Genomic DNA, 72,089 nt, shown 5'->3' with positions numbered 1-72,089 from the left:
ATGTTTGTGTCTCCTCTCAATTGCTCTGTTTATTGCAGTTCTGAGTGTTGCTGGGTCGGGTTTGGTTTTGGAATTGGATTGCATTGTTATGGTATTGCTGTGTATTGTTTTGTTGGATTGATTAATAAAAGAAATAAATTAAAAAAATAATTATAATAATAAATAAATAAAATAAAAATCGATTTTTTAAAAAATGGGAATCGGTTCTGAATCGCACAACGTGAGAATCGCGATTTGAATTTGAATCGATTTTTTCCCACACCCCTAATATATATATACATAATATATTTATACATATATATATATATATATATATATATATATATATATATATATATATATATATATATATATATATATATATATATATATATATATATATATATATATATATATATATATACGTTAGGTCAGAAAAAAACACAGAGGCTATTTCATCCCTACAAGCCTGCTCTTCAGGGGAGCGCGATGATGTCATGTTATTGATGGGAAAATGCTTTTTTAGACAATATAATTTGCCTGAGCGGCTAGGAGACACCTAGAGTAAGATGTGGTAGAAAATGGATTAGAAAGGACAGATTTTTAGAAATAATAATTAAAAAAATATATACAAACATATATAAAAAAATGTTTAAAAAAAAAAATTGGGACATTTCGCGGCCTGGATTTTTGACGCTGGCGGGCCGTATCCGGCCTGCGGGCCGTAGTTTTGGGGCAACTCATGTAGGGGAATTATCAGTCATAGAAATGGAGATGGGGTAGTATTAAATATAAGCTCTATTTCTTCCTACTCCTTTTCAGATATGTTGAATTGTGCATATGTAACCATGTGTAGTGCCTTAATGTAACTTAAACATGTTTGAAACAAATTACCATAACTTTACCAATTGTGAGCTTACACATATATATATATATATATATATATATATATATATATATATATATATATATATATATATATGATGTAAGTAAATGACAAACAATTCAACATTAATATCATATATATTTTTTGGGAACTGGATTTAATTTTCTTTAATTTTCAAGAATATTTAATGACACAGGAGAATATAATACAATTGACCATATATTTATTAATTGTGAATATATGTTAAACCATTGTTATCACAGTATCTATTTATACCTACTATCTTTACTTATTTTATCTTGTTGTATTGTATATTCATAATTGATTTCATCATTTTAATTAGTTCTAAAACTGCTTGCCTTTTTTGAAACATTTTTAATTTTGCAGTTACCGTATTTTTTGGAGTATAAGTCGCACTGGAGTATAAGTCGCACCTGCCGAAAATGCATAATAAAGAAGGAAGAAAACATATATAAATCGCACTGGAGCCCGGGCAAACTATGAAAAAAACTGCGACTTATAGCCCGAAAAATATGGTAGTTTATTTTTGCAATTATCAGCATGCAATAAATATGGGGTGACTGAATTATCAGTAATAGACATGGAGAAGGGTTAAGACTAGCACAGGTTCTTCCACCTCCTTTTCGCGCATGGTGTGTTGTATGTACATGTGTACATGAGATGTTTCTCAATGGAAATTAAAAAATAAATAAATAAAAAATCGTCCCATTCCATGATATATATATATATATATATATATATATATATATATATATATATATATATATATATATATATATATATATATACATATATATATATATATATATATATATATATGTATATATATATATATATATATATATATATATAAATATATATATATATATATATATATATATATATATATATATATATATATATATATATATATATATATATATATATATATATGGAGGATACCGGACAGACCTGGCAGGCCCAAACGCATTGTGAGGGTTTGCTGGGAACGTCTGGCAGAGTCTCCTGTCAGAGAGAGTTTCAATTCCCACCTCCGGAAGAACTTTGAACATGTCACGAGGGAGGTGCTGGACATTGAGTCCGAGTGGACCATGTTCCGCACCTCTATTGTCGAGGCGGCTGATTGGAGCTGTGGCCGTAAGGTAGTTGGTGCCTGTCGTGGCGGTAATCCTAGAACCCGTTGGTGGACACCGGCGGTGAGGGATGCCGTCAAGCTGAAGAAGGAGTCCTATCGGGTTCTTTTGGCTCATGGGACTCCTGAGGCAGCGGACAGGTACCGACAGGCCAAGCGGTGTGCGGCTTCAGCGGTCGCGGAGGCAAAAACTCGGACATGGGAGGAGTTCGGGGAAGCCATGGAAAACGACTTCCGGACGGCTTCGAAGCGATTCTGGACCACCATCCGCCGCCTCAAGAAGGGGAGGCAGTGCACTACCAACACCGTGTATGGTGCGGATGGTGTTCTGCTGACCTCGACTGCGGAAGTTGTGGATCGGTGGAGGGAATACTTCGAAGACCTCCTCAATCCCACCAACACGTCTTCCTATGAGGAAGCAGTGCCTGGGGAATCTGTGGTGGGCTCTCCTATTTCTGGGGATGAGGTTGCTGAGGTAGTTAAAAAGCTCCTCGGTGGCAAGGCCCCGGGGGTGGATGAGATCCGCCCGGAGTTCCTTAAGGCTCTGGATGCTGTAGGGCTGTCTTGGTTGACAAGACTCTGCAGCATCGCGTGGACATCGGGGGCAGTACCTCTGGATTGGCAGACCGGGGTGGTGGTTCCTCTCTTTAAAAAGGGGAACCGGAGGGTGTGTTCTAACTATCGTGGGATCACACTCCTCAGCCTTCCCGGTAAGGTCTATTCAGGTGTACTGGAGAGGAGGCTACGCCGGATAGTCGAACCTCGGATTCAGGAGGAACAGTGTGGTTTTCGTCCTGGTCGTGGAACTGTGGACCAGCTCTATACTCTCGGCAGGGTCCTTGAGGGTGCATGGGAGTTTGCCCAACCAGTCTACATGTGCTTTGTGGACTTGGAGAAGGCATTCGACCGTGTCCCTCGGGAAGTCCTGTGGGGAGTGCTCAGAGAGTATGGGGTTTCGGACTGTCTGATTGTGGCGGTCCGCTCCCTGTATGATCAGTGTCAGAGCTTGGTTCGCATTGCCGGCAGTAAGTCGGACACGTTTCCGGTGAGGGTTGGACTCCGCCAAGGCTGCCCTTTGTCACCGATTCTGTTCATAACTTTTATGGACAGAATTTCTAGGCGCAGTCAAGGCGTTGAGGGGATCCGGTTTGGTGGCTGCAGGATTAGGTCTCTGCTTTTTGCAGATGATTTGGTCCCGATGGCTTCATCTGGCCAGGATCTTCAGCTCTCACTGGATCGGTTCGCAGCTGAGTGTGAAGCGACTGGGATGAGAATCAGCACCTCCAAGTCCGAGTCCATGGTTCTCGCCCGGAAAAGGGTGGAGTGCCATCTCCGGGTTGGGGAGGAGATCTTGCCCCAAGTGGAGGAGTTCAAGTACCTCGGAGTCTTGTTCACGAGTGAGGGAAGAGTGGATCGTGAGATCGACAGGCGGATCGGTGCGGCGTCTTCAGTAATGCGGACGCTGTATCGATCCGTTGTGGTGAAGAAGGAGCTGAGCCGGAAGGCAAAGCTCTCAATTTACCGGTCGATCTACATTCCCATTCTCACCTATGGTCATGAGCTTTGGGTTATGACCGAAAGGACAAGATCACGGGTACAAGCGGCCGAAATGAGTTTCCTCCGCCGGGTGGCGGGGCTCTCCCTTAGAGATAGGGTGAGAAGCTCTGTCATCCGGGGGGAGCTCAAAGTAAAGCCGCTGCTCCTCCACATCGAGAGGAGCCAGATGAGGTGGTTCGGGCATCTGGTCAGGATGCCACCCGAGCGCCTCCCTAAGGAGGTGTTTAGGGCATGTCCGACTGGTAGGAGGCCACGAGGAAGACCCAGGACACGTTGGGAAGACTATGTCTCCCGGCTGTCCTGGGAACGCCTCGGGATCCCCCGGGAGGAGCTGGACGAAGTGGCTGGGGAGAGGGAAGTCTGGGCTTCCCTGCTTAGGCTGCTGCCCCCGCGACCCGACCTCGGATAAGCGGAAGAAGATGGATGGATGGATGGATATATGTATATATATATATATATATATATATATATATATATATATATATATATATATATATATATATATATATATATATATATATATATATATATATATGTATATATATATATATATATATATATATATATATATATAAAATCCATACAAGCCTGTTTTGCAGGTTTCCCTGGAAAAAGCAAAACAGGCTTGTAGGGATGATATAGCCTTTGTGTTTTTTCTGACCTAACGTATATTCTGTTCTACCCCGGTATTGAGCACTGTATAACGGATAAACCACAGAAACCTCGACTATATATATATATATATATATATATATTGTGTGATTAATTTGTAATGCCAACTGAGGATTTCACAAAATTCTAAATAAGTCATAATTACTTGGTGACCCTTTTACATAAACAGAATTGACTTCTGTCCTGTCAAAGATTCTGCTATGAACTTGCCATCGACATTAGGGTTCAAAGGTCATCCATAGATATCCAGCACAAAGGTCAGCTTCATTAAGTGTTAATGATCCTCCCTGAGGGTAACTTACCCCTCAGTTGACTCAGCACTTCTTCTTTTTTTAAATTTTTTTTTTTTTACACACTTCATGACAACCTTTTTCCTGACATCAATAAAACACAAAATAAAACCCTGCCTTTCTTTTTGGACACTTCTCCTTCCCCTTTTTCCCCCCTGAAATGTAAATGAAGCAAACCACCAAACACGGTGGATGCGAAACAATGCGAATCCTCACTGGAATTGCCGCTGGCAAGTACGCTGCAATCGTTGGTTTAACAAGCCGCCATCAGGAGAGCGCTGAAATGGAAAGTGGAATATACAAGCATGTAGCGCTGCAGGGATTTGGAGGTACTCCCAGTAATTATTGTATCACATGAGGCTGCATCGCTGCCTTGATCTGCCAGCTTGAGAGGAAACATGGGTGCAAATGTTCTAACCCTTCGCCGCCAGAACCGATTCTTTGAATTAGTCTCTCGTTAAAGTGTCAATTAAACTAATCGGACGCCGTGTAATTTGCTATCCACTCAGGAAGTTGTAATGAATAGACAGCAGCAGGATTGCAGGGATTGAAGGGATGATTGTGAAGTTATGAGCTTTGATTGCACTGTATTGTAAGTAGTGTATTCAAGTCGTCATGCCAACAATCTTGTAATGATTGGATGATTGTTTCAGTCTGTGCCTAATTCAAAATAGTAAGTTTCCAGGAGTGCATCCTTGAAAAGGATGAGCACTTTTAAATATATCTTCTCTAGAACAGTGATTCTCAAACTGTGGTATGCGTACTTTATCTAGTGGTACGCCAAATAATCACTAGTTAAGTGATTAGTGTTTTATTTTCCTATATTCAAACACAATGTTACTGTTCAAACTGTGTCTAATGTTACAGTGGCCAAAAAATACTAAATATAATTGTTAAATAAAACCTCTGCCTTGTTTTTAATGAATACGTAGGCCTACTACGCAACTGTATTTCACTGTTGGTCACTATGGTGGTATACTTGGAGAGCCAAGGGTTTTCTGAGGTGGTACTTGGTGAAAAAAGTTTTGTCTTATGAAATGCCATATTAGCCTGAATATAAGTAATACAAAATAATATACGTTTTTCTCAGGGAAACAATTGTGAAAAAGACAAGTTGTCTTCCAGTCAAGGTCTAGAGATTTATGCAAACCAACAGGCACAAAGCAACTTCCACCAGTGAGTCAGAGCTTTTCTTTCTTTCACTCACACACGCACTACAGTATTGTGACCTGGAGACAGGCAGCTGTGACTTAGAGGGTAAAACACTCTCAAACTGTAAAGGCAAACAACAGAATAAATGTTTTTATGCTCATTTTCAAATAATGGTGATCAACGACACAGTTAATTTATTATGTTAAAAATCATATGTCTTAGATTTTGTCTTGTGGTCTGGATCAGTGATCCACTAGTGGTATGCGGGCTCTTTCCAGTGGTGCGCCAAAGATTCACTTAATGAAATATTTAAACACAGTGTTACCGTTCAAACTGTGTGTAATGTCACAATAGCCAAAAATATTAAATATACATGTTAAAAAAATCCTCTGGCATGTTTTTTAATGAATATTTAGGCCTACTTCGCTCCTTTATTTTATTGTTGGTCTTAATTGTGGTACTTGAAGAGCCAAGTGTTTTCGGAGGTGGTACTTGGGGGAAAAAGTTTGAGAACCACTGGTCTAAATAATATGTATTGGATAAGCTTTGGTGTAAATTAAAAAAACATTAACAAATACTGAATTATTCCTGTGTATAGCATATTTTTCCTACATGTCAATCAATCAATCAATCAATCAATCAATCAATGTTTATTTATATAGCCCTAAATCACAAGTGTCTCAAAGGGCTGCACAAGCCACAATGACATCCTCGGTTCAGAGCCCACATAAGGGCAAGAAAAAACTCACAACCCAGTGATGTGGGTGACCCCCTCTCTCTAGGGGAGACCGGATGCAATGGACGTCGAGTGGGTCTAGTATAATATTGTGAAAGTCCAGACCATAGTGGATCTAACATAATAGTGAGAGTCCAGTCCATAGTGGGGCCAGCCGGAGACCATCCCGAGCGGAGACGGGTCAGCAGCGCAGAGATGTCCCCAATGCGCAGGCGAGCGGTCCACCCCGGGTCCCGACTCTGGACAGCCAGCACTTCATCCATGGCCACATGTATGCTCATTAGTCTGCAGTAAACAAACACAGTTTTAATTATAACCTTTAGTACATGTTTGAATACTGTATGTGTTGGAGGAGTTGTGAGGCGGGGCCTCACCTGCCATCATGGAAAGAAAAAAAATGTAAAAAGAAAAAAAAAAAATTAAATTGTTATATGTATCCAGTGATTATAATGTAAAGTTATTTTCCGTTTAACTTCACCAGTTTTAGATTATTTGTATTCAAAATCGCTGAATTTTCACATTTGCCGTTCAAATACTGAGAAGAGACGGTGCGGTGATCAGCAGCCAGTTGAGGCACGTCACTCAGTGCCTCAACATGGACGGACTCGGCTAACTGCTGGCCTGCTGTGCAGTGAGACCGTATTGCTATATGAATTATATTATACATTTCCATAGTTTAGTTAGCCGAGGTATATAATGTACAGTGTATTTTGTCAACAACTGTATGTGTGTAAAGTATTTCTTGTGCTGAGCGATCATAAAACTGCTGCGAAGACGCACTGGCTGAGGTTCGCGTAACCCCGCCTCCTGGTGCTGGTTAAGGCACCTTCGCCGCAGACTGCACCCCCCAACGAGAGCGCCACACCAACCAAAGCCCACACCCAAACCCTTCACGTGCAAGACCGAATCCACCCAAAAAAAGTCACCTAACAAGAAGCCAAAAAGTGCAAAAACAACATTGCTCGCGCCGGAGGAGCCGTGAACGACTGCAAGAACACAACATTAGGTACACCTGCAGACTGCAGAACGGATTTCATATTTCATTCATTCACAACTCCTCCAACACGAACACCACTGTCCCCGCACTTATAAGTAAAGGTAAGACCATAATAACGTTTTTTTTTATTAAATGTGCTTTTTTGTGTGCTACAGTTTGTATGTGTAAAGTTAAAGTTAAGTTAAAGCAGGGGCGTCACTAGCTTTTAAGGACAGGGGGGGCTTTGCCCCCAGGAGATGCACAGGATGCGAGCGAATGTTACGCACGAGCACAAAACTTCACAAACGGCTAACAAAGACTTAGAAATTATTCATTGTTATTATTATTATTTTTTTTTAAATGCACGGGACGAAATGAAATGCTCCCCGGGACGATGGCTTTTAACCATATATTTTGTTTTTCTTTTTATGTATTTATTCATTTTACATTTTATATTAAATGTCTTGGTTTTTCCTCCCTCTGAAAATCCTATTAAATGTTTAACAAGCCATCCTATAATAATAAAACAGCTATTAATGTAACAATACAATAAAACAAATATATTTAATGATGTTTTTTTCATTATTTTAACAATAGGCTTATGTATATTACTTTATATAGATTCTACAAGAAACACAAAACTTAAAAAATAAATGATTTACAATTGCACACACAAGGTTTTGTACAGCTTCACTCATTGTAAAGGAAGATAATGTGCTCCGTACACCTGCAGGACCGCAAGCAAGGTCGCAGAGAAAATGCGGGCTGGAATTTGAGTGATGTGGGCATTTTCTATATGAACAAGTGGAATGGATTGGATACCGACGCACGAAAGGGGCTCTCTACCTTACGCTACGAAGTGAGGGGAAACTGAGTGAATAATAACAGGTTATATGATTATTTATGCCCTGCGATGAGGTGGCGACTTGTCCAGGGTGTACCCCGCCTTCCGCCCGATTGTAGCTGAGATAGGCTCCAGCGCCCCCCGCGACCTCAAAGGGAATAAGCGGTAGAAATTGGATGGATGGATGGATGATTATTTATTTAAACTCATATTTGGGCCACTTTATAATGAATATGTCGGCATTTATTTGTAAAAAAACCCCAAAAAACACCAAATTATTCAGGCGGGCTTAAGAATATTTTAGGGGGGCTTGAGCCCCCCTAAAATAGGCCTAACAACGCCAATGAGTTAAAGTACCAATGATTGTCACACACACTAGGTGTGGTGAAATTTGTCCTCTGCATTTGACCCATCCCCTTGATCACCCCCTGGGATGTGAGGGGAGCAGTGGGCAGCAGCGGTGCCGCGCCTGGGAATAATTGTTGGTGATTTAACCCCCAATTCCAACCCTTGATGCTGAGTGCCAAGCAGGGAAGAATGATGGTATGAGCTTTTAAACATAACCCGTTAACTGCTGCCAATCAAATGGTGAATAAGATACTCTTTAGGGTTCATATGTTTGTAAATCTGACTGTGATGAAGTCAGTGCCTCACCAGCCATCAACCTCACCGCACGTCACTGGTGTAAGTGCATGTATACATGTCCAGGGAGATTCTCAAAAGTCTTATTCACATACTTTTTCTTAATGATCTAACAAACCATTGACATTGCCCAAATATAAATGCTGACTCAATCATTTATAAAGTATAAAAATGCAACCAATAAGCTTTTATATACTGTACCACATACTAATGAGTGTTATTGCCGAACATATGATTTATACATTTTGAACTCAGTATTTACTTGCTTTATTAATGCTTCAAAGTGTGTACTTAATATAAAGTGTTACTGATTTGTCTTTGAAAATAGTATATTCTTTAAATACTGTAGAGCAGGGGTCCCCAAACTTTTTGACTCGTGGGCCGCATTGGGTTAAAAAAAATTGGCCGGGGGCCGGGCTGTATATATATATATATATATATATATATATATATATATACACGTTTGTATATATATACATATATATATATATATATATATATATATATATATATATATATATATATATATATATATATATATATATATATATATATATATATATATATATATATATGTATATATATATACTTATATATATATATATATATGTATATATATATATATATATATATATATATATATAAATATATATATATATATATATATATATATATATATATATATATATATATATATATATATATATATATATATATATATATATATATATATATATATATATATATATATACATACATATATACATTGTCTTTTTAATCCGTTTTGACATTTAACATTGTCACGTTATCGATGGGAAAATACATTTTTAGACAATATGATTTGCCTGAGCGGCTAGGAGACACCGAGAGTAACAAGCGGTAGAAAATGGATTAGAAAGGAAAGATTTAAAAAATAAATAAAATAAATAACAAAAAAAACTTTTTTTTTAACCTGGGACTTCCCGTGGGCCGGATTTTGGATGCTGGGGGGCCGGATCCGGCCCGCGGGCCGTAGTTTGGGGACCACTGCTGTAGAGCCATATGCGTTGCATCCCGATCTGGAAGTACAGGAAGTTTCTCGAGATCAGGTTATTTTAATAAGTCTCTGAATGGTAAGTAGTGGTAGCCGTAACTTCCATTTATTTTTTTACTTGCTAACGTGTCCGGTGAAAAGAGGAATTCATTCTTTCTAATAGAAAGACGTTTTTACAAATATCGACAATTTCCTGTCACTTACATATTTCTATTTATCTAGGTGCATATGTGGTAAATATGCAAAAATGGCAACAGAGCAATGGCATACACAGCATAATTACATTTTTTATCATAGCTTTACACAAAATAAAAAGTTAAAACATTGATAAACTGACTTACATCTTTTTCTTGTGGTTCTTCAACACAACCAAGTCATGTTGGAATCACGGGCTTAATTTATTTCCTGCACTTTTTCCAAAAAGCTCCTATTGTCCTTTGCATTTTTTAACGTCCAAAAATAATGTTAAGCCATTGAATGGAGACAAGTCAAACACTAGCACCAGGTGGAAAACCATTACTCAGGCTGAAGCTTGTTCCTTTAGACTGCCCACAAGCTCACTGATTGGCTTTCTGTGGCTGCCTTCTTGCCAACGTGACAGTGATTGACAGCACGCAGAAGCTGACTAATCAGTTGTCAGATGCAAGATAAAAACAAGTTGGCCTCCACATGGCAATATAAATCACGAACAAATAACACAAAATAAAAAGAGGCGTCGAGTGCTCCACTCAAAGGTTGTTATGTTGTTAACTTAGACTTGTGCCAAGAGAATAAGAACGCAAATTGCAGCTGAAGTATGTGCAATTACTGGTACCGCAATGGCTTAAATATCAATCTTTAGGTGCAGCGGACATGGTTCGATTCCCAGCCAGTACATTACAAGGCAAACATTAAATCAAATCAAAATGCAATCTTGAAAAACCAAAGTAAAGTTATTTAATTCTGTTCATTTAGTCATTTTGTACAAAAAAAATAAAAAAAATAAAACATGCATCTAATCCCTTCAGACCACTTCACCTTAAAGCCACAGCCCCTGTACGCAAGTCACTTGTGTCCCCCCCACTCCCTTCTGAAATCCGAATTTTGTCCCTGGCCGAAAAAATGGCTGCGTCTCTCAGCAGCAGTTTAGCGGCTAATTCATTGCCGTATTGACCCGTGATGACAAATGAAATAAACACGGTCAAGAATTTGTCTTTTTTTTTTTTTGACCTGGAAAAGGTACTTGTATATTTTGAGGCGGCTCAACAAAGCTATCATCTCCTCACACCCGAATAAACATTTTCTTGGAGTAATTGCTAAACGTGCTAGCATTGAATGTAAACACCCGAGCCGCTTGAAGCAGAGGAGTAAGAGCTCTGCGGGCTGCACACCAGGATGTCCACATTTGTACATCTGTCACTGTGTGATGTCACAAATGGCCCACTGTTAGAGGCATTCATCCATACATCGTGCCAGCTCACGGCAAAATGCATGAACCTGACGATTTAACGCTTTCACATCGTTTAACACGAGTATCCAACATTGTAACAATATAACACGAAACAAGTCAGACAAGAGGAACATATTCATAGGTTCCCTTTAAAAAAGAAGATTATTTTATTCAGGGCCGTCTTACATTTGGGCCAGTATGGTAAAACATGGATCTTAACAACATATTTCTGGCATGAAGTGGTTATATAGTGCGAGTCCGAAATAGCACCTCATGATGTAGTAGTACTTCTTCTGTACAAGCATGCCTAAAAATTAATGTAACTGATTTGAAAACAGTGATTGGGTGGAGCAAATGATCGTAGGTGACCCCAAGGGGTGGAATGCATCATGAACTTTGACCTCCTCAGCAGGCCACTGAGTCGTAGAATGGTGTAGTGCACAGATGGTCAAACCCTGTCAGGAAAAAAAGAGATTGACAATATATATATATATATATATATATATATATATATATATATATATATATATATATATATATATATTAAGGTTTTGGGAAAAAATTGATTCGAATTCAAATTGCGATTCTCATGTTGTACGATTCAGTATCAATTCTCATTTTTCAAAAATCAATTTTTTTAATTTAATTTTTTTAATTTTTTTATTAATCAATCCAACAAAATAATACACAGAAATACCATAACAATGCAATCCAATTCCAAAACCAAACCCGACCCAGCAACACTCAGAACTGCAATAAACAGAGCAATTGAGAGGAGACACAAACACGACAGCACGGTGACAGAGGGGTTAGTGCATCTGCCTCACAATACGAAGGTCCTGAGTAGTTTTGGGTTCAATCCTGGGCTCGGGATCTTTCTGTGTGGAGTTTGCATGTTCTCCCCGTGACTGCGTGGGTTCCCTCCGGGTACTCCGGCTTCCTCCCACTTCCAAAGACATGCACCTGGGGATAGGTTGATTGGCAACACTAAATTGGCCCTAGTGTGTGAATGTGAGTGTGAATGTTGTCTGTCTATCTGTGTTGGCCCTGCAATGAGGTGTGGACTTGTCCAGGGTGTAACCCGCCTTCCGCCCGATTGTAGCTGAGATAGGCTCCAGCGCCCCCCGCGACCCCAAAAGGGAATAAGCGGTAGAAAATGGATGGATGGACAAACACGACACAGAACAATCAAAAAGTAGTGAAATAAAAATGAATATTATCAACAACAGTATCAATATTAGTAACAATTTCAACATAGCAGTGATTAAAAATCCCTCATTGACATTATCATTAGACATTTATAAAAAATAAATAAATAAAATGAGCAATAGTGTCACAGTGGCTTACACTTGCATCGCATCTCAAAAGCTTGACAACACACTGTGTCCAATATTTTCACAAAGATAAAATAAGTCATATTTTTGGTTCATTTAATAGTTAAAAGAAATATACATTATTGCAATCAGTTGATGAAACATTGTCCTTTACAATTAAAAAAGCTTTTTACAAAAATCTATTACTCTGCTTGCATGTCAGCAGACTGGGGTAGATCCTGCTGAAATCCTATGTATTGAATGAATAGAGAATTGTTTTGAATCGAAAGAATATTGTTTTTGAATCGAGAATCGCGTTGAATCGAAAAAATCGATTTATAATCGTGACCCCAATAATCGATATTGAATCGAATCGTGGGACACCCAGAGATTCGCTGCCCTAATATATAAATATATATATATATATATATATATATATATCTATATATATATATATATATATATATATATATATATATATATATATATATATATATATATATATATGTATATATATTTATGAGTAACAATATGGGGTGTTTGGTTTGTGTATTGGCCGATACCGATATTAAACCGAAACAATATCAGCACAAATCAGTGTACAAACTTTTATTATTTTGTAGCGTGGAATGTTAACAAAGCCTTGATCAAATAAGAACAATGGTCGGTATTAAAAACATGTAACATATTTATCAACTGGAATTTACTTATGCTGTCTTTAAAATTAAGTGGAGAGGGAAATTGTTTTATGGCAACACCTAGTGGTCACAATAATTCATTAGCTTAAGCTCATTACGCAGTAAATTGAGTGATGCGGACACGCTTGTTACTGGATACTTTCTAATACACTTACACCTTTGTACAGACGTTGTATCTGTGAGTAATATGCAACTGTTGTTATTTGATTTGTGTTTATATTGACAAATGTGGTGTTTTAGACTGAAATAGTGTTCAATTAAGGACACTTATTACGCGTGCTATTGTGTGCTTAGCTGTTGTGTAGCTGCGAGCTCCTAGTGGCCTATAGCTTACCATATTTGCTTTTGTAAATGGTGTAATTTGTACCCACTATCAAGCATTAATAAAGTATTAGTAAATACTGAATTCTTTATTTATATAGCATCAATCGTGTGTGCTTATTGTAGGACATTTAGATGTTAATTGGCTTTGCACAAGTAAACACGCTGCAGGACAGCTTGCATTGGAGCTTAGATTGGAGATTTTAGATCATTGTGTCCCCCCCACTCTCTCTTTTTTTTTTTGTTGCTGATATTGGATTAATAGCCAATGTCCATAATAGATAGTGATACCCCTCGTATCAAAATCAAGAAAATAATGAAATTATCCCCTCTAATTACATCCAATTGTTTGAGCAAAATAAGTAAACAAATGTGTTGGTTTTCATTTAAATCTTTTATCTTTTTAGCTCCCAAAGCGTTCCTGTGTACAATCATGTATTTCTTGAGTTTGTTGACAATATAACAATATATACGATAACAATATCAACAACTCAGCAAAAACACAGATGTATGGTTAAATTCAACATAGAAGAGAACTGATATGTCGATCTTATCACGCTAGTATCGATTCCATACTGACAACTGGTCTGCATACTGTTTACTTTGGGATCATTAGAACAACACAACAAAAACATTTACTTGTGGAAATTAACAGAAGAGAATTAAAAAATATCAAAATCACCACGCTAGTATCAATCAAAAAGTATACTGAGATTACACTTGGTATGGATAATATGGGCTCCACTTCATTGATTTATTCGTTAATTAGGAAGTGTGTTTGGATACTTATTATAAAAAAATAAATAAATACATTCCACCGAGTGTTTGCATTTTCCTCTCGCCTGGGAAGACTTTCCACAAGATGTTGGATTGTGTTTGTGGGAACTTTAGTCCAGTTGTTGTCCATTCATCAACAAGTTTAAAGATAATAAACGTTCATCATCTGAGTCAAGTTAGTGGGACCTAATTGTTTTGATATTCAAACAAGATGGTTGAGTTGCAGGCTTGCAGAAAATACTCATTAACTCCTTATAGTCTACTCTGCTGATGCTCCACTCTGTGTCTGGCAACGCACAAATTTCAACCACCCCCCCACAATTGAGATACATGGAAATATCATTGATTACTATTACCATCATGAAGAAACACACAACATAATCATATGTGGTGATTTTTAGCAGATGAGCAAAGGTCCTCACTGCCTATAAACTAAAGAGGCACTTATTGATCTGGAGGTCTTCTGCAATATTAATGTCAAGTAAGTGTATGCATGTGTGAGAATGTGGAATTTGTGTGTTTAGCTCATTCAAAACGACCCCATTAGACACTTCGGGTGGCATGGCGTTATTGGTGTGCAGTTCATGATGACCAGGCTCGCAGGTCAAGGCGGGGTCAATAGGTCAAGGATCGCCATCCCCGGAAGGTCTCCAATCAGCCTGTTGAATTGATTGCTTACACATCAGAAAGGTGCTGCCCAATGTTAAGCTCAAATTTAGCCGTCTCCCCCACCCACCGTCATCACTCATGGCACCTACCTGCACACTTCAGCTGTGCAAGATACTGATTACTTGTTTACGCTGAGGGTTCTGCAGTATTTATTGACTAATTAGCGTACAAGAAACACATTTTTTATCGAATGTTGTTTAAGATTCTCTCATTTGGACTAATGAGTACTGCATATGCGCTGTTATAGGCCGTGACAATAGCTACGGTGAAAGCATTAAATATTATTTTTTAAAAACAACAAATAAAAACCAATAAATGTTTACACAAAATCTAACAGACTACAAAAAAATATTAAATTAATAATTCTGATGATGCTGTTAATGTGCAGAAACACTGAGTATTTCCTGATATAAAACTTACTACTGTAACATTACAACCTAATTCTTGTTATATTGAAGTGAAATTATTATTTTAAGGTTTTTCAAGTCATCCTTTTTTTGTTACATAATGTTTTCTGTCATAATAGTGTTATGTTTATGTTGATAAAATTATAGCTTTTTTCATAATATTTATAAAATATAATTAGACTTTATCGTCATATATTTTTCTCAAAGTATAAACATTTAAAAAAATAATATGACTTTATTTTGTATAATCTAAAATTTGTGTTTGGACTATGTCTCATAACGTTAACCCATTTTCATGTAACGTGACATCATTATAAAATGTGTTTTCTTTACAAGGTTATTAATTAATAATACATTTTTCTATGAGAACATTATTCTTCATGTAATATGAGATTTTTTTGGAAGTCCTATGCTATTTAATTTACACATTTTTCACATCATACTGTAATAACTATTTATTTTCAAGTAATAATATGACTTTATTCTCATAAACTTACATATTTTTCTTATTGTATTTAAACTTTATGATTATTTTTACCTTTTAATATTATTAATTTATTTCCTGTAAAATTCCATGTTTTTCCTCATTGTATTCAAACTTTATAACTTCAACTAATTATTACCTAATATATACAAAACGGGATATTTTTGAAAAATGTTATTCAAAATTGTATGATTGTAACTTTTATTTTGTAATTGAATTGAATTGTTAAAAAACGATACATTTATTCTCATTTTATTTAAACTGTATAATTCGAACTTTAACCTTGTAATATTATTGTTTAATTTGAATAAAATTACATGATTTTTTAAAAATGTTTATAGTACCACTGTACTTTTTTTCTAGTTAAACCTTTTTTCATAATATAATTGCATTTTTTACTTTATTGTTCAATTTTATTTTCCTCTTTATAATGTGACATTATCCTATTAAAATGTAATTTGTTTCCTTTTGGTATTATAATTACAAAAAATAATAAAAAAAAAAAAAAAAAAGTATTATAATTACAACATATTTCTCTTTTTTTTTTTAATTTTTACTGTGGCACTAATGCTTCCTATTTAGTGGAAACAAATACAATGCCTGGTTGACTAAATACTGAACAAATGAACCCAAATGTTACAATTAGCTGTTATAGTCAAAATTAGAATAGCATCTTTTACCACCAATGTTGAAAGTTGAATGCTGGATGAACCTGTATGGCAAGCATGCAGAAATACCACAACACACCTTTAAGAATAAAACAGTTTTAGTCAGAATTTCAGTAGAATTCCAAATACAAAAGTCTCAAGAAAAAATGTCAACAATGTGTTATTTTATAAATAAGGCGCTCTAAAATATACACTTGAATGAGGGTATGGTTTTGTAGATGTACTGCATGATTATTTCAAAAATAATGATTAAAAACAGCATCTTTTAAAGTGAAAGTACAGTACAGGAAATGAAGGAAGTAAATAAAATGCTTATACTTTGATAGCTGAACTGAATTGACCCAAGCTCATTTTTGCACTTTTCGATAAAAGAACAACTTTGGTAATGCACATTGCTTCTCGCCTGTGACAATTTTGGTGTCAAGCTGTGTCGTCCCAGCCAAAGTTCTGACCCGTCATTTGATAGAATTTGAGGTTAAAAGGTCTGTAAAAGTCTCTGAGTCTGAGCAGGACGTCTGAGGGGATGTGCGGATGGGGCCTGCCCTTTGACTTCCCCAGGCAGCGCGGCCTGCTGCTCCCCTCTGGCTTCTTCAGGCAGGGGAAGCCTTTGGTCTGATTGAAGTAGAAGTGCTTGTCCGTCACCACGCGTTTCAGTCCCAGGAAATCCTGGACGCGGCCCATCTCGCCCGCCGGGTCCGTCACCAGGCGCTCGCCGCTGACGAAAAGGAAGCGCGAGAGCGGGAAGTAGCGCAGCCAGTTTTCCAGGTGTTTGGCGTAGATGCCTATACGCACCGCGCTCCACGCCGTGTCGATGAGCCCCGTGGTGGCGTTGCGAAAGGCCAAGTCCCGGAAGGACGGCAGGCCCGGTGATTTGGACACAGTTTGGGTGTAATCGGAAACGGCCCTGGTCACGGGGTCGCGCACCACCACGATCAGCTTGGTGTGGCGGCTCATGGCGAAGACGCGACGGGGGGCTTCCTTTGTGATGAAGTAACTGGGGGTCTTCTCCATGGTGATCTGACCATCCAGCGTGCGGGGCATTAGATTCCTGAAAAGAAAGGAGAAAAAAAAATGATGCTCTTAATCTCATTAGATGGGATTTTCCAAAACCGCAAATGCCTTGTTGACTTCTTGAATGTTGTGCTTTACTTTTAGAGATCTAAATCTGTGGATTGGGCATCTGACAATGATGGAGCGGTCCGAGCAGCGCCAACTGCTACTGTAGGAGCCACAAGACTGACCTCAGACAATTCATTTCCTCTTGCTCTTTAACACACAACACACTTCCGGGTCTCTTAGTGGCTAAGAATCAACACAAAGTAATTTTGTGTTTATAAAAAAGCATTCTCTTTAGTAGATTTGTCCCTCTTTCTCACTGGCACTCGTCGAGGGCGGACGCTCCCCTTTCCTCTCCCTTATCTCTCCTGCTTGCTTCTTTGTCTTGTCTTGAATGTATATGTGCTTTGCTATGGAATTTTTTTTTCCCACTCCAGACTGGGGCCCCTTAGGAGCCCTGTCCTGGATTTTTTTACTCATCTTCCCCCAGCGTTTAAGTTTTTCCCATCTTTTATGGGGCGCCTTGTGGTGACCCATCAGCGTTCCTGTTCTGTAACCCTGTAACACTGTTTGTTTGTCTAATCTTGAACGGGTTTGTGCTGAAAATTAAGTTTTGTTGTACTTGTGCAATGACAATAAAGACCTACCTACCTACCTATACAACTTTTTCCACTTCTCCAGTACCGCCATTAATCCAATATGATATCAGCATAAATCACACTACATACTTTCACCATTTTGTAATGTGGCATGCCAGAAGAAAAGGATGATCAAGTGAAATGACTCAGAGAACACTGTTAGGTATGAAAAACACTAACTTAATGAGGTTTTTTTTTTTACACTTTTGAAGGTGAATGTTAATTCCTATTTTGTCGAAACCTAGCGGTCACAATAATTAATTCAATTAAGAACGTGATGCAGTAAGTTGAATGATGCGGACACGTTTCTTACTGCCTACTTTCTAATATGCCTCTGCCTTAGGGACTTTGAATGTGTAAGTATTATGCAACTATGAATATTTAATACTTGTTTATATTGACAAATGTTGCATTTTAGAGTGCAAAATGGTTCAATTAAGGACATTTATTACATACGGTATGTCTAGCTTGTGTGCTACTGTGTGCTTAGCTGTTGTGTAGCTGCTAACTCTTAGTAGCCTATAGCCTACCATGTTTATCTTTTTGTAAATGGCTTCACAAAAAGTCAAGAAAATATCAAACCTGTGTGTTTATTGGAGGACAACTAGATATTAACTGTGCTGCAGGATTGCTTGTATTGGACGCAATATTATCCGATACTATTTATTTTGCTCATATTGGACTGATATCCGATATCAATATCAGATCTGGACAGGTCTGGAAGGGGGGTCCCCACATCTGCAGTCCCCTCCAAGGTTTCTCATTGTCATCCCATTGGGTTGAGTTTTTTTTGCCCTGATGTGGGATCTGAGCCGTAAGTAAACTTTGATTGATTGATTGATATTACGAGAAAAATTGTGTAATTTTCTGACAATCAAATTTTAAAAATGTGAAATTAATGGTGTATTTAAAAAAATACTGTCCATGATTATACTAAAATAAACATGTAATTTTCTGAGAATAATTGTGCAATTTTTTTAATTCAATATACAGTTTTAACATTCTTATTAAAGGGGAAATTTTACAACGTTGAAGTTGAAAAATATATTTAAAAAAATATTTGTTTAAATTACCTTTATTTAAAAAGGGGTCATATGATTTTTTTTTTTTCTACATTTAAACACTCCTTTGTGGTCTACATAACATGTAATGCTTGTTCTTTGGTCAAATATTTGCATAAATTATGTTTTACAGACCATCTTCAAAATGTCACACATTGGACAAATTGAGGATGTAAAAAGAAAGGCAAGATTGTTTTATAAATATCTGCACAATTCTTCCATGGTTTGATTTTTAAATTTTTGGGGACTTATTATGCTGATCTCAAATCCACAAAAACAGGTGTTAATAATTATGATAAGTTGGTTTTGCATAATACCGGTAGGTCCCATTTAATAAAAAAAAAAGTGGGAAAAGTGGGAAAAGAAAACCATAATGTCAGGCGAACACATCTCAACAATTGTATTATCTTGGCAAAAGCAGCATTTTTAATGTGAGCAGGTGTTCGTCATATTATGGCTCGTGACTGTGCTGTATTTTACCAAAGAATACCAAAAAAGAACATGCAAAAAGATTTGTGGTGCCTACAAAACCAGAGGTTATCCAAGGATTGAGCGCCATGTGTGCTCATTAAATCTTTACTATTGCTGTTGGCTCGCTGCTTATTATTATTGCTGCAGGCAGTTCTTGAATGGTCGACGTTTTAGTGTGTTGACATATTTCTTGATTGATCGCTCGTATAGTTGATGACCCAAGCTGAGAGGACATTACACCTGAAAAAGTCCTAACATGATGTGCCAGAGCGGATTGTACAAAACAAAGTGCAGGGTATAAAAATTGGGAGGGGAAAAAGGGATTTTGCCCATTTATTTCATGCACATGTTAGTAGTGGTAAAACGGAATGTCATAACCCCTATTGTGTGTCAGGTCCTGCCAACTTTCCTCATGCAAAAGGAGACAAAAGAAGGGATTTTGTTTTGGAAACATCTCAGCCCACTTCTGCAAGATCTCTCGGCTAATGTTTAGATGGTTTGGTCTCTGCGGTTGGTTTGTAAGTAAAAAGCTTGTGGCGCTCCGAGCTTTGATGGAGACCACTCTCAGTTTTACGAGGGGCACACACCAAAGACTTATGGTTTTCATAACACATCCTTCAGTTGTATAACGAGGGCCGTAATAGAAGATCACACGAAATACAGCAAAGGATAAAAGCGGAGTAAAAAAATTGAAATTTAGGATGTGTTTCAAGGAGGCCAAAGTGTGAGCATCGGCCTCTCTCTCTCTTACGAGAGAATGTGGTTCACAGATTTATTTCAAGCATCACTTGGCACGAGAGGTAATATAGCTGCTGGGATATAAATCCAAAAACCATTGTGTTTTTTGGGAGGGAAATCCAACCGATGGGTTTCTTTCTTTTTCTTTGTAGTTTTTGTAGTACGGTCCCCCACAAGCCCCACACACAAAGACCTGTGGAACTGTGAAAAAGACAATGAAATAAGCAGTGTTGGGACTAACAAAGTAACGCCGTTAGTTTCGGCGGTAACTAGTAATCTAACGCGTTATTTTTTATATTCAGTAACTCAGTTACCGTTACTACATGATGCGTTACTGCGTTATTTTACGTTATTTTTCATGCAGTATCGGCTAGAAACAGAAGATCTGAGTGTGTTTTATTGCAGCGCTGTGGTGGAAAAGAAAAGGCGTGCTTTGTGTGGGTGGGGGAGGGGGGGCTCCCAGACAGTTGAGGGGCGCAGGGGAGATGTTCCTCCAAGGCCTATGTACATCTTCGGGGCTAACAACCTTCACTTTACCCGGCAGTGGGTCTTTACAGCTGAGGGTGAATGACGAGACCGGCGGTTTGTTGCAACTTTGTGACTTTATTGGACGCAGCCATCCACCAAGCTAGAGCACCTGCACGCACTCACTGTCGCCGCTCGCTCACCTCTCTCGCCCACTCACTCACTGACGTCACTCACCTCACATGCTGTCATATCTTAAAGGGACACAAACACACACATACGCTACTCTCATAACAACTAACAAGACATCATGGCGAAGCCAGAAGTCGAGTTTCTTAACATGGAGACATTCTCAATACTTTTCTTTTGTCGAGCACAAATAAAATAACATTTTAGTTAAATGCAAGTTGTGTCTTGGATCAAAGATCCTATCTACTTAAAGTTAAAGTTAAAGTGCCATTATGTTGCAGCTATTTAAAATAGTTTTGTCAATTTGTTCTGGCCTGACATAAATTGGCCCTTTGAAACATATCTTTGTCTTTGTGTGTTGTATGTAGACCACATTGCTTTTTGAGTTCAGTGATGCAAATGCATGTCAAGTTGATCAACAGATTGTATTATTCTCCAGTGCAATAACAGTACTGAAATGAAGGCTAAAAGGGCATTAATGGGAGCCTTAAAAAAAGGGGGAAAAAAGAAGTAACTAAATAGTTACTTTTCACAGTAACGCATTACTTTTTGGTGTAAGTAACTGAGTTAGTAACTGAGTTACTTTTGAAATTAAGTAACTAGTAACTGTAACTAGTTACTGGTTTTCAATAACTAACCCAACACTGGAAATAAGTTTACAAAACTGTTCTGAGTCTTGATCAAACCGTTCGGTGTGCACTAACATTCAAAAACGATCTTCCTCCATGAACCAGGAAGTAGTCTGTTAACATACTATATGGACACAAAGAGGCACACAAACACTTGCACTGCAAACAGTCAGTGTTCAAAAACAAGAAACACAAATACAAAAATTTGGGATATTTTATTTGAACTAAGCAAAATTATCTGCCAATAGAACAATAACATTTGGCAAGTCAAATCTTTCCAAAACAAGTCAAATTAGCTAACCTCAATGAACCCAAAAATACCTTAAAATAAGTATATTCTCACTGATAACAACTGTACTACAATATGAGTACGTATTTTCTATTGTTTCATTGAAAATAAAACAGCAAAGTCCATTTGGCTGTCATCTGTTTTAATTATGAGACACAATTGTGTCAAAGTCATGATTTTTTTTTGTCATGCTTGAAATAAGAAATTATTACTTTGGAAAAGTAGTTTCATACTTGTGAGTGTTGATGACACAGCTCTGCAACAGTTGATATTCTAGTTTCAAGCATGTTTTACTCAATATATCAATCAATCAATCAGTGTTTATTTATATAGCCCTAAATCACAAGTGTCTCAAAGGGCTGCATAAGCCACAACGGCATCCTCGGTACAGAGCCCACATAAGGGCAAGGAAAAACTCACCCCAGTGGGACGTCGATGTGAATGACTATGAGAAACCTTGGAGAGGACCGCATATGTGGGCAACCCCCCCCCCCTCTAGGGGAGACCGAATGCAATGGATGTCGAGTGGGTCTGACATAATATTGTGAGAGTCCAGTCCATAGTGGATCCAACATAATAGTAAGAGCCCAGTCCATAGTGGGCTATGGACTGGAGGTCGCAGGGTATAGGTCATACAATCTCAGCAACAAGCTGTAATATCTTATTGAGATCATTTAGGACCAAAACCTTTAAGACAAGTAAAACACTCCAACATAAAATCTGCTTAGTGAGAAGAATTATCTTATCAGACAGAACATAAGCAAATATCACCCTTATTTGAGATATTTAATCTTACTTAGATTTCAGTTTTTGCAGTGTGCCAGATACTCTAAATATGAGAATTATATTGAAATGCGGAACACAAACGGGACTGGAAGCGATTGTCTTATAAAGAGAACTGCCTCTCAGCAAACATCCTTGTTGGCTTGCTGGGGGGTAAAACAAGGCTAAATGCACAATTGACGAGCAAGGATACGCGGAAGAAGTGGAAAGAAAAATTGAATACAAGCATATGTCCCTCATAAGTTCTTTTCAACTCATAAAGTGACAAACTACCACAGGAAGTTACATTTCCAGCATCTGGCATCCAGTTGCTAAGCAAATTATCAGGGCGTACACATGTGTCCACACACGCACAATCCATGTAGGTGGGCTTAAGCTTTATTAGGGCCCATTAACAGGGCGGCAGGCCGGCAGGTTACTGTTTACAACGCAGATGTGAGCACATGGGAGTGAAGTACGCTGCTGATACGTCACACAGAGACAACGCATGAGAAATGCAGCAACAAATAAACTTTAACGGAAAGAGCACCAAAATAAAGGAACCTGTGTGCAACATGTGATCTTATCCATTTAGTGAAAAAAAAAAAACTTTTTCAATGTCTAAAAATGTTGGGCCGTCATATATACGGGTTCTAAGGATGTATACAAACAAACCAATAGCTAGGGCTAAACAACTTGTTCCCACGCAAGCTTTTCTTCCTGTTACACACACACAGACACACCAGTGACTTGGCGAGATGCAGCTGTGACGCAGACAGCTGCTCGGAAAAAAAGTGCCTCAAAGTTCGGGAAAGGTTACAAATAATATAGAAGCTGTGATGCAAATTTGAAGAAGAATCATTAAAGAATATGATATTATTGTTTTAATGTTTTCTACCTGGCGTTATTTCAGCGATGTTAACAAACACAGGACTTTGGTTACCTTCTGACTTGGGTGTTGTGTCGGCTGCGACCCCAGTATAGAATAGAATAGAATAGAATAGAATAGAATAGAATATATGTTTATTGTCATTGTACATTGTACAATGAAATTGTACGCAAAAAACTAATTCAGTGCAAATTCATAATTGTCATGTCTGTATTATCATGTTTTGTTTTAAGTCATGTTTTGTTTAGTTTCTGTCTTTTCACTCCCTTGTCTGGTCACCATAGCAACCATTAGTTTTCACCTGTCACGTCACGCACCTGTTTCACGTCTTGAGTCACGCACCTGTTTTCGTTAATCATGTCCGTAGTATTTAAGTTCAGTGTTTTTCAGTTTGTGTTTCTGTCGACCTCGCACCCCATATATGCTTCTGCACACCCCTATGATCCTGCTTCATGTCCCTTGTCACAGTAAGTTTTGGTTCCATGTTTATAGTCTTTTTGTTTTTTCATAGTTTATTCTCCGCCACTGTGCGCGCTTTCATTTATTCCTTTTTTGATATATTAAATAAATCATGTACCTCCATTCCCGTCTCGCACGAGCCAACTTTCCGTTGCATCCTGGAAAAGCAAACACCCCGGGCCAAGTCGTGACAATAATAACACATAAAAACATAAGAACATAGATAAATAGATAAAAAAATATGAAAATACCAAGCACACAACTCACATGCACAGTCATTATTGTCTTGTGTTCAGCGACACTATTGCTCTCGGGTAAAAAGTGTTCTTAAATCTGTTTGTCCGGCATTTTATTGTCCTGTACCTCCTGCCCGAGGGCAGCAGTTCAAAAAGTTTATGTCCAGGGTGAGATGGGTCCCTTATGATGTTTTGGGCCTTTTTGGGGCACCTGGCACTGTACAGTTCATCCACGGAGGGGAGAGAGCTGCCAGTGATCTTCATGGCAGTTTTTTATATGTGGAGACGGCAGGCGAAGTGCAGGTAAAATGTACTAGTTCAACAAAAATAAAGACTTAGTGCAGCAGGGAAGTGCACAGGAAGCATAGGGAAAGCAAAGCAAAGCTTGCATTAAACGCATCCTTATTGGCATCCTGGAACAGGTGTGTCCTAATTGCCAGTCAGGGACAGGTGAGGGAGCAAGCGCTCAAACAGGGGTAGTGGCTAAAAGGAGGCGAGCAGGAAACGGAAAGATAAATAGGAGCTCTGGTCGGGAAATGAAACAAATATCAGAAACTAATAATAATGATGACAACTCTGTCTATTTTAAAAAAAAGATAGGGTCTTGAAAAAGAGCGTTCGTCTTACATTTGTTTTAATATCTTGTTATCAAAGTCCAAAGTGAGATCACACAATTTGGAATCCTACAGAAAAAATGCACCTCTAAAGTAGAACACAATTTCAAACTGCACCTCAGTGTGTTTGTTTCGCGTCTTTGCCCCCTTTTTTGCGCCACTTATTCCAAAAACATCCATCGGAAAAAAGGTGACGTTTTTATCAAAGAAAGGAGCAGCGTGTTTTCTTTTCTTATCCCTACTACAGTATATTGCTGTATTTCATTTATACTGCGTACGGTGTTCTTTATGCCACTACAGTCTTGCATATTGCATATGGTGTTGCAGCTATTGGAACCGTAATTTCCGCAAGGGCACACAACCAATGTCATTCTGAGGTGAACTTGTTTTTACACTTTCGTGACAGTTCAAATGTCAAACTGGTACTGTGCAGATAATGAAGGCTTCAACATTGGGACATTTTGACCCTGCAACACATTATTAGTTACCTAGGCTCATCTCCTGTTACTACTGCCAACTGTTACAGAGAAATACTGTACATTCCGGACAATAAGCAGCTACTTCTTTCCCTACGCGTTGTACCCTGCGGCTTATAAAATGGTGTGGCTAACTTATGTATTTTTCTTCGCTTTGAAGGCCATCATGCAAATAAAACACACGCAAAATACACTGAAAAGGTGTGTTATTGTTTGTTCTATAGCACCATCTTTTGGACAAGTTCACTCAGTACAGGTGAGGCAGTGCTGCAGTGTCCTTCCATTTAGTGCTTTCAATCGGAAGTACAAGAGTTGTTCCTTCGTCTAGTAAGCCATAGCGTTTCTACTCGTATGGATTATTCGTCACTCCAAGCGATGTTTGGAAGTTTTACAATATAACTAAAACTATTTATACTTACTAAACCCTCTTGTGTGTGATGTCCGTCGGAGTGTTTTCATGCATTATTGTACATACTATCGTAATGTAATCAAGCAAGCGTCGTTAGCATTAGCTAATATGCTAGCACAATCACAAGTGCAAGTGATAGTTGTATTAATTTACATCGGCATTATTTTTGTATTGTTTCAGTTCCACAAATTTCTGGGTAACTTCACCAAGACGTCACCATGGAGTTATTGAGTCCGTTTAGCTGATTGGAGAGTGTCGGAGGCAGATATTTACATATATCCGAATTTAAGTGTTACTTCTTTTATTTCATAATCATATTACAAAACAGCTAGTGTTTTTCTTCCAATTGTGGTCTTTTGGTTGTCTGCAAAAAACTGTGTGCTTAACCTTGAGTGAGGAATGTAAGAAAGACAGATAATGGGCATGTGTTTTGGCTGGAGGGACATGAGTGCGAGGGTGGGAGAGAGAGAGACTTAAGAGGGGAGAGGGTTTTTCGGGGGGGGGGGGGGGGGGCAGACCATCTTGGCGGCGCGATTGAATGTTCTATGCTGGACTGGTCTCAATGTATATGCAGAGCTTTGCAATTATATTACAAAATACCTATTCTGTCTCTGGTGGTTTTTCTACTCAGCTTTAAGTGTCGTAAAGAGGTTGGGAGCGACTTGTGACTTGAATTCCCTGGGAGGAACAACTGGTCCAAACGCAACAAGAGCTAGCTTCCGCAGCTAGTGGGTCCATGGCGATGACTTCTGTTTTGTTTGATCAGCCGTTTTACTGCCGTGTAAAAGGCAACGTTTGGAAACAATTATGGTATCTAAGTAAACATTTACAACATTTTTCAGTGGAAACATCTCATTTCACAACGTATATATATCTGCGGCTAATACATGAAAACATTTTTTTACTTTTTAAATTTAAATTTTAAAAATGTGTATATACTGGTGTGCTTTATAGTCCGGAAATATGGTAGTTACCTAAATTCATCTACTGCTACTACCTACTGGTATAGAGAAATAGTATAACTATACTGTAGTCTTAATAAAAGTAGTCCTAACCCTAAGACTGTGCAAGACTTTTGAAATAAAATAGTATTTCAGTTAAAAAAAAGTACGTTGTCATGCAGCAATATACAAACCCTGTTTCCATATGAGTTAGGAAATTTATGTTAGATGTAAATATAAACGGAATACAATGATTTGCAAATAATTTTCAACCCAAATTCAGTTGTATATGCTACAAAGACAACATATTTGATGTTCAAACTGATAAACATTTTTTTTTTTGCAAATAATCATTAACTTTAGAATTTGATGTCAGCTACACGTGACAAAGAAGTTGGGAAAGGTGGCAATAAATACTGATAAAGTTGAGGAATGCTCATCAAACACTTATTTGGAACATCCCACAGGTGTGCAGGCTAATTGGGAACAGGTGAGTGCCATGATTGGGTATAAAAACAGCTTCCCAAAAAATGCTCAGTCTTTCACAAGAAAGGATGGGGTGAGGTACACCCCTTTGTCCACAACTGCGTGAGCAAATAGTCAAAAAGTTTAAGAACAACGTTTCTCAAAGTGCAATTGCAAGAAATTTAGGGATTTCAACATCTACGGTCCATAATATCATCAAAGGGTTCAGAGAATCTAGAGAAATCACTCCACGTAAGCGGCATGGCCGGAAACCAACATTGAATGACCGTGACCTTCTATCCCTCAGACGGCACTGTATCAAAAACCGACATCTTTCTCTAAAGGATATCACCACATGCGCTCAGGAACACTTCAGAAAACCACTGTCACTAAATACAGTTTCTCGCTACATCTGTAAGTGAAAGTTAAAGCTCTACTATGCAAAGCGAAAGCCATTTATCAACAACATCCAGAAACGCCGCCGGCTTCTCTGGGCCCGAGATCATCTAAGATGGACTCATGCAAAGTAGAAAAGTGTTCTGTGGTCTGACGAGTCCACATTTCAAATTGTTTTTGGAAATCTTCAACATCGTGTCATCCGGACCAAAGGGGAAGCGAACCATCCAGACTGTTATCGACGCCAAGTTCGAAAGCCAGCATCTGTGATGGTATGGGGGTGCATTAGTGCCCAAGGCATGGGTAACTTACACATCTGTGAAGGCACCATTAATGCTGAAAGGTACATACAGGTTTTGGAACAACATATGCTGCCATCTAAGCGCCGTCCAGACCTGTCTCCCATCGAAAATGTGTGGCGCATTATGAAGCGTAAAATACGACAGCCGAGACCTCGGACTTGTTGAACGACTGAAGCTCTACATAAAAGAAGAATGGGAAAGAATTCCACTTTCAAAGCTTCAACAATTAGTTTCCTCAGTTTCCAATCGTTTATTGAGTGTTGTTAAAAGAAAAGGTGATGTAACACAGTGGTGAACATGCCCTTTCCCAACTACAATCTAAGTTAATTATTATTTGCAAAAAAAGAACAAAGTTTATGAGTTTAAACATCAAATATCTTGTCTTTGTAGTGCATTCAATTGAATATGGGTTGAAAAGGATTTGCAAATCATTGTATTCCTTTTATATTTACATCTAACACAATTTCCCAACTCGTATGGAAACGGGGTTTGTACTTTTATTTAGTTTCGGGCACATATTTGTATTGTTTGTACGCAGAAACACACAAACAAGCACACACAAGAGCAATGTGAACATGCCTTCCACAGGATGGATCCACATCTGGGAGCAATGAAGTTCAGACCCACATTGTGTGTGTGTGTGTGTGTGTGTGTGTGTGTGTGTGTGTGTGTGTGTGTGTGTGTGTGTGTGTGTGTGTGTGTGTGTGTGTGTGTGTGTGTGTGTGTGTGTGTGTGTGTGTGTGTGTGTGTGTGAGCCATTTAGAGGGAAGTGTTTCTGACTTAGGAAGTTTCTCTCTGCTCCTGACGTTCCGAGCCATGAAAGCTGTGATCTGTGCTGGGCTCGTGGCCAGACCCCCGGACCCTCTTTATCCCCTCCCCACTGCTCTGCTACAAAAAAAAAAAAAAAAAAAGAAATGCCCCGAATTTCAGAGTCAGATGGTAGTGATTCAGGGGGCGAAAACCACCGGGTATAATCACCGAGGATCATTTAATACAACTTGTCATCATGTGCACTTTTCTCCCTTACATGCTGCTACACGCTCTCTTTTCCTCTTTTCCTTCCCTCACTCTTTAGATTCAGCCACATTCGCAATCCAAGTCTCAATTCGCCCTTCCAACAAAACATACTGGCTATGTGCGAATATATCCACATCCTTAACCACTTAAGCCCGTTCAAAGATGTTTAAAAGCAGCTCCCTGTAACTCACTGCTGTGTGAGAGGGAGACGTTTGTCATTACGGCGGGCAAATACAGGCCTGGAGAGCTCCTGTGGGCTGATGAGAAGTCAGCAGAGACTGTAATCAACTTAGCGAAAATGAGGGTTGTTTGTTGCCTCCCGTAGCCTTTAAGGACTTGAACTGAACAAGCCTTGGCTGGATAACATGCCCATTTTTTTCGTTTCATATTTGACAAAACGTGTTAAGCACCAACATGCAGAGACTCCATGTTACTGCAAGCAACACCAATGCTTACTTTTTTTTGAGGCGGTGAAAAGTATTTTTTGCCGTAGAGGTTTGCATCACCCCGGTAGGTCGGTAAGAAAAAAGAGCAGAAAAATGTGTGCAGCTGAGGGGAAAACTGACAAGTACAAGGCCTGGAAGCCACAAGTGAGTGAGAGGTGGTCAGTCGGGTTCCTAGGAGAAACCACAACAACATGAAAGACACCCTTTGTGCATCCACTTTCTGTATGTTTGTTATTATAACGCAACATGGCTACATACTGTAACATTTGCAGAATGTAAATAAAAAACATGAAAGGTTAAATTATTGTTTGTCACAAGACAAAGCCTGTTAGCCCTTTTATATGGGTTTTGTCCACAGCAGCACCCAGGACTCGTTGAGAAGAGCAATGCTTTCAATTACTTAAAACTTTCAATTAAAAAAAGACTTTCAGTTAGAACTTTTTGTACTTTCAATTCTTAAAAAGTATCCACCAGATTTGTAGCATGTAGCTTTGAAAACAAAACAAAAAAAAACAGTATCACCAGTGGTCTGGTTCATTGTTAAACACATTCCTCCTGCTCCCTCTTCTTATACTCTGGCACACCAGGTGAATTGCAATGTGTTTATGAGCAAGGGTGATCTATTTGAGAAATATTTGATAGTAATCGACTTGGGATAACATTCTTAAAAACTATGGGCCTGATCTACTCAAGCACACGTGTCAAACTCAAGACCCGAGGGCCAGATCTGTGTCAATAAATTACTTTGTATTTTCTTACTAAATGTATTTATTTCTCTCATTTTAACAGTGAAAATACAATTTATGTTCTACTTAAAATTGCATACACACTAAATGTTAATATTACCCAGTTTTGCAAAAATTATCATATTATATTACTTTAAAAAAAAATGTTGTTAAAATAAAGATAAATACTTAAACACAAGCTTGACTTATGATTTCAAAGCAAGTTATCCATCTAGTTGTATACTGTAAATATTAAAAAAATGACGGTGGTTGTTACAGCAAAAACCTGTAAGAAAACTGTACCACTGTTTTTACAGTAAAATTCTGGTGACTGAGTTGCAAGTTCTTACCCTAAAATCTATTATTGTTTTTACGGTGTATTACTCTAATTGGAAAAATTATACCACATTTTTAATTAAAAAAAAAAAAGCTGATACTGTTTTTCTATTTACAGTAATATGTTGTAAAAACACTGTACATTTTACGGTATAATTCTGGTGACTAAGCTGACAGTTTATTACGGGGAAAAAAATGTGGTATATGTTGTAAAAACACTGTATATTATACTATATTCTGAATTGCCAGTTTTTTCGTGTAAAAGCTACATTTTTTACAATGTACATATAATATATATAATAATCAAATGCATAGGCAAATATATATATTATTCTCAGTTCCCAGTGGCCCTCCGAAGGCCACCATCACTACGATGTGGCCTAATGAAAATGAGTGTGACACCCCTGTAATAAAGTTCTGCATATGTTTAAAACACGCAAAAAACTTGATAGCGCACACAAATCTGATCTTCTAAGCTCCTGTGCAGAGGATTGAGACTCTTAAATGACCTAAATAGACAGTGGAATTCATTAAGGGTGCCTGTCCTCATGAATATGCAGCATATAAGATGATTATCAATATACTATGAAGAGGAGATGCAAATATAACCATTTAGCACTCACGATGTTATTTATTAAGACAGAAACTGTTCTGCGGCTGCTGTTTTGCATCAGTATTTAGCACGTTTGAAATGTTTGTGCAAACTGACAGTTACGTACAAATGACGGTGGGGAAGGAAGCGGTCGTGCAGCAATGATGGACAAAAAAACATACGTCCTAGTTGTCAGCATATTTGGACTGTCAGAAATAAAAAAAATAATGGACATATTTGTGTATTCAGCAATACCGTTCAATAATGTTAGCTGCTTAGGGGGCAGATTTAAACAAATTAATTTGATTTGTATTGGTGTCTGCTGGCTTGTACCACAATAATATTGTACCGTGGCTTAAGTACCTTGATAAAATCAGACCGTGAGATTTGATACCGTTACATCCCACTGCTGCATATTCCACGACATAACTAAACAGACCAGGTTAGACCATCTGCACCAGTTTGCACTTGTTATCAATTGCACATGCAGTCTTATTACAAACCCCGTTTCCATGAGTAGGGAAATTGTGTTAGATGTAAATATAAACGGAATACAATGATTTGCAAATCATTTTCAACCCATATTCAGTTGAATATGCTACAAAGACAACATATTTGATGTTCAATCTGATAAAAAAAAATTTTTTTGCAAATAATCCTTAACTTTAGAATTTGATGCCAGCAACACGTGCCAAAGAAGTTGGGAAAGGTGGCAATAAATACTGATAAAGTTGAGGAATGCTCATCAAACACTTATTTGGAACATCCCACAGGAACAACATATGCTGCCATCTAAGCGCCGTCTTTTTCATGGACGCCCCTGCTTATTTCAGCAAGACAATGCCAAGCCACGTTCAGCACGTGTTACAACAGCGTGGCTTTGTAAAAAAAAGAGTGCGGGTACTTTCCTGAACCGCCTGCAGTCCAGACCTGTCTCCCGACTGTTGAACGACTGAAGCTCTACATAAAACAAGAATGGGAAATAATTCCACTTTCAAAGCTTCAACAATTAGTTTCCTCAGTTCCCAATCGTTTATTGAGTGTTGTTAGAAGGAAAGGCCATGTAACATAGTGCTGAACATGCCCTTTCCCAACTACTTTGGCACGTGTTGCAGCCATGAAATTCTAAGTTAATTATTATTTGCAAAAAAAAAATAAAGTTTATGAGTTTGAACATCAAATATCTTTTCTTTGTAGTGCATTCAACTGAATATGGGTTTAAAAGGATTAGCAAATCATTGTATTCCGTTTATATTTACATCTAACACAAATTCCCAACTCATATGGAAACGGGGTTTGTAGATCACCTGCGACACACCCACCAATAGTACACACAATTTTATAGTTTGCACTCGCTGATTAGCACATGCTATTTGGATCTTGGTAGATCAGTCCCTAGGTACGCATCATTTCATTACAAAGTCTAAGCGTGGATTAAAAACACAGCCAACGTCTTATGTAAGCCTGTTTAGCCAAGAGGCCGCACCATGTTGGAAAATTTGGCCCTATGTTGAGGCCAATAATGTTAACCATTACCCAAACCACCAATGTGTTCTATAATTTAGCAGGCAAAAACGTCAACAAACTACATGCTTGCACTATAGAAAATTCTGCTGCGAGTATTCCCCAAACATGGCAGACACTGCACTGAAACTGTTATCTTTTATAACAGGAAGACTAAATATTTACCATCATTTCAATTCCTCTCAGTCATTAACGCTGGAAAGACACTTCAGTCAGACAAAAACGAGTCTCATCTAAGCGGGTTCTGCTTTGGCTTTTACGCTCCTTGATGCAGATTATATTGCTTTTTTTTTTTTTAGAATGCATTTTCCTCTTTCACATTCTTGCCCAGTATAGTGATTGTCCGCACCACCCTGATTAGTTTCACCTGTTTCGTATTACTTTCTCTCTCTCTCTCTCTCTCTTGCTTTATGTGAGGCTGCATGATGACTTCTCTCTTTGCCAGTTTCTCCTCGCCAGTTGCCTTCCAGCTCAACTTTCTCTCTTTCCTGTTCTTGCCTGTGTAATTGCCTGTCTCGGTGGACATTTTTAGTTTTGGGACATTCTTTGTTAGGACACCCTGTGTTTGGACATTGTCTGGATGGATTCTCCACAGAATCTAGAAGGTTATTGCATAATCATCTCGCAATGCATCTGTAAGGAAGTGTAGAACCAAGTAGATAGAAGTGACTGGCAATAACTACTGCGTGTAAATCCAGTCCATATGTGCAATTAATGTGCATTATCATGTGGCCACTGATTGCTTATCAAATGGGAAAATCTGCAGCCATGTCCCTGTAGGGCCCACATGAACTTCATCTTGAAGCTCCAAAGAGGCCTCGGGGGCCCCGCCTTGCCTTCAATCTTTAAACACAGGATGGACAAGCTGAAGATGGGGTGGAGAGATGAGCAAATTACAGATTCCCCTTCCTTCCTGACCCCAGTGATGTCATAGCGTCTTCGCCGCAGTACCATAATTAGGCTGTGTGGTGTGCTGTAGATGAATCCTTGGAATACACACAAATAACATATTTCATGCATTAAGACGGGTGATGGGATTATTCTAATAGTGTGGTTTAAAACCATGTGTCACATTGGTTGCCAGAAATAGAATGGTGATTATTGCTTGCATATACTTTACTGAATAACACAGCTTTTTGTGTCATTTAAGCATATGTGTGCCTTCCAGTACGCATAATAATGTATGAGTCAATGCACAACCTGAGCATACAGCAACTGAGCATGCAGAATATAGTCAAAACCAGGGTGTTTTTGATATCAAAAGAGACATTTGTCTCCCTCTTGCAGTCAAGAAAATAGTCTCAAGCTGCAAAACATAACAAAACTCATAAACTTTTTAGAGTTTTATGCTTTTTTATTTTTATTTTTTACGGCAAATGAATTCGTCCATAAAAATGTTAACACTATTTTTTACTGAGATTTTTCTCTTTTTTTGTGATTCATCAGTCCCTCCAGGAATGCGCGATTTCGCAATCGCGCCAATTCACGCACATTCAACCAACACTCGCCATTCTTTCCAAAACCTGGAATTTACTTGCACATTTTGGCCAGTTAGCGTCATTTAATGCTAATCGGCGCTCAAACACGCGCTCAAACACGCACTGTCTAATCAAAATGTACCTTTGTTCATCAGGGGCGTCAAACTCGTTTTCATTGAGGGCCACATGGCAGTTATGGCTGCTTTTAGAGGCCATTTTTAACAGTAAATGAGTGACGATAAATGTATAATTGCCTCATTATATTACTACACAATTGCCTATGCATTTGATTATTTGATTTTTGAAATTAATATACAACTTACTTTGAAATCATAAGTCACGGTGACAAGCATATATTTAAGTATGTATTTTTTTTTTTTTTACAAACAAATTGTAATACAATATATAATCATTCCAGTCACATTTGAATCGCGATTTGTATTTATTCAGATTCTAAATTGATTCATATTTTTTTTTAAATCAATAAAAATAATAAACTTTTTTTTTTTAAAGACTCAATTTTCACAAACAAATTGCTTACTCGCTGTGCGTATACATCATAAAGCAGCAAGCAAAAGGAGGTTTTGTAATCTCTAACCTGTTTTAAAAAGGTTTAATTATAATTATATCAAAAAATACATTGCGAGAATCAGTTTGAATCAAGAATCGTGTTGAATCTTAATCGATTCTGAATCAAATCGTCACCCCAAGATTCGGATTTGGATCAAATTGTGAGGTGCCTAAACATTCCCACCCCTAATAATAAAATAATATTTGGTGCATGAGCAGATAATAATAAAGGTTAAAACATGCAATTTCATAATGTGTTTCTGTCAAAATGAAAACAATGAATACATTAATACGTTAAAATCGCATTTGTTAAACGTTTGTAAAAGTTTAGAAAGTTTGCAATGGTAATTTTTGTTAGCCTGTCGTCGGGCTCATCCATTGCATGTTAGCATTAAGCTAACGGCATAAGAGTCAACCTTTATCGTGTATGATTGCATTTAGAGATGTCCGATGATATCGGCCTGCTGATATTATCGGCCGATAAATGATTTAAAATGTAATATCGGAAATTATCGGTATTGTTTTTTTTATTATCGGTATCGTTTTTTTTGTTTTTTTTTGTTTTTTCGTTTTTTTTATTAAATCAACATAAAAAACACAAGATACACTTACAATTAGTACACCAACCCAAAAAACCTCCCTCCCCCATTTACACTCATTCACACTCATTCACACAAAAGGGTTGTTTCTTTCTGTTATTAATATTCTGGTTCCTACATTATATATCAATATATATCAATACAGTCTGCAAGGGATACAGTCCGTAAGCACACATGATTGTGCGTGCTGCTGGTCCACTAATAGTACTAACCTTTAACAGTTAATTTGACTAATTTTTATTAAATACTAGTTTCTATATAACTGTTTTTATATTGTTTTACTTTCTTTTTTATTCAAGAAAATGTTTATAATTTATTTATCTTATTTTATTTCATTATTTTTTTTTTTAAAGGACCTTATCTTCACCATACCTTGTTGTCCAAATTAGGCATAATAATGTTTTAATTCCACGACTGGATATATCGGTTGATATCGGTATCGATAATTAAAGAGTTTGACAATATCGGAATATCGGATATCGGCAAAAAGCCATTATCGGACATCCCCAGTTGTATTGCTTTTTTCTTTTTCCAGTTTATGCCACATGTTGATTTAATATGTCCTTTGTATGCTTAGTTTTACAGTAACTTAGAGTAAATGTTGTCATCTGTGACTTTTTAACTATCTGCTAAACTAAATTCCAACATTCAGGGAAGGCAGAATAATTTATGTTAATAAACCATCCATCCATCCATCCATTTTCGACCGCTTGTCCCGTTCGGAGTCACGGGGGGTGCTGGAGCCTATCTCAGCTGCATTCGGGCGGAAGGCAGGCTGGACAAGTCGCCACCTCATCGCAGACACAACACAGATAGACAGACAACATTCACACTCACATTCACACACTAGGGCCAATTTAGTGTTGCCAATCAACCTATCCCACCATTGGTGTACAAAGTGCAGCCCGACTTACAATTTAGTAAAAAAAAATAAGCAGCACCAACAGAAACAATATAGCAAAATTATATAATGTTAAAAGAAAAAAATATGTGTTTATAATATGACATTGATATGTTTAAGTATATATATATATATATATATTTAGCCTTTTCAAAGAAAATACAAGCATCATAGCCATTGTATGCAAATCATACAATGATGTCTGTCATATTGACACCGCCCCGGCCATGCCCCCACCACCACAATTAGATTTGCAATCAGTGGGAAACACTGTCGAGCAGGGAAGCCCAAAATGGAAATTTGGCCCGTAATGTAATTTCGTTTGGCACGCCAAAGAGTGGCTACCAAATGTATTACATATTCATACTGACCACTTTCAAGCTGCTCAATCATTGAGGGCATGTCCACATTGTAAAAAAGTCAGTAGATTTTACTCTAAAAATCTGGCAGCTCAGTCGCCAGATTTTTACCGTAAAATCATCAGTGGTATCATTTTTCCATTTGCACTGTAAAAACAGGGAACATATTGTAAAAAAAAAAGTAAAGCTAACAGTGGTATTGGTTTTCAATGTATAGGAATGCACTGTAAATAGATGGCCATAAATTTTACGCAAGAAACTGGCCCCTCAGTCACCAGAATTTTGACGTAAAAACAACAGGGGTGCATTTTTTCAATATGGAGGGGAAGAAAGAAAAGCTAACTGTATTAACCTTGTAGATTGTTATAGTAACAATAGGTTAAGCTTTGTCAGTGTGCCGTGTGTTATCCAGTTTCTTCTAGGGGAACAACGTTAATATATATTTGATGAAACGTGATTATATGCACGAGTGTATGTATGCATATGTGCTTGTATATGAACTGAATGTTTGTACAGGGAATGTGTGTGTGGATGTATGTACCGTGAGTGTGGATGTATGTACTGTATTTTTGTATGTATGTGGGAGCTTAGGTAAGCACCAATGGGTGCGCGTATGTATGTATGTATGTATTAATAAATGAATATACGTATGTGTGTATATGTGTATGTATAATTGTGTGTACGTGAGTATGTATGTGCATTTGTATGTACAATATATTTGTCTCCCAGTGTGTGCGGGAGCAAAAGTACAGCCCCAGCCACCCAGAGAGCCCAACCCAAAACAGCAGGTGCGGTGCCCAGGAAACAAGGCACCACCGGCCCCACGCAGCCAGGCCAGCCAGCGACAGGAACCTCCCAGGGCCAGGCCAACTGTGCCGCCGGGCAGGGCCTGCAGCAGGCCGTAGACAGACCCGCCCGGCAGAGGACAAGGCACGGGAGAAGCTGGGGACAGCCAACCACACCCCACACGGGCAGAAAGGTGGGACTCCCCAGCCCAGGCCCCCCCTGGAAGTAAGCAATCTCTATAGACAGTACACCAAAAGATATGGTCCCACAAACAGAAAATAATTACACACTAAGGAAACTAATGTGAATGTGTCATGGTTGACAGGGTGCTTGAGTCTGTGCAGGATTGTACCAACTTGAGGTTAAATGGAAATGTGCAAAAATAAATTATACAGCTGGACAGTGTGGTGGTTTTTGCATAAGCAAAAAGTGACAAACGAAAATAAATTCCTTATATAGCCACATTTTTACTTTTGTAAGTTCTTGTTATGCACACCTATTTACAACATTTCATGGAAATCGCTTGTGTAGTTTTTGTGTAACTCCTTAAGGAATGGGTGTGCATACCTCTCCACCGGTCTAGTGGTGACCTTTGACTTTTGCACAGCACATTTCAAATATCTTTTAACAGCTGGATGGAAGTAGTTAGTTCAGTTTACAAATTACATGAGATTTTCCGACATGTGCATTACAGTAACAATGATCACCTACTTAAAATTTGCAGAGGCAAAAGAAAAAAATAGGCTTCCTCTAATTATACTAGTCATTTAACACACACACACACACACACACACGCACACACACACACACAAACACACACACACACATACACACATTCTTGTGTTTGTTACCTTCTGAGGCCTCCGAAAGATGGCTACATCTTTAGGACAACCCTTTCTAGATATATAAAGATTTGTATTTACAACAGTAATAATATATACATACTATGCAAATATAAAAAAGGTAAACTTTTAGTTTATTTTATTCTTTTATTTTTGTTGTTGTTTTTGTTTGTAATTGGTTTTTAATCTTCATTATTTACTTAAAGTTATTACAGTATGTCTCTATATAAATATTTATTTTTATTTTTTTATACATTTTTGCCAAAGGGGGCACGTTTCAATGTCTTACACACACTTGTTATTTCATTTGTTGACCAGAGGGGGAGCACTTTTAAAACCGACACAAAGTCAGTTTGAAAAAACCCCTCCTTTTTGGGACCACCCTAATTTTGATAGATTTCTCCAGCAGGGGTGCAAATAAGATATTCATTTTTTTGTTTTTTGTAATGTGCTTAAGGCCAATGACAAATGAGTCACGAACCACAACCCTGTGCCGCACTTTGGGCAACCCAGCTGTAAAAGTCAACAGTTAATGGCCACTATAGTCTTAGTACCGTAGTGTATTTGTTCATCCTATGGTCACATATGGGACGCGGGTTGTCTTACGTCATCACCGGAAGTCGTAAAATCAGCTGTTCACCTGGCGGGTTTTTTCGGGGATGAATAGGGAAGTCCTTCTTTAGCTGCCGTCTTCTTTTATCATATATTGCTGACTTTGCATCTGTCAATGTTTACTTTTGTAAGCACATTAAATGAACAAAAAATCCTGACTTTGGAGCAATGTTCATGGACTCTAGTCTTTGGCTCTCTATTAGATGCAATGGTTTTCCATATTGGGACTATGATTTCGGTCCTAACTTGTTCACCGGTCCTCATATGGAAGGTACTTTTCCTTGTTGATGTCTCAAGAAGGGTAGAAACACACACACACACACACACACACACACACACACACACACACACACACACACACACACACACACACACACACACACACACACACACACGCAAGTTGGACAAACTTTAATCGACACAGTGTGAACTTTTCTGGCAACTCCCCAAGTCATTGCCAATCAGAATGCTTGATACTGTCTGATCCTAAAAAGCCACTTCCGAGCAGTTTCCACCCCGTCATTGCTTGTGGTTTCTTATTGTTCACAGTGTTTTAAAAGGAAAATCACCGGCAACTTTTAAGCCTGGAAACTGCCTTTATCAGTATGGCTATTAGCAGGAACCAAGGTCACCAAGGAGCCCTTTTTAATGAGGATTTAGTAGGATTTTGGACAAAAAGTCATGTTTTGTAGTGGGTGGAAAAGTTTTTTTTTTTTAAATGCATGACTCAGACATGTAACGTGGACTAGGGATTTAATGATTAATGGTGTTAATGATAACCGCGGTAAAACTCCCCAAGCATTACTACAGTATTATTGTTTCAAATTAAAATGATCAAAAAAACGCCAACTGCACTTTGATAAACTCACAGACTGACTGGCGCCAGCTCATTAGCTTGGATGCTAACATGAAGACAGGAGACAATAAAGTCTTTCCCCATTATGAAAACAATATAAACTCATATAAACACATTGGTGTCTGAGCAACTAAGATATTTATTTGTGCACATTGACCCTACAAACGGTGCTCTCTTAAAACAGAGTGATCATTCTATACTTAGAAGAAAAAAAAATGGAGGTGTTTTTACGTTGTGTTCGAGGACCGCTGAACAGAGTAGGACGCCACCATGCCCGCCAGAAAAATAACTAATAACAATATATTGTATTTTTTATGCACTTTTCATTTAAATTAGGGCTGCAGCTAACGATTATTTTTCTATCGATTAATCTATAGATTATTTTTTTCGATTAATCGGTTAATCTATAGATTATTTTTTCGATTAATCTATAGATTATTTTTCCTTTTACCGATTTTTTTTTTTTTAATTTAAAATGAAGAGGAAAAAATAAATGTAGGCCAGTTTTTTCAAAAGGCATGGCTTTTATTTACAAAAAAAAAAGTATGGCCACTAGTCAGTCAACATTGACAACAACATGACAAAATATTCTGTAACAATGTAAACATTTAAAACTTTTAACATTTAACAAAATTAAAAGTAGCTTATTTGCTTTTTAATGTGCAAATATAAAAGTAAACATCCAGTGCAAATCTTAATATTCTGGAATAGTATAAGCATTTCAAAAGTAAAAGTATTGCTTATTTTGCTTTAAAATGTGCAAAAATAAAGATAAACATCCAATACAAAAAAGTGCAAAACGGAAATATTCTGTAACAAGTGTAAACATTTCAACAAAAGTAAAAGTATTGCTTATTTGCTAAAATGTGCAAAAATAAAGCTAAACATCCAATACAAAAAAGTGTACAGTGTAAACATTTCAACAAAAGTAAAAGTATTGCTTATTTTGCTTAATAACACAACAATGATAGTATGATTAAAGTGAAAGTTAATTGTTCATTTGTACATAGTATATGTAACTGTTAATGTTGTAAAAGGTATTTGCACAACTAATTAACGTTAGCGTTTGTGACACGTCTTGTGCCGTGGGGTTCTTTCAGGACCGACAGACTGAACGCCAGACGGCTTTGCCAGGTTTACAATCTTTTAATTTTACACAAAGTCTTTTCTCTTCCAACTGCGCGGATCGCGCACCTGGGCACGATTGCGGCGTCGCTCCCGGCGCGCCCCGCCTCGCCGCTCGCTCGCCGCCGCCGCCTCTCCACAGCGTTAAAGAGGAGCGCGTCTTTGTAAACACTGAACAGGCACGCCAAACGCGCCTCTCAGAGCGAAACGGTGCTTTAGTTTATGAATTTACAACGCAGATACAAATGACACATTCATGTTTTTGTGTAATAATGACAACGTATACGCACGCGGACGATTGACTTGTTGATGGTGATGGCAAGAACGCTGTCGGGGGTTTTCTTTTCAAATGTTCGTTCATAGCCGTTGTGCTGCTATGATAGGCCATTTCCGCTCGACACAGTGTGCATACAACAACATTATTAGGCCGTTTATTGAAATACTCCCACACTTTTGACGACTTTTGGCGTGCTTTTTTCCCCTCGCTCGCATCGTCTGCTTTGCGCTCCGCCATGACAGTAAAGTAGTGTGACGTAAATATGCGACGCGCCGACGCACAAAAACGGCGTCGACGTATTTACGTAACCGATGACGTCGACTACGTCGACGCGTCGTTTCAGCCTTAATTTAAATAAATGTTGGTGCTACAGTACAAACCAATATTTAAAACAATAATAGCTTAGCCATTAAAACAGACAAAATACTAAGACTAAAACACCCTCATGAAGCATAAGAAACACAAAGCATCAAAATAGTGTTTTTTTATAAAAAAAGTGTGTATTTATTTTAGTTACTTGTCCAGGGTGTACCCCGCCTTCCGCCGGATTGTTGCTGAGATAGGCTCCAGCGTCCCCCGCGACCCCAAAGGGAATGAGCGGTAGAAAATGGATGGATGGATGGACTTTAAAAAAATATGCTGATCAAAAGATTTCAGTGTGTGTATAATTACTTTTTAAACACAATTTGCAATAATAATGATAACCATGATATGACCCTAGGGAGGTGTTTAGGGCATGTCCGACCGGTAGGAGGCCACGGGGAAGAACTAGGACACATTGGGAAGACTATGTCTCCCGGCTGGCCTGGGAACGCCTCAGGATCCCAAGGGAGGAGCTGGACGAAGTGGCTGGGGAGAGGAAAGTCTGGGCTTCCCTGCTTAGGCTGCCAAAACAGTAATGAGTGTTGGTAAATCACATTGTGCGTGCTAAATAATAATATTTGCATCTTTTCCTCCCAGTATTGTGGGCATTTTGATGATCCGCATAAAAATAACATTTTACAAAAAAATTTGGTGGTGTGGTTGAAATTATTGCATTTGTAATGTAATGAAAATATAACTATAAAGCAATATTTAGAGCCTAAATTGAATTCATACGTGCACTGTCATGTCATTTAGCTCCTATTCCAACTTTGTGAGCTTTAGGGGGTTTTCATTTTGCTTCTTTTTCTCCTACGCCTGGAAAAACATAAAAAGACAGGCATGTCTAAACATATTTGGTCAATTCAGTATTTTGTGTTGCTGACTTGCAAAGTGCACATCTGCAAGTTGCAGAAACCAAAATAAGAAGATTATCTGCAGTGAGCCAAGCTCTTTATCATATTTTTGGTAAAAAGAGTGGAATAGCAATACACAAGGAACCGGTTTCTGAGGAGGAAGACAACGTGGAGTACCAGTGTTGTTATTTATGAGCATACTTATAAGCACTTAATTGTTTATTTTGATATACTGGGAGGCTATATGCCACTGCTGTTCTTTTTTTAATGTATAGTTACCTCTTGGCAGCTGCTACTGCAATTTAAACAATGTGCAAAAATATGTTAAAGCATTGTGATCTTAAATACTTAAAACTTTGAAACAGTTTTCAATAAAGTACTGAATTTAAAAGTACATGGGGTCTTTTTTTTTTTTTTTTTTTTTTTACCTTGGTATTAAATACGTATTTAGAATCGTGAAACTTCCTAGATATCAGTATCAACTACTGAAATTCTGGCAACTCAAGTACTCCCCTTCACCTTTCTTTGCATGGTAGCCAGACGATAAACAGAGGTGGACACCAGTGACAAGTTAGTTACACGCACCCATAATCAGTAATTAGCTGTCGAGACAGACCTGTGACATAAACAATGATTTGCATTTCAATGTCTGACAAAACTTTGAAATTGATGGGAACTTGTTTTGGTGCATGTCAGCACTGTTTCAAAGAAGTCATTTAACTTGAAGGAATAAGCATACATGACATTTTACAGATAAATAAAAATAAAGGCTCATGTCAGAATTATTCTATCATATCATTGAAATTGGGAGGACTGTATCCTACCAGAGTTTAATTCAAATAAATTACATACTTTATTATTTATAGATTCAAACTTATCATCAAGCGCTTTTGCAAATCTTTCCCATATTTTATGTTTGCAAACTAACCTCAGTCACACTGAGCTTCACACTGTCATTTTCATATTTGCAGTCTAATAATATATGTAGGTAAATAATATTATAAGAAAGAAAATAATTGCTTTTTAAAAATATATTTCTTAAATAATTGTGTATAATTTACTGTAGTTGGGAACCTACAAAAGCACAATAAAAATGTGATATATCATCAAAATCAACAACGGGGTTTGTATGATATTTATGCAAGGCGCCATATAATCAAGATGATGTTGTGTTACATACTAATTGCAGCTTTGGGGTATTTCTTAGCATACGATGCAATATTGTCAAAGAAAAATGCTTAGAAAAGTGTAGCTTGCATACGTTGAATTCCTGTTGGTATAATGTGTAATGAGTTACTACTTTCACCCTATGATGCGTTGTATAGTTTGCAATTATTTTGTGGAGATTTTAAAGCACTCAGTGATTAAGCTATATTGTTTTTTGTGCAAACATTTTATTAATAAAAAGGCAAATAACTTGACAATTACATATATTTAAAAAATATACAAATTTAATATTTTTTGGTAAATTATTTGATTATATTCTAAAAGATGTATTTGTCGATTCTAATAAGAAATCATCAGATTTAAACTATTTACACAAAAATTATTACATGACCAATATATGGTTGATCCCACTCTCCACCTCTTTGATGGTTGACTAAAACAGATGAAATGAATCCTTGTCGCATACATACACAGGGCTTTTAATGATATTTTAAATGTTGCTTTGCAAAGAGCAGGGGATCATGTGATAAAAGGCCATTAAATCACTAAAAATTACATCAAATAAACGAAAATGCCATTAGAAAAATAGAAATGTCACCGAATAGTTCAAAAGGCCAGGTAACCTGCATGGTCTGCAATAGTCAGGAAATACATAAAGTCAGTATAAATATTTTATAAATAGTTATTCGTTCTTAGGACATTGAATTGATCCCCTTTCATCCAAGCAGGCTTCATCAGTTCATGCTCACAGATGTACTGTGTATAAAACAGCTCTAATCTGAGACTATGGTGCAGGGTTCTAAGTCTTTATCCTCTAAAAGAGGGGACACTCACAGACAAGTATGGTTTTGCTCATTTGTAGTGCAAAACGAAGGAGTGAGACCTCTGCCAGCACAATCAACACACAAATATTAATTGTGTTTTACAACTGACGTCATGACTATTATTATTATTTGGGTTTTTTTGGTTTAAAAATCAATCAATCAATCAAAGTTTATTTATATAACCCTAAATCACGAGTGTCTCAAAGGGCTGCACAAGCCACACCGACATCCTCGGCTTAGATCCCACATATATGGTTTATGGACTGTATGCACGATACAGTATTCATAAGGAATCGATGGGTGCACCAGATTTAGCTAACAGCTCATTTCAAACTGTAGTCCTTCATTTGACACCCCTTAACATACAATAGGACAGTGTTTTTCAACCACTGTGCCGATACAGTCTGGTGTGCCGTGGGAGATTATGTAATTTTTGGATTAAAAATATTTTTTTACAACCAGTAATTATAATCTGCAAATTATGTGGTGTTGTTGTCTGTCGGTGGTGTCCAGAGCTCGGCAGCGTAACCGTGTAATGCTCTTCCATATCAGTAGGTGGCAGCCGGTAGCTAATTGCTTTGTAGATGTTGGAAACAGCGGGAGGCAGTGTGCAGGTAAAAAGGTGTCTAATGCTTAAACCAAAAATAAAGAAAAGGTGAGTGCCCCTAAGAAAAGGCATTGAAGCTTAGGGAAGACTATGTAGAACGAAACTAAAACCGGACTGGCTACAAAGTAAACAAAAACAAAATGCTGGACGACAGCAAAGACTTACTGTGGAGCAAAGACAGCATCCACAAAGTACATCGGAACATGACATGACAATCAACAATGTCCCCACAAAGAAGGATGAAAATCACTTAAATAGTCTTGATTGCTAAAACAAAGTAGATGCGGGAAAATATCACTCAAAGGAAGACATGAAACTGCTACAGGAAAATACCAAAAAAAGAGAAAAAGCCACCAAAATAGGAGCGCAAGACAAGAACTGAAACACTACACACAGGAAAACAGCAAAAAAACTCAAAATAAGTCACGGTGTGATGTGACAGGTGGTGACAGTACACCTACTTTGAGACAAGAGCTATAGTGATGCATGCTTGGTTATGGTTTAAAGTCATATCCAACAATTGCGACAACGACTTTTTACTGTCAACTGAGTTTCGTTTTTAAATGATTTCTGCTGGCGCTGTGCCTCCGCATTTTTTCAATGAAAAAAATGTGCCTCGGCTCAAAAAAGGTTGAAAAACACTGCAATAGGAAAACAAATGACACCACTACTAAAAACAATAAAACGACAGCTAATAAAACAATGTATATTTGCACACAAAAAAAAAACCCAGTACAACAAAAAACAACAATGACAACAAAAAACACATTACACACAAGGCCCCCCACACATCTACACACCTCATCTCACAATCACACGTTATTTAAAAGTAAATTCATTCATACAATTCATATGCTGGAAAGTATAAGCATTTAAGTGTCTGTGCAAGGAGGCCTACAATTTGTTAAATCCTCATAATACAATGCATACATTGCAAAACTAAATTCTTCAAAATTCTTTCAAATTACACCACTATACATAGTTGCAATGTACCGTTTATAAAATGCATGTTTAAAACCTGTAATTATGACAGGGACTAAATTAATGCATATGTTTAAAAACTAATAAAAAGTACTACAAATAGATAAAAAGTACTACAACTTTTTATTGTTAAAATACTTATGCAATATACTGTATATTAAAGATGGGACTCTTACAACAACCCACAGTTCGATTCGATTACGATTCTTGGGGTGACAATTCGATGAAGAATTGATTCATAATTCAACACTAATTATTTTTTACTTAGTATAAAAATGATGATAAAACCTTTTCAAAACAGGTTACAGATTACAAAAGCTCCCCTTGGCTGCTGACGTATGACGTACACAAGCAGCAAGTAACCATGGATATGACCTAAAATGAGATTTTATTATTTTTTATTAAAGAATCATTTAAAAAAAAAAAATGTTTTGAAAAGTATGTATTAATTTAGAATCGGAATAAACTTGAGGCACCTCTACAGTTTCATAAAGTACTTTCTCATGACAATTATTATTAGTTTATGGTATTTTGTTTTATTTTCTCTCCAGTGATCTTCATTTTGTTTCGATTTTCTGTTTGCCTTTTCTTTCCACTATTTCTCTCGCCTGTCTCTGACTGGCAATCAGGACACACCTGTTCCTGGTTGCCAATTGGGAAGCTTTATATGCCAGCCCTGTCTTCTGGATGCATTAATGTTGCTTTGCGTCACTGTAACTAAAACGTACATAGCTTTCCCATATACTTTATGTGCACCTCTCTGCTGCACTAGTTCTTTGTTTTTGGTATTGGATACATGTTTACCTGCAGTATGCATGCCGTCTCTGCATCCCAGGGTCACGACCAGAGGTGGGTAGTAACGCGCTACATTTACTCCGTTACATCTACTTGAGTAACTTTTGGGATAAATTGTACTTCTAAGAGTAGTTTTAATGCAACATACTTTTACTTTTACTTAAGTATATTTATAGAGAAGGAACGCTACTTTTACTCCGCTACTTTTATCTACATTCAGCTCGCTACTCGCTACTAATTTTTATCGATCTGTTAATGCACGCTTTGTTTGTTTTGGTCTGTCAGACAGACCTTCAAAGTGCCTGCCTTACTGGTGACGTTTCACTTCGTTCCACCAATCAGATGCAGTCACTGGTGACGTTGGACCAATCAAACAGAGCCAGGTGGTCACATGACCTGACTTAAACAAGTTGAAAAACTTATTGGGGTGTTACCATTTAGTAGTCAATTGTACGGAATGTGTACTGTACTGTGCAATCTAATAATAAAAGTTCCAATCAATCAATCAAAAGTATGAAGGAAAAAAGATACTTGTTTTATTTCAACCGTACCGTCAAAAGCCTCAATACTGACCGCACATGAGGACGTTCCTGTCTTCACAATAAAAGTGCCGCGCCATCGCGCCTGCGCTTTCAAAACAAGAGTCTCCGAAAGCCAGCGTAAACAAGCTAGCAAGCCACGGAGTTTGACACCAATATATTTCTTGTAAAGTGTATAAAAACGAATATGGAAGCTGGACAAATAGGATGCCAAAAACCCACCACTTTCATGTGGTATTAGACAGAAAGGAGGAACTTTTCTTCTCCTCCATTTGAAAACGTGGACGTTATCATCACGACTGTCTGATTACAATCAACGCAAGTCATCAGAATCAGGTAATACACCAACTTATATTCTAGTCTTCATTAAAGAAAGGAATCTATATGTTAAACATGCATGTATATTCATTAAAACACCTTTAACATGTAAACAAAAACAGCAAAATAAATACTTATAAATTATATACTGTATATATCAATGTATATGTATGTATGTATATATATATATATATATATATATATATATATATATATATATATATATATATATATATATATATATATATATATATATATATATATATATATATATATATATATATGTATGATATGAGTGTGTATGTTACTCATCAGTTACTCAGTACTTGAGTAGTTTTTTCACAACATACTTTTTACTTTTACTCAAGTAAATATTTGGGTGACTACTCCTTACTTTTATTTGAGTAATAAATCTCTAAAGTAACAGTACTCTTACTTGAGTACAATTTCTGGCTACTCTACCCACCTCTGGTCACGACCAACAACATCCACACACAACGGTAACATACTGTATATCATATGAAAATACTAGTCCAGACAATGCAACACTTAATTACACACTTAATTAATTCATAGGCTATTTATTTGGCTTCACCTACTCAGTGGCCTAGTGGTTAGATTGTCCGCCCTGAAATCGGTAGGTTGTGAGTTCAAACCCCAGCAGAGTCATACCAAAGACTGTAAAAATGGGACCTATAACCTCCCTGCTTGGCACTCAGCATCAAAGGTTGGAATTGGGGGTTAAATCACCAAAAAATATTCCTGGGCGTTGCCCACCACTGCTGCTCACTGCTCCCCTCACCTCCCAGGGGGTGAACAAGGGGATGGGTCAAATGCAGAGGACAGATTTCACCACACCTAGTGTGTGTGTGACTATCATTGGTCATTTAACTTTAACTTCAAATTCATTACATTTCGCCACAAATACTGTACACTCCCTGGGGCCCTACTGATTAAAACTGGATTGGATGGCAAAGTCTCCCAGGGATGCGCACATGTTGTCACCGGTGCCAACCATCTGACCGCCCCCATCACTGACTGGATGAGTCACAACCCACCGGGGGGACGACGAGCTGTCAAAATATTGATGGCCAACTTTTTTCTCCCTCTAAAATTAAAATCCATCCGTCAAACGATAAGTTATCTTGCCATGTTGGATTATACATTACAGTTACTACTGTATTAGGTACACCTGCACAATCTACTAAGGTCCAATACAAGTACAGCGTAAAAGAAGAAAAGACATATTACATAATGAATGTGGATGCATCTTTAGGAAACACACAAATGACATTTTAATCTATTAAGAAGCGACGGGATTTATTTTACTGTGCGGTGTGCAACCATATGTCACATTGCCTGCCAGCATTAGACTATAACTTACATGCACAGAAGACTGTTCGAAATACAACATCTGCACTGTATGGATATTACAATGTGTTTATTTTTGTGGTCATCAAGATGAATATCTTGATTACTACACTCACCCAAATATGAGAAACATGCACCGCCGTTCTGAACCACCGCTGACTATAACCGCCATAATAAACACATTGTTCAATTATCTGACAGCGTCAATCAAAAATGAAAGCATTGTTATTTTTGCAGGGGTATTTTTTTTTTAGAAAAAGGGTGCAGGTTTTCCTAATTTTCTGATGAGTTTGTCATTCCATGCAAATGGCATCACATAGCACTGATTGGTTGTGACATGCATCCTGCTAAAACTATTTCCTTCCAGCATCGATGCAGCTTAAAACACATTGACTCCCCCTTCTCCTTTTCCATCTGCTCCACAAAGCCTTCTTTCTTGCAGCACAACGTATACATTTCTCTGTGAAAAAAAGAGGAATTTTGAGCAAAAGGTTCCCATGCGATTGCTAGAAATTCACAGGCAGGAAATAAAACCTGGGCATTCCTGGACAGGCAGCACATCCCTGCTCCCTGCTGAATTACGCAACCTTCCTTCCTCAGAGTGACCAGACATTGGTGGGGAGAAACGCGGGGGCGTGAAATGAGTCGATAAGCAGACAGATTTAGAGACACTGACCCAACAAGAAAGAGAACCTGTCCGCCGGCTTTAAATTGCACGGTTTGAGTGGCCTGAACAAGCCGATAAATCCGCCGCGCCAGCGACACCCCAACCTTGAGGTGTAAATGTCAGCGGTGGAGAGGAGTAACAGCCCCCTAGTCAGCAAGATTGAATATTCAGAAGTTAATCATTTCTTCTGTAACGGCGTGATAAAGGCAGAGAGAGGCCGGATCGATGAGAATGAGGTTGTGTTTATGTGATCAATACCGGGAAATGATTAATATATTTGTGCAGTGGCAGGATGGAGAGGCTGCCGTGTTGCTGAGGTGACAGGATGGGCTTCAGGTAACACACTAGGGTTGTACCGGTATACCGGTATTAGTATAGTACCGCGATTCGGTACTATACCGCCTCTGAAAAGTACCGTACCCCCCCTCGACGTCGTCACGTCGTGTCATTGCTGGTTTACGAGCAGACAAGCATGTTCGGCAGTGCACAATCACGGAGTACTTACAAAGAGACACAGTGTGTGGACAGAAAAGGGAGAACGGACGCATTTTGACTTAAAAACTAACGATAAAGGTAAATAAATGGGTTATACTTGTATAGCGCTTTTCTACCTTCAAGGTACTCAAAGCGCTTAGACAGTATTTCCACATTCACCCATTCACACACACATTCACACACTGATGGCGGGAGCTGCCATGCAAGGCGCTAACCAGCAGCCATCAGGAGCAAGGGGTGAAGTGTCTTGCCCAAGGACACAACGGACGTGACTAGGATGGTAGAAGGTGGGGATTGAACCCCAGTAACCAGCAACCCTCCGATTGCTGGCACGGCCACTCTACCAACTTCGCCACGCCGTCCCCAAGGTGAAGTTATAACACTGAAACGCCCTCAGGAAGAGGTGCTTTAAGACAGTGGTTCTCAAATGGGGGTATGCGTACCCCTGGGGGTACTTGAAGGTATGCCAAGGGGTACGTGAGATTTTCTTTTAAATATTCTAAAAATAGCAACAATTCAAAAATCCTTTATAAATATATTTATTGAATAATACTTCAACAAAATATGAAAGTGAGTTCATAAACTCAGTGAAACACAAGCTCAGGTTTCTCACTAAAATGTCTGTCAAAAAGAAGTGTGAAAAGAAATGCAACAATGTAATATTCAGTGTTGACAGCTAGATTTTTTTGTGGACATGTTCCATTAATATTGATGTTAAAGATTTCTATTTTTGTGAAGAAATGTTTAGAATTAAGTTCATCAATCCAGATGGATCTCTATTACAATCCTCAATGAGGGCACTTTAAGTTGATGAATACTTCAATGTGTAGAAATCTTTATTTATAATTGAATCTCTTGTTTATTTTTCAACAAGTTTTTAGTTATTTTTATATCTTTTTTTCCAAATAGTTCAAGAAAACCACTACAAATGAGCAATATTTTGCGCTGTTATACAATTTAATAAATCAGAAACTGATGACATAGTGCTGTATTTTACTTCTTTATCTCTTTTTTTCAACCAAAAATGCTTTGCTCTGATTAGGGGGTACTTGAATTAAAAAAATGTTCACAGGGGGTACATCACTCAAAAAAGGTTGAGAACCACTGGCTAGCTAGCTCACGGCTAAAGTCCAGCCTCAGTCTGCAGTGTTGTAGCTACTTCTAAATCAAAAATCCTCGCCTCCATGGCGACAAATAAAGTAAGTTTCTTACAAGTATCATCCCTGCAGGACGAGGAATAGCTAAACATGCTTCACTACACACCGTATCTCACCGGCGTCAAAATGTAAACAAACGCCTTTGGTGGATCTACACCTAACATTATCCACTGTAATGATACCAAGTACAGTAGCGTATGTAGTCAATACTACTATGATTACGTCGATATTTTTTGGCATCACAACATTTTCTTTCTTTTTAAAAAAAAATTATATTATGTTTAAAAAAAACATGTCCCTGGACACATGAGGACTTTGAATATGACCAATGTATGATCCTGTAACGACTTGGTATCGGATTGATACCCAAATGTGTGGGATCATCGAAAACTAATGTAAAGTATCAAACAACAGAAGAATAAGGGATTATTACATTTCAACAGAAGTGTAGATAGAACATGTTAAAAGAGAATGTAAGCAGATATTAACAATAAATGAACAAGTTGATTAATAATTCATTTTCTACCACTTGTCCTTATTAATGTTGACAAAATAATAGAATGGAAAATGACACAATATGTTACTGCATATGTCAGCAGCTAAATTAGGAGCCTTGTTTGTTTACTTACTACTAACAGACAAGTTGTCTTGTATGTTCACTATTTTATTTAAGGACAAACTCGCAATAAGAAGCATATGTTTAATGTACCCTAAGATTTTTTGTTAAAATAAAGCCAATAATGCACTTACTTTCCAGCAAGAGGTGAAAATAGGGCTTACGAAAACCGGGATTTCTGGGAATTTGTGGAATTTTTTGGAACTTGGAAAATGGTGGTTTGGTTGTCCAAGGTGAGTGAAGGGTGTGGATGTTGGAACGGTTTGAATCAGATGAGAAATGTGGGATATGCAGTAGATTGTATATTTGCCATTCATTGTGAGGAGAAAATGACCGGAAATAACGGGAAAACTGGGAATTTTGGGAAAGCGAATAAACTGTTATGTGGGAGAGTAGTGTGGATGGATGGATGAAAGGTCGGAATCGGGTTTAAAATTTGCGAAAATTGGATAATTTAAGGCATTGTAGAACTATGAATTCATTGGAATGGGAAATTCCTGGAAATTTCGGAATTTTGGTAAAACCGGGACATTTTATAAATATTGATACTAGGGTTTGTGTTTAATTTTTTTGGAATCGGTTAAAAATGTTGACGTGGTAACAGTTTGAACTGAGAATGGGTATTTCGGAATTCCTGGAATTTCGAGAAAACCAGAAATTTGTACAATAAGAAAAATAGTGATGTGTTTGTCCCAATTATGAAGAATGTTTTGCAGGTGGAATGGTCAAAAACTGTTGAAAAATGCAGTCTGAGAAAACCTTCCAGCAAGAGGTGAAAATAGTGCTTACGAAAACCGGGATTTCTGGGAATTTGTGGAATTTTTTGGAACTTGGAAAATGGTGGTTTGGTTATCCAAGGTGAGTGAAGGGTGTGGATGTTGGAACGGTTCGAATCAGATGAGAAATGTGGGGTATGCAGTCGATTGTATATTTGCCATTCATTGTGAGGAGAAAAGCATCAAAATAATTTTGGTACCGGTATCAGGAAAACACTATAACACACACACACACACACACACTAACACACACACACACGCACACACACGAAGCGGAGTGCTCCACTCTTGGGAAACCACAGAAAGACTTCCAGTCGATGGCAAATCCGAGGCTTTTCCACATATAAGGATTTGTTCTTGAACAATTTGCCAAATGCTTCCTTTAAGGATGTCCATGTGTTTTACTTGGTTAGCACGCACGCTCATATTGGAGCTCAGAGATGCAGACGGCGCTTTGATAGTGAAGGGAACGAAGGTTTTCCCGGTTTTCACGTGATATTTTGTTGGCTTGGCACGCTGCAGAAGTCTGCTTCCAATCGATTTTGACGAATCTCCGAGCACTTAACGAGCGATTATGCTGAAAGGAAGAATAACATATAATATCTGGAAGGGGTATGTTCCAAACAAAGGGTGGCTGGACACTCAAGATATCGGGGAGGAAATCTAGACAAGGACGGGGAAATGAAAGGTAAAGAGAGAAGACTTTTGACCTTTACAGGGTTGGTGTCGTAGGGATGGATTGAAGGGATGGGAAGAGAGGGAACAAAGAAGGGGAAAGGAAAGGAATTTGAGGATTGGAGAAGGAATGAAATAACAGGAATAAGATGGAAAGGAAGGGAAAAGACTGCAGCAGAGGGAACCTTTGACCTTTGGAGTGGCACTTTATAGGCCCCGGTTTTGATTACAGTGTAAATCGCAAGAGAAGGACACATGGAATGAAAGGGAAGAGAAGAAACAACTCTTAAAAATGGCATAGGCATTACATCATATTGACTCAGGACAACTCCGAATGTAAGACGACCTTTTTTTTTTTCAAGACCTGTATTTGCAAAATAGACCAAAACAATCATAAATGTCTTATAGTACTGAAATAACTGGCAGATGCTTGAAAATAGGAGATGTTCCGTAGACAAAAAAATGATCGGACGACAACGGCTTGCGTCTAAAATCTCCGATACAAACTCAGGTACAAGCAGTCCTGCAGCGTGTTTGCTTGTGCAAAGCGGGGCGGCCAGTTAACATCTACAATAAATGTATTCCAGTAAGCACGCACATTTAGTCTTTTCTTGTACTTTAATCAAGTCATTTACAAAAGGTAAACTTGGTAGGCTATAGGCTACTAAGAGATAGCAGCGACACAACAGCTAAGCCTAGTGGTTAGAGTGTCCGCCCTGAGATCGGTAGGTTGTGAGTTCAAACCCCGGCCGAGTCATACCAAAGACTACACAAGAGACCCATTACCTCCCTGCTTGACACTCAGCATCAAGGGTTGGAATTGGGGGTTAAATCACCAAAAATGATTCCCGGGCGCGGCCACCGCTGCTGCTCACTGCTCCTCTCACCTCCCAGGGGGTGATCAAGGGTGATGGGTCAAATGCAGAGAATAATTTTGCCACACCTAGTGTGTGTGTGACAATCATTGGTACTTTAACTTTACCTTTAAGCTGGGGGTCAGCAAGCCGCGGCTCTCGAGAAGCATGCGGCTCGTTATCGCCGCCCTAGTGGCTCCCTGGAGTTTTTTCAAAAATAGAAAAAGATGGGGTAAAAATATATTTGTTGTTTTAATCATGTTTCTGTAGGAGGACCAACATAACACAAACCTTCCTAATTGTTAGAAAGCCCCCTGTTTAATATGTTTGTGTTTATGCTTCACTGATGACAGTATTTGGCCAGTGCCGTTTTGTCCTACTAATTTCGGCGGTCCTTGAACTTACTGTAGTTGGTTTACGTGTACAACTTTCTCCGTCGCTGCCACAGAAAGACATGTTTTATGCCACTCCTTTTTTGTCTCATTTTGTCCACCAAACGTTTTATGCTGTGCGTGAATGCCCGAAGGTAAGCTTTGCTGATGTTACTGACTTGCGTGGAGTGCTAATAATATAATAATACATGCTAACATGCTATTTAGGCTAGCTGTGTGTACATATTGCATCATTGTGCCTCGTTTGTAGGTACATTTGAGTTAATTTATTTTCCTTTACTTATATCCTCTGTGTATTTCAATTATATTTGCATATTTCATGACACATTATCTGTATGTAATATTGGCTGCATTTCTGATAGTGTGCCATGTTGTTCCAGACCACAGCAAACGTTACCATGTTGTTCCAGACTACAGCAATTGATTGATTGATTAATTGAAACTTTTATTTGTAGATTGCACAGTACAGTACATATTCCGTACAATTGACCACTAAATGGTAACACCCGAATAAGTTTTTCAACTTGTTTAAGTCGGGGTCTACGTTACCCAGCTTGCAAAGATTGTAATTAATCCATTAGAAGAAGACAGCCTGTCCTTTCCTTTAATTTGGGCACACACATCTATACCTTTGGCAGTTTTAAGCCAGTGATTTCCAGGAGTTATCTAACCCTCTGAGACACTTACTTAATGTGTTGCCTTCATTACACTTACATAAGGCTTTTAACTTTTTGCAGCTCCAGACAGATTTGTTTTTTGTATTTTTAGTCCAATATGGCTCTTTCAACATGGTGGGTTGCCGATCCCTGAGCTAAGCACACTATAGTGCATAAACTAGACATACCTAATAAGTTTCCTTAATTGAACAATATTGCAGTTCAAAACAAGTGTCAATATATACAAGTATAAAACTATTATGGTGCATGTTACTTAGTTTCCGAGGCAGAGGCATATTAAAAAGTATCCAGTAACAAACGTGTCTGCATCGTCCAACTTACTGTGTCATGCGCTTAAACCACAGGCTGTCGCCAACATTGAATTATCACTCAATTTCAAAAACATAAATCTGTCAAAAGGTTAGTGTTTCTCAAACCTAGCATTGTTCTTTGTTTGAGTAATTTCACGTGATCAAGCATATTCTAACAATCCACTCTACAAAATAATGACAGTATGTACCACGACTCGCGTTGATCACATTAATATTGGTATTGGCCAATACTCAAAGCTCCAGTATTGATATCGTATCGGTAGTGAAACATTTGTATCTGGACACCCCTATACTAAAGAAATGATATCATATTTCTTAGCTGCTTGTAAGTTATTTGATAACTCTGCTCAGCTCGTTATCTAGAAATTAACATCAAGACTCTTCCTCTTGCTAACAAATTTTGAGGCAGTTTTTTTTTTCCAGCGGGCGTCTCATCTCTACTGATTACTTGTGTGTGCGTGACAGGAAGAAAAGCTTTGGCTCCCAATGGGGAGAGGTTGTTTGCCGCTTGTATTATTCTCTAGACCTGTCATTTTTTAAGGACACATCTTATATTTGAGTCAGAATGAGAATTTTTATTCCCAACCCTAAAATATAACACAACCACCACTGGCTATTAGGGCTGGGCGATATATCGAGTTTGTAAGATATATCGATATATTTTTAAACAAGATATGAATTAAGAAAATATTGTAATATCGATATAATTTCTTTCATGTTAAAATGACCAAAAGCCGCTTATTTGTTGTGTTCCTTGTTCTTCCTCGCAACACTCCATAGGCTATTGACAAAAATGAATATCTTTTATATGTATATTTTCCCCAGAAAACATATTGAGATATATATCGAATATCGAGTTTAAAGTAAAAATATATCAAGATATATTTTTTCGTCCATATCGCCCAGCCCTACTGGCTATCATACAATATTGTATCAAAAGTGGTTTAAACAAACAGATTAATCAAAAACATTTCTACGTTTTTCACAAGCCCCAATTAAACTAACCTGACTCTCAGAATCAGAATCAGAATCAGAATCAGCTTTATTGTCATTACGCAAGGTAACGAGATTGAGGCCATTCCATACAGTGCGATGTGTGCATGCTAGAAAAACAATGTGCAAATATATAGAAATATAGAAAATGTAGAAGTGCAATGAATATGGTGTGAAATGAATATATACATGAAAAAACAAAACAAAACAGGGTGGTTGGTGGAATGGGTTATTGCACCGAAGAGAAGGCAGTTATGAGGGACAATGGGGCAGTCCGTTCAGGATGGTTATGGCCCTGGGGAAGAAGCTGTTCTTTAGCCTGTTTGTTTTGGTTTTAATGCACCTGTAGCGCTTCCCAGAGGGCAGCAGGTGGAACAGGTCAGAGCCAGGGTGGGTGCTGTCCTTGATGATGGCACTGGCTCTGTTGAGGCAGCGGGAGGTGTAGATGTCCGTCAGAGAGGGGAGAGGGCGGCCGATGATCTTCTGAGCCGTCTTGACCACTCTTTGCAGCCTCTCCCTGTCTGCTGCAGTGCAGCTGCCGTACCATACCGTAATACAGATCCATGTAGTTTGCTGAGTTCCACACAAGGATCTGGGACTTCTCAATAGGAGATGTATTTCAGAAAGCGAGGCCTTGAAAAAAAAATCATTGTATGTGATTGTATAAACCACTTGTCCGTTATCTTGAATGACGTGCTACTTCAACCACTCACATCGGAATCAACCCGTGACGCTGATGAGAGCGACACTGGGAAATCCAAAACAACAGCCGACATATTGGATAATTAACGACAGAGCGAAAAGTTAATAAATGCCTTCAAAAACCGTTCTCTGTTCATCTTTTAAAGACTTAAAATTTGATAGATTCGACAAAACAGTTGCAATAGCAGAATCAATGTCAGCACATGACTCCTCGCCGTTGTTGTTTGAATCAAACAGTCGCTTCGGCGCTACGTCACATCTATGAAATCCCGCCTGGCGATCCTGATTAGTTCATTATTTTTTGCTATCTGGAAGGATATTACATTGCCCTCGAGCCCAGATCCTTGTGTGGAGCTCAGCGGACTACAAGGATCTGGCCAGAGTCAGGTTACAATTAAACTGCATGTCGTAAATTGGCTTTCAGGCCGAATAAAAAGGGCTGTCACTCACGGTTGCCTGGTATACAAATACGTGTCCGTAGGGCGTGCACATACACAAACGGAGTCTCAGAGAAGTGATCAGCAATTGGCAGTGTATAATAACTATCAATAACACTAATACAACATTAGTTGACAACAAACATGGCTAATACACATGCCTGGGACGTAGTTTACAGTAAAATAATGCGAGCAGCACGTTCCGATCTATGACATACTTTTGACCAGTAGTTGGGAATTATGGTAATTATTAGAGATGTCCGATAATATCGGACTGCCAATATTATCGGCCGATAAATGCTTTAAAATGTAATATTGGAAATTATCGGTATCAGTTTAAAAAAGTAACATTTATGACTTTTTAAAATGCCGCTGTGTACACGGACGTAGGGAGAAGTACAGAGCGCCATAAACCTTAAAGGCACTGCCTTTGCGTGCCGGCCCAATCAAATGATATCTACGGCTTTTCACAAACACAAGTGAATGCAAGGCATATTTGGTCAACAGCCATACAGGTCACACTGAGGGTGGCCGTATAAACAACTTTAACACTGTTTCAAATATGCGCCACACTGTGAACCCACACCAAACAAGAAAAACAAACACATTTCGGGAGAACACAACATAAACACAACAGAAAAAATACCCAGAATCCCTTGCAGCACTAACTCTTCCGGGAAGCTACAATATACACCCTCCCGCCCCTATACACACCTCAACCTCCTCATGCTCTCTCAGGGAGAGCATGTCCCAATTTCCAAGCTGCTGTTTTGAGGCATGTTAAAAAAAATAATGCACTTTGTGACTTCAATAATAAATATGGCAGTGCCCTGTTGGCATTTTTTTCCATAACTTGAGTTGATTTATTTTAGAAAACCTTGTTACATTGTTTAATGCATCCAGCGGGGCATCACGAGAAAATTAGGCATAATAATGTGTTAATTCCACGACTGTATATATCGGTATCGGTTGATATCGGAATCGGTAATTAAGAGTTGGACAATATCGGAATATCGGATATCGGCAAAAAAGCCATTATCGGACATCTCTAGTAATTATGTTTCGTTGAGTTAAGGATACATGAAACTCTTATTTAAATGAAATACACTGCAACCTTTCACTAAAATAAAAGTGTCAGGCAAATACAAGATTTACGAAAAAGATCCCTAAAAGACGGAACTGACATAAAGACACAGCTGACATATTGGAATCGTAAAACTCAATTAGGAGAGGAGAGGAAATGGGATTACTGTCAAAAATGTATCAAAAATAAAAAGGCTTCTCTCTGTATGATGCAAATTATTGTGAATCCACATTACAAGGTGAAGGGTCGATGTTGTGGACTAATACTCCATAAGGTCTCGTTTGACTGTGGCCAAAAGCCTAATCCCCGTCATCCCCCGTGCACGTCCCCAAGCTGTCCGTGTAAATGCCTGACCTGTCATTACACGGCTCCAATACTCACAGTGTTGACGCGTGCTGTCAGCGGATTAGAAAAGAAACTAAACACTCTTTTGGTCACGAGAGTGGGGGGGGGGGGGGGGATAACGAGTTGAATAAAAGGCTATACAGTCAAACATACAGTCGGCCTCTTTTATGTCGACAACCCTCCACCAGCTCATCGAGTCCTGGTGCACCATGTTCTGCTGTTTAACAAAAAGTGCCTGCCTGCATGGTTAACCTCTTTAGACCACATGCAATTTGAGAACCAAAGGTGTCGTTTCTATGACGAATCAGTCCATTTATGTTGACTTTACGTGACTTCATCATTATCAATAAATCATTAAACACACAGCATTAAAGTGTGCACACATGTTTAGAGCAAAGTAAACTACAAAATACAAGCATGGCAGTTAGGGATGGGTACCTCTCACATTTAAATTGATACCTTGGAATCGATACCAGTACTTGAGGTACTAATTTTCGGTACCTCTGTGTGTGTTCATGTGTTCAAAATGTCTTTTATTTATTATTTAAAAAAAACAAAAAAAAAAAAAACATTTAAACTGCGCTGATGATAACTGTCCAATTTTTATATATTGTTTTCTTACATTTCCGAGTCTCATTTGCCAGTATAAAATTGTATATTTCGCTTGCATTTGCAACTCCAAAGCATTAGATGGCAGTAATGTGTGGACTATGGTGTGCTACCTTAGCCAGGAAGTGGTCTTTGCCTATAAGCTTAATGTGCCAGTCTGCTTTCAGACTGTATAATGCATATGTACTGTACTTGAATGTATAATGGACTGTATTTATATTATTCCCATGTGAATAATGCTGTATAATAGACTGTATTTATATTATTCCCATGTGAATAATGCTGTATTATAGGCTGTTTTTATATAATTCCCATGTGAATAATGCTTTATAATACACTGTATTTATATTATTCCCATGTGAATAATGCTTTATAATACACTGTATTTATATTATTCACATGTGAATAATGCTGTATAATAGATTTATATTATTCCCATGCGAATAATGCTGTATAATAGACTCTATTTATATTATTCACATCAAAAAAATACCTAAGTGTTTATTGTTTATTGTCAGCGAACTGTGGTGCTGAATTTCCCCCGTGGATCAAGAAAGTACTTTCTATTCTATTCTGTTCTCTTATGTTGAGCCCTCCAAAGTGTTCTTACCGTACTGTAAATATTGTACTTATGACACACCAGCAGTTTGACTGTAATATCCATCTTAGTTGTAGTTGTGTAGTTTGTAGTTCAACTTTGGAGGTGTTGAAATTCCATCCATCCCATCCGTTTTCTACCGCCTGTCCCTCTCGGGGTCGCGTGGGGTGCTGGAGCCTATCCCAGCTGCACTCGGGCGGACGGCGGGGTACACCCTGGACAAGTAGGTGTTGAAATTGCCATGTAAAATCGCTCATGCGAATCAGTAGCGTGTATATGGCAAAGCCAATGTTATTTAGCGCCAATCTTTCGTGCATTTGTGAAAAGTGGAGCCTCACTGTACGTTTGAGTGTTTTCTATCAGGCGTACTTGCTTTGTTGGCATGGAAAATGCATTGGAGGCAATTTTGACCGAGTGATTGAGGGCTTGTGTCCATGCCAAATGCTTGAGCAGGTGCAGAGTCTGCAACCAGACGTGAGGTATCAAAATATGTTACTGTTTATTTTACGTGAACGGATTCCTGACAGTATCAACATCATTTGGTTGATATGTATAAAAGTATCAAATTCGGTACCCATCAATATCGACAGCATTGTAACCAGGATTCTATCACAGCAATAGGGGTGTGGGAAAAAATCGATTCGAATTCGAGTCGCGATTCTCACGTTGTGCGATTCAGAATCGATTCTTATTTTTTTTAAATCGTTTTTTTTTATTTATTTTTTTATTTATTTTTAATTTTTTTTTTAATTTTTTTTTTTTTTTTAATTAATCAATCCAACAAAACAATACACATCAATATCATAACAATGCAATCCAATTCCAAAACCAAACCCGACCCAGCAACACTCAAAACTGCAATAAACAGAGTAATTGAGAGGAGACACAAACACGACACAGAACAAACCAAAAGTAGTGAAACAAAAATGAATATTATCAACAACAGTATCAATATTAGTTACAATTTCAACATAGCAGTGATTAAAAATCCCTCATTGACATTATCATTAGACATTTATAAAAAATAAAAAAGAGAATAGTGTCACAGTGGCTTACACTTGCATCGCATCTCATAAGCAAGACAACACGCTGTGTCCAATATTTTCACAAAAGATAAAATAAGTCATATTTTTGGTTCATTTAATAGTTAAAACAAATTTACATTATTGCAATCAGTTGATAAAACATTGTCCTTTACAATTATAAAAACAAAAATCTACTACTCTGCTTGCATGTCAGCAGACTGGGGTAGATCCTGCTGAAATCCTATGTATTGAATGAATAGAGGATCGTTTTGAATTGAAAAAAAATCGATTTTGAATCGAATCGTGACCCCAAGAATCGATATTGAATCGAATCGTGGGACACCCAAAGATTCACAGCCCTACACAGCAACTAACAAAATAAACCCATATTGTTCTAGATCGTTAGTCTCCTGCAGGGATTTTTGTGTGTGAACTAAAGCTTTATTGTCATTGTAGTCAAGACATAAGACAAAATGACCGCAGCAGTTCCGTTAGATAAGACTACAAAATATCATATGAAAAAAGAAGAATCAAAGTAAAAAAATCCACAAATTGAGTAAACATTAGGTAAAAAAAAATGCTTTATTATTGTCCATTCTCCTCATGTGTCTGTCCACAGTCACAAGCAAATGTGCAAGCGATGGCTTGTTTCGGTTTTGTTAACAGCCGCTTATGTTGACGTAAACGTGTTCCACAGGAAAGCAGTAAAAGGAACATTTACAAGTCTTTTTACGTCTGCTTTGACAAGTTCAAGTGTTGCTCAGTCACGAGCATTTCAAGTAGGTATTAAAGTCACTCACATGGGTCAACACATATCACACGCGTCCAAAAAGTGAGAAAATCTGACTTTACATCAATAACGGTGATAGACAGCGGCTTGATTAATCGTAGCCATCATAGCAGAAACTTCCTGTGACCTCCACATCGCCCCGCAGACGGGGATTCTGGCACCGTAAAGAGGAAGAATTTACGGTGTCGATGACTTTGCCATAAATCTAACTTTTGTGCTTCTCCAAATTTTATTTTTCTGTGCCTCTGGCAGGGAATCTCGGAGCAATTTTATAACATAATGTGAGAGTTATGTTTACCCACGGCGGACCTTAAGAGGGCATATTCTGTACGTTACCTGTATTTATATAATTTGCCTTTGCTTTGGCCCTCCCCTATAATGTTATCTATTTTCTCTACCTACAATAAAAAAATTTAAAAAAACAGCATCTATCTATATCTTGTCAAGATAATGACTTGTGTGTTGTTTGGGAACAGTTGGTAATGGTTATGTGCAGTAAAACCTTTCATGAACTCGATTCACCTTAATGTGTGTTTCTAAATTTGTGTTGGACGTCTTAAATGAAGAGAGCAGTTATAATTTTGGTGTACAGAGTAAACAACTAAAAACTAAGTTATTGAGCATTGTTTTTTTAAACGCATACATTTGTGTAAATATGGCTTAGGACACGCATTATTGTGGGTTTCCTGCAGGTCATCTTCATCACCAAAGGAACAATCTGATCTGCAGGAGAGAATCCCTCTGCCATTTACAAGGACCATATTTTTCGGACTATAAGTCGCAGTTTTTTTCATAGTTTGGCCGGGGGTGCGACTTATACTCAGGATTGACTTATGTGTGAAATTATTAACACATTAGCGTAAAATATCAAATAATATTATTTAGCTCATTCACGTAAGAGACTAGACGTATAAGATCTCATGGGATTTAGCCATTAGGAGTGACAGATTGTTTGGTAAACGTATAGCATGTTCTATATGTTATAGTTATTTGAATGACTCTTACCATAATATGTTACGTTAACATACCAGGCACGTTCTCAGTTGGTTATTTATGCCTCATATAACGTACACGTATTCAGCCTGTTGTTCACTATTCTTTATTTATTTTAAATTGCCTTTCAAATGTCTATTCTTGGTGTTGGGTTTTATCAAATAAATTTCCCCAAAAAATGCGACTTATACTCCAGTGCGACTTATACATGTTTTTTCCTTCTTTATTATGCATTTTCTGCAGGTGCGACTTATACTCCGGTGCGACTTATACTCCGAAAAACACGGTATGTTTCTTTTATTTTTTGAGTCGTCAGCTTGAAGCGTCCCTCTGTCTCCGACTCCCTCGTCGTCATGTGACACGAGTGCGTCTCTGTTAGGATTTTGCTTACTAGTTACGATGACCCGCCTTATCTTGCTTCTGATTGGCCAGTCCGTAATATTTTGCCCTAACCTTAGCCAATTGTGACTCATCATACGAACACCAACCAATCATAATGGATTTTCTCCGTATTTGCAAATGTTTTCATTTATCCAGGTCATTGTATTTTCTCCATTTTTTGGGGAGGATCCCTGGATCTGCAGTCCATTTTGTATCTTTGTAGCTTGTAGGTTTGATGTAAGCTACCTCGCTACACGGGTCTAAAAGTAGCTAAGCTACAGGAAACGCTACTCATTAAGAAAGTAGCTAAGCTACCGCCAAGCTACTGGGAAATGTAGTTAAGCTACGTAGCTTAGCTACTTGTAGCTTGTTACTGCCCATCACTGATAATAATAATAATAAGTAACGCGGTATTGCATGCATTTGAGCACAAAAAAAACCCATTGAATTAATCATGTATGAACGCAGATTACCTTAACCGCAGACCGTTACCTAAAAAGCATTGGTAAGTCGCTACACAGTCAGCGATCAGGTCAATGCATACACAGATTTCACTTTAAAATACACCCTGGTAGGACTTTAGATAATACTGTTACTAAGTGAGGAACAAATAAATGAGGTGTATTTAAGTAAAACGTATTCATATATGACATTCTGACAATAACATGTAATTGGTATCAAAATATTTACTGTAGTTAATGTATACTATGCAAGCAAATAATGTTTTGTGATTAATCTGATTTTTTTTTTTTAAATGATTAACTGCTGTTTTTACAATTGTTCATTTAAAACTAGGTAAAGCTTCATATACAAACCAGCATACATATTTTTACTATGCAAGCAAGTAATATATACCGCTTGTCCCTCTCGGGGTGGCGGGGGTGGCTGGAGCCTATCCCAGTTGCACTCGGGCGGAGGGCGGGGTAAACGCTGAAAAAGTCGCCACCTCATCGCAGACTAATTACAATTTATATTTTAAAATGTGGTAAATCTTCATATACAAACCAGCATAGGGATTTATTACACCCACTGAATTAAAAGCTGCTTTCATTGAGTAGTTCGCTCATGAACTGTACCCACACATCATCCTAATATAAGTCTGTTTTAGGTGTCATCAGAAATGCATTAGAAGAGCAGCAGCCGCCTCCACCTTTCCGTAAAGTAAAGCGCTCTTCATTAAAGAAGCAAAACAAACCAAGCCTTGTGCACGCACACACTTTGATCCGTCTGAGCCTCATCTCTGACCTGATCTTTAGACTGTTGTATTGATTCCATCTCCTGCATCTTGTCTCCTCATCAAACCATCATTTATTCCACCTAAAATCTAACCTTCCTATTCCATGATGTTCTCTGTAGCCTCAAGCCCACAATAACCATATCACTGCATGCACAATTTATTATGTGTTTCATACTATAAGAGCATCAGGGCTACGTCCCTTTCTCCCTCCCTCGTGATCACGCTAGGCTTGGTGACAAAGGCTCTCCCCCCAGGGGACCTACATGGACACTTTGGAAAGCAGCGTGTCAGCTCAATAAACAGCAATTTATTGGCAGGGGACTGTCGGAATACAATACTCAGCCATCCTTGGACACTCTCTGTGGAGCGTCTTATTGGCGCTGAGCGATATTAATGAAGAGAGCATCGAGCATGATAGTGTTACTGAGTGCGTCTATCCAAAAACATCATCGATGCTTAATTCCCTCTATTATATCTGTTTTATTGGACCTTTCATATGTTTTAATGGGGCCGTATTTCAATGCATTCAAACAGAAACAAAATGATCTAAAAAATAAATAAATAAATAAATAAAGCACCATACTTTTATGCTCTGGGCCATGTACAGCATACTTTTCAGAAATAGTATTAATATTATATATAACAATATTAGCAATCATCCATAGCTACAGTAGATTGAAAGACTATAGGTCTCTTTATATGTGTATGTTCTTCATACATTATTTCCTCCAACACCCTTTGACCCATTTTATGTGCTGTATTATTATTATCGTGTATAGTGTAAGGAACAGGGCTAGCAAAATGTTTTTTTTTACATAAAACTACAACTCTATTATTTAATTACAAATATATTTAAAATTATTTAAATATTGCAAACGTTTTCATATAAAACTACAACTTTATCCCACAATACTAAAACATTTTTTTCTCTAAATATTCTTACATTTTCCGATAGTTTTTTTTCATGTAAAATTTGAATTTTTCTCTCATAATATTAATTATTAAATGCAGTGTTTTTTCTTAATGCGTTTTCAGATTTTTTGTGAGCATTTAGCTATTTCTATTTTTTTTCCCAAGACAAAAAGGGTACTGGTATGTTTTCAAACTGTAGCATTTGGGGAGCGGTTGTAGATACTGGCCACACCTGAGCGGCCTTCTCTCGGGGGATCACAATGATGAGGTGGAAAATAAAGATTTATTTAGCGCCTTGCATGGCAGCTCCCGCCATCAGTGTGTGAATGTGTGTGTGAATGGGTGAATGTGGAAATACTGTCAAAGCGCTTTGAGTACCTTGAAGGTAGAAAAGCGCTATACAAGTATAACCCATTTATTATTTATCATTTATTTGTACTCAACCAAACCAATGAGAGATTATCATCACAACTCTAAATCCCTCTCAATGTAAACGAGGACGTGCAACACATGGACACATTTTTGCTATAATTAGTGTGATTGCAAGAAAAACGGGGTCTTGCCCAGGGCGCCATAGAAGCTAGGACAGCCCTGCATCCTCCTGACAAGGTACCATAAATGATCTACTGTAGCACCATATTTCAGCTGCAGCCACAATACGCAGATCTATGTTATGTTATGGTATGTATCCTATTATAATGTGGCTGTCCAATGAAAAGCATGTATCCAGTCTTGCCAGAAGACTGGCTCGAATTTGAGCGCAAGCTGCAGCGAACATGTTGTCTATCCACTTAGAAACTAATCCTCACGACCAAGGTGTCATCCCAGTATTATTATCACTGGAGGACAAAAGGAAAAGGAATGGCAAAGTATGCTACACCCCCCCCACACACACACGGATTGATATTTTTTATTTTTTTGGGTGGTTTTTGATATTTTGTTGACAAAGTCAGGGAGTAAGTCTTTGGATACAGGAATAGTTTGAGAGCAAAACCCAAGTGAATTAAAAAGCAGCCAATAGTAATTGTTGCTTTTGCTTATTAATGTGCACTAACCACTTTATTTTGTTTAAAAAAATATATGCACGTATCATTCAATACTACAAATCTAACGCTCCATCTGATTTCCAAAAAAACCAGCAAATTCTTAGTATTATAAAAATGCCCTGTTCAAATTTTACAGCATTTAACAGTATTTTCTCCACAATAAAATACTGTAATCAAAATGTATTGTAACATTACAACAAATGAGTGTAAATAATACAATACCTTTATATTTCACTGCAAATAACTGTCATTTCACAGTATTTTGATAGTATTTTGATAATCATTAGCCTGCAGCAAGTTGAGTGAATTTACAAATATTTGTTTTTACAGTACTGTATTTATATAAGTTACTTACTAAAAACATGTTCAGTTCTATAATCTTGTCAAATATATCGGATCGGGATCTGAGACCAAAAATATTAATCAGACATTCCTAATAACGATGATGGGGGAATCCAGTGTTTCTTAAACATAACCAATTGTTGGGCCTCAAAAGAGGGCCATCAAAAAATATCTGTTTTTTCAGCTGTGGTCGTCTATGGGCCGCAGCGATACTCAGTTGTAATACACCTTTCCACCACTTGTTTCTTAAGCGCAAAAAATATGACTAAAGCGGTGAAGCTTAGTGTCATTTGCCCTTTTTAGTTCAGAAACATATTCATTATTAATGTAGTTTATTTGAGCACAACATAATTGTATGTGAATGATGATGATGATGATGATGATGATGATGATGATGATGATGAATTACATTTGTAACGCACTTTATATTTGTTAAAATCTCAAAGTGCTAAAAAAAGTTAGTTATTTTTTATCAGGTATTTTTGAGTCCCTTCTTATGCAGTATATTTGTACATATTTTTCTAATCAACCGGACCTAATCCTATGTGTTGAATAAATAATCATCTTTGCGATTAAGTTAAAGCTAAAGTACCCCTGATAGTCACACACACACGAGGTGTGGTGAAATTACCCTCTGCATTTGACCCATCCCCATGTTCACCCCCTGGGAGGTGAGGGGAGCAGTGAGCAATTCCAACCCTTGATGCTGAGTGCCATTTTCATATCATTTGACAAGGTTGTAAACTGTAAGTTGGTTAGATATAATTATTAAATATAATTAAAATCAGGAGTAAGATTACTCAATCAGTGTTAATATTGGAGTGGAAAATTTGGGCCCCTGGGTTAATCCAAATCTATGTGTTAATTTTGACAGCACTAATTATTGTTAATTAGAGGCAAACAAAATATGTTCATGCATGTTTTATTGGACAGTGACGATATTGCAACCTCACTTTTTCCCCACAATAATATCCATTAATGTATTTAATTTGTCAAGTGTGAGCCTATAGACCCGTGTTTTTCACCCTTTTTTGAGCCAAGGCACATTTTTTGCGTTGAAAAAATCCGGAGGCACACCAGCAGCAGAAATCATTAAAAAGCAAAACTCAGTTGACAGTAAAAAGTCGTTGTCGCAATTGTTGGATATGAATTCAAACCATAACCAAGCATGCATCAATATAGCTCTTGTCTCAAAGTAGGTGTACTGTCATGACCTGTCACATCACGCCGTGACTTATTTTGAGTTTTTTGCTGTTTTCTTGTGTGTAGTCTTTTAGTTCTTGTCTTGCGCTCCTATTTTGGTGGCTTCTTCTCTTTTTTTTGGTATTTTCCTGTGGCAGTTTCATGCCTTCCTTTGAGCGATATTTCCCGCATCTACTTTATTTTCATCCTTCTTCGTGGGGACATTGTCGATTGTTATGTCATGTTCGGATGTACATTGTGGACGCCGTTTTTGCTCCACAGTAAGTCTTTGCTGTCGTCCAGCATTCTGTTTTTGTTTACTTTGAAGTCAGTTCAGTTTTAGTTTCGTTCTGCATAGCCTTCCCTAAGCTTCAATGCCTTTTCTTAGGGGCACTCACCTTATGTTTATTTTTTGTTTAAGCATTAGACACCCTTTTACCTGCACGCTGTTTCCGACATCTACAAAGCAATTAGCTACCTGCTGCCACCTACCGATATAGAAGAGTATTACACGGTTACTCTGCCGAGCTCTAGACAGCACCGACACTCAAGGTTCAAGGTTCAAGGGTTTTGTTCGTCACATGCAGAGTACACCACAGTGAAATGCTCTTAAGATATTGCTTACAGTGGGATCCAAACACTAGTTGCTGAATCTAATACACTAAATACCAAAAATACAACAATTTGAATAGCTCTGGTGTACATTAATTACAAGACAATAAGTTGCTTCAACAACAACACATCATTTGCAGACTATAATTACTGGTTTGTAAAAAGTATGTTTTACCCCAAATAGGTGAAATTAGATAATCTCCCACTGCACACCAGACTGTATGGCTCATGTTTAGTGTGAAGAAGCCAATTAGGGTTATTTCCAGTATGCATGCTTTATAACGGTAAAGGTGAATGATTAGGTCATGTGATTACCTGTACCAGTCCAGTCCCTTATCATAGAAGCGGTCAAAGAAGTGAGGCTCGGATCCAACCGCCCTCACGTCAGGGTGGATGCGCAGGAACTCCAGAAGAGCTCTTGTTCCTCCCTTCTTCACCCCGATGATGATGGTCTGAGGGAACTTCTTGCTCCCGAAATTATTAGCGATGGAGATGTTATTCGTACTGTCAGCGACGTCCGTCAGCTGCTCCCGCACAAAAGACGGCGCGTCTTTTGGATCATGTTCGTCCTGCCGGCGCGCCCGCTGGTCATAAACAGGTCTGGGTGAGGACTCGCAGAATCCGTTCAGGCAGTAAAAAAGGTAAACGAAGAGGATGATCATGGTCAAGAAGACGGACAGCTTGGACTGCACCTTCAGGTGTCCAAAGTTGAACGCAGCTCTCCATTTACTACATCCCATGAGTCTTCATGTTTATGTTTTTTTTTCCTTTTTTTTTTTTAAAGGCACGTCTTAAAAGATGCGCACATCCACACCAAGCGGTAGCAAGTGCCGCCAAAGTTGCGCAACGTGCGTAAAAACGCACACCATGACGTTCCTCGAACCACTCCTCGTCCTCTCTGCGGGGATTTCAAGTCCGCTGGAACACGCGTGTGTCCCTCCTGCGCGCTCCCGCGGCTCCGTGGAAGTGTCTCTGTGGGAAACACGCATCCCCATTTCCACGCCCTATATCATCACGCCCCCCACCACCCCCTGTTTGACTGAAATAACAGGCAAAATAATCCCCATTAGGACAAGTCCTCATATTGCAGTCATTTGCAAGCAATTTGACTGAAATGCAAGGAAAACATGAGCAAGTACTGCAGACTGAGGTGCCCATTTCCTCTACAAATCACCACATCCACCCTGAGGAAAATGTGTGTAAATTTGCGAAACTGTATTATTGGACTTTCTTTTAGTCCAATTTGATGTCTGCTTGGCGGCCACCTGCTGTCAGTCCCCTATCCCACCCCCCCACACATTTAACCTTTGCACTCTAGCCATATACTGGGACAGACAGGTGCTGGAAGCTCCTTTCTCTCCAAGTGTGTTTGTGTTATGTGTCTGTGTGTGTGTGTTCTTGTACTTATATCCTTCTTGAGACATCAACAAGGAAAAGTACCTTCCATATGAGGACCGGTGAACAAGTTAGGACCGAAATCATGGTCTTCAAACGGATTACCATTGCATCTAATAGAGAGCCAAATACTAGAGTCCGTGAACATTGCTCCAAAATCAGGATTTTTTTTGTTGATTTACAGTTTTTTTCCATTGGCTTACACACAATTTTATTAACTGTGTGTCTTTTTTCAAAAGGATTTACACACTTTTCCCAAACACCACATTCAATTGTCTTAATTCCTAGATCAGGGGTCCCCAAACTTTTTGACTCGTGGGCCGCATTGGGTTTAAAAAATTTGGCCGGGGGCCGGGCTGTATATATATATATATATATATATATATATATATATATATATATATATATATATATATATATATATATATATATATATATATATATATATATATATGTATGTGTGGGGAAAAAAATCACAAGACTATTTCATCTCTACAGGCCTGTTTCATGAGGGGGGGTACCCTCAATCATCAGGAGATTTTAATGGGAGCATTCGCATACCATGGTTTATATAGGGCACAGAGCGGGTGGGTACAGGCTGGCGTAGGGGCGTGGTGATTGGCTCATGTGTTACCTAGGAGGTGTTTCCGTCTATGGCGGCATGCTGTTACAATTTCGCTGCGCTTGTTGAGGGATGACAGGTCTGGACGGTAAATAATAAACAGTTTTTCTTTCAAGCATAGGTTGCATCTTTTATTACCACTATTGTAAGGTGTGCTGGATGCAAGAATTTGCCATGTTATTGAATATTCAACATTATTGTCTTTGAGGTCCCAAATGTGTTTGCTGAGTTCTGTGGTATTTCGCAGGTTTTTGTTCCTGAAAGAAGCCTTGTGATTGTTCCATCTGGTTTTGAATTCTCCATCGGTTAATCCTACATATGTGTCGGATGTGTTAATGTCCTTGCGTATTACCTTAGATTGGTAGACAACTGATGTTTGTAAGCACCCCCCGTTGAGAGGGCAATCAGGTTTCTTTCGACAGTTACAGCCTTTATTGGTTTTGGAGTCGCTCTGTCTGGGGGCCGACGGCTCATTTGCAATTGTTTTGTTGTGGTTTGAGATGATTTGTCGTATATTGTTCATGCAGCTGTAGCTCAATTTAATGTTGTTCTTGTTGAATACTTTTCTTAGGGTGTTGTCTTTGGGAAAGTGTTTGTCAATCAGATTGAGGAATTTGTGTCCAATGTTAGTTGAGACGTTTTTGCTGTATGGGGGGTTGTACCAGATGATGTCGTTTCGTTTTCTGTTCTTTTTTGGCTGGTTTCCTGGCGTGGGTTCATAGGTGAGGGTGAAATTGTATCCGCTTTCATCAAGGGCTTTTTGGTACGGGGGGGTTGCTTGGTCAAATTCAGCTTTGCTAGATGACAGCATCGATAGCCTTTTATTGATTCCGGTAGGTATTCTTTTCGTGGTGGTGGGTGGGTGGTTGCTGTCATGGTGCACGTATTGGAGTGTTGTGTTGGGTTTCGTGAATGGTTGGTAGCTGTTATTTCTCAGGTTGAAAGTGACGTCAAGGAAGTTGACGGTTTGCTTGTTGGCTTCAATCGTGATCCGTAGGCCGTTCTCTTTGAAAATTTGGCATATGCGCTTCTTGGTATTCTCGCTGCTCCTTGGCGAGGCGCGACACACTGCCAGTCCGTCATCACGGTAAATACCAAGGTTCAGATTGAGGCTAGCGAGCTGGGAGAG

The 72,089-nt window shown here is 38.2% G+C and overlaps 1 protein-coding gene across 1 annotated transcript; it reads right to left on the bottom strand.

Annotated features, from left to right (window-relative positions):
• Positions 1–16,814: 16,814 nt before the first annotated feature.
• On the bottom strand, positions 16,815–69,873 carry LOC133610794 (heparan sulfate glucosamine 3-O-sulfotransferase 6-like). Its single transcript, XM_061967434.1, has 2 exons — positions 69,259–69,873; positions 16,815–17,734 (listed from the first exon to the last, which is right to left on the bottom strand). Exons 1-2 carry the CDS (start codon positions 69,681–69,683, stop codon positions 17,107–17,109), a joined length of 1,053 nt encoding a protein of 350 aa, XP_061823418.1. The 5' UTR covers positions 69,684–69,873; the 3' UTR covers positions 16,815–17,106.
• Positions 69,874–72,089: the final 2,216 nt, after the last annotated feature.

This window comes from Nerophis lumbriciformis, linkage group LG11 (assembly GCF_033978685.3).
Source record: "Nerophis lumbriciformis linkage group LG11, RoL_Nlum_v2.1, whole genome shotgun sequence".
Classification (NCBI taxonomy): Eukaryota; Metazoa; Chordata; class Actinopteri; order Syngnathiformes; family Syngnathidae; genus Nerophis; species Nerophis lumbriciformis.
This window is presented reverse-complemented; position numbering and strand designations above follow the sequence as displayed.

Coding starts and splice junctions, on each gene's coding strand:
- LOC133610794 (XM_061967434.1), bottom strand. CDS start 69,683: ATGGGATGTAGTAAATGGAGAGCTGCGTTCAACTTTGGACACCTGAAG. Junction 17,735..69,258: donor AAGGGACTGGACTGGTACAG/GTAATCACATGA, acceptor CTTTCTTTTCAG/GAATCTAATGCCCCGCACGC.